The following is a 72,089-nucleotide window of genomic DNA, read 5'->3' on the forward strand; positions in this document are numbered from 1 at the left end:
TTTAATAAGGAGTTCACCCAATGCTCCTGGGCTACGTCTCTCGGTCTAGCCTTCAATGGCAGCCTCTCTATTATGTTTTCAAAGCATAATTTTTACAACATATAATAATCAATAGGACTGTACTTGAATTCCCCAAGTATCTGGAGTACACAAACTCTCCTTACTGAAACTCGACCTCTACTAGTCACAGACGTATGAGCCCAATTTGAGACTCATACATGACAAGCATATACGGAGGAGTTCGATTGAACCTCTCAAGCTTTCCCTAGAGTACACAGACCCTCTCTGACTCTCTCAAGCTCTGTCTCGATGGTGCCTTTGCTCTGTAGGTCAGCTCGACTTCCTCTCTCTGTTCTCTACTCTTAGCTTCCTTGACTTGCTTTTCTCACTGCTTACTTTTTCCCTATCAGTTTGTGGATTTAAAGCCAATGTACTTTCTTGATTGTTCATTTATGTTTCCCGGCTTTCTGGTTTCCCTGCCTCTATCTGTTTGAATTCCTCTATTCTGCATCATCATCATCATTGTGTAACACCTCACAAGGAGGTGGCCGCCTGGTTCATAGCGAACTGAGTGTTAGTTCTCTTGGACGTCTTTGAAACGACTGTTTTTACCATTTTCTCCAAGATTATGCCCGAAACACAAATCTTTGTCAACTCATCATCCATGCTGGACTTCAAACCTTATACAACTCGACCTATTTACCCCATTGAATCTGGTCATCCATTAGATCACATTTCCACAGTCAATCTAGGACCTCTAGATCCTACGGTCTCCATCCATATCAGGCAGGTAAGTAGCATGAAGTTTACTCATCCCATGTGAGAGATTTTCTCTCTCTTCCACCGGACGTGTGTCGCATCGAGTGGGACTCGGCTGAAACCGCTTACCGCTCGAAGCCCTTCCGATATCTTGCCAGTTTTTGTGTGGGACCCGCCTCTGATGGAATCGGTGCGATATCCATATGGTTTTATGACTTTTCGGGTTCGCGTCGCTCGGGGTTTTTCCATCTTTGAGGGGTTGCCCGACGATATGCGATTAACAATCAGAAACCTCCCCCGTTTCTTGAAATGACCTCCCATTTTGCCAATTCATGACAGCGCACGTTACCATGGGCCAATGGTCTATGCACTTGAATGAGGGTCCTCGTTGCTCCATGCTCCTCACAAATTACAACTGTTTCGAGGATTTTTCTGATAAGCTTGATCTTTTTAAGACTTTGAAAATTTGGCATGAATTTTACAGAGTTACAAAAACTTAGAGAGTGTTTTAGGATCCAATTCAGATCACTAGTAGTGTCGCCTTCCCTATAGTATCAAGACCTTCATGGATGAGGTATTGTGTGATGTTTATCCTCTTGAAGTTTGTGATTTATTATTAGGACAACCATACTTGTGGAAGTGACATGCTATGTATGAGTATAGACCTCACTCTGTGATTATTACTTTAGGCAATAAGGTTTACACGATACCAGAGATAGCCCTGCCTACGACCATCTCTTCGATCACTGCAAAGAAATGAAGTAAGATCGTTTCCCAACCCAGGAAATTTGTTTTCCTTATGACTCGCCCTCAAGGAAAGAAGAAGGTTGTGGCCACGATTTCTAGACAAGTCTCCTTCACACAGTAGTTGTAGATGGACAAGGTCGTGGGGAGTATAGGTACATTTTCGCTTAACCTGCATGGATACATTTGCACCGTCAGGTCAAGCACTCCATCGATCTAACCCTAGGAGCAACGCTACCTAATGGACCAATCTATTGATGCATTGTTTAGGAGAATGATGAGATCAAGAGGAAGATTCAAGATTTGTTACAGAAGGGGCACATGAGGCCAATCTCATCACCCAGTGGGAGCCCGATTGTATTGGTACAAAAGAAGGATGAGACATGGAGGCTCTACATTGAATATCAAGCATTGAACAAGATCATTGTCTAGAATAGGTACCCAATCCCATGGACTGATGACCTTCTAGTCTAGCTTAAGGGGACCAAATATTTTAGTAATATTGACATGATGTTTGGATATCACTAGGTGCCTATCAAACCCTTCGATGTGTGGAATACTACCTTGAAATCTAAGGAGGGCCTTTTCGAATGGCTGGTCATGCCTTTCAGGTTTATGAATAGCCCCGCAAGCTTCATGAGATTGATGTACAACTTTTTGTGACCCATCTCCAATCCATTCATTGTGGTGTACTTAGATGACATCTTTATCTGTATCCAAAGTTTGGAAGAGCACCTTCACCATATTCAACAGGTCCTTCAAACCCTATGACAACACAAGTTGTGTACCAATTTGGAGAATTGCACTTTTGGCATGACCCGGGATCAATATCTGGGGTAAATCAGTGATGAGTAGGGTGTGCACGTGGACAAAGCCAAGATACAAGTCATTCAAGGTTAGCTAGCCCTAACCACTCTAACAGAGCTCCGTAGCTTTCTGGATCTTGCCAATGTCTACTACAGGTTCATGTTGGGGTTCTCTCATACCACTTGGCCTTTAAGTAAAGTCACCAAGGATGGAGCAAAAGAAAAGTTTTTTTGGTTTTAACCCTAATAGAAGGCATTTTCTAAGTTGAAGCATCACCTCTATTCTGCACTACTGTTCACATTTCCAGACCTACAAGAACCATTTGAGATTGAGACAGACACCTCTGACTATGCTAATCATGCAATTATTACTCAGCAGGGGCATCCAGTGGCTTACCACAATGATATAGTTTTAAACGCAGTCTGAACGTATGCCACTTACGACAAAGAAATGTATTCCATTGTGTAGGCATGTTGTCAATGGAAGCATTACATTCTGGGGAAGGAAACGATCATCCACAAAGACCACCAACCCCTCTACTTCATGCAAACACAAGGTAAGTTGTAGAACAACTCACACCAATAGAGATAAACCTTGACTGCATGGAACAAGATGCAACTGATCGGATCATGGACACACAGATCAACACTTGCCAATAGAAGATCAAACTATATCGGGTTGTAAAAGCTATCCAATCCTTCACCAAGGCAAGTGGCTCACCAAGGACCAAGTTCAGCAGAAGTTTCCTCATCTCATGGAGGTGTTCAAAACAATGGGAAACAATGCTTCTTATGGGAGGAGTAATGATGTAGGTTTTTAATGGTAACCACCCACCTATTCCACATCGACCCCCAACACTGTCTCTTTCTGTTTTTTGGTTTCCTGAATTGTAGCACAATTTACTATTTTTGGCAATTTTCAGGTCCTGAACTTTTAGAGTCATTTTAAGGCCCTAAACAACATTTTTAGGGAAAACAAAGAACTTTGAAAAGAGGTATTATGATACCGAAATGGAGATCATATGCCAAAGTGACAACACCAAGAAGTTGATGTACCAATTTACCCAAACGGGGCTCATAGTTTTGGTGCTTCATCTCCTAGGGTTAGGTTTTCAGATGTTTATGGTTTTCCATTGTTTCTAAATAATAAATATGCCCTTGAGACTCATTATAACATAGTTCATAGGCATGTAGACACCACATCTCTTCTCAGAGATAAGCTATAATTGTCTGAGCTAGTTTATTTCCATTCCGTTTGTAAGCATATTTCAGTATTCTAATATTAATGAAATGAAGTGTTATTTCTGCTGAATTTCTGTATTTATGGTTATATGTGTAAATTGTTGCATTCTTGTTTAAGCTTGGATCAGTGGTATTAGAGCGATATGTTCTTTCTCTGTTTTTCTTTGCATGTCCCCAATGAGGTCAGGCTATAAGAAGTTAGGGCTTGATCTAGTTGAACCTTTGCAAGACTAACCTCGCACATCCCAATGGTCTCCCATGGTGGAAGTAAAGAAAGATGAGGGGGTAAGAGATCCTTTCAAAATATTGCTTGAGGAAGCCCTCGAGTGACAAAGGAACACGATAATGGATAATGTTTCCCAGATGCTTCGATGACTACCCACAACTGACACATCTTCATTCAGCAGCCACTCCCGAGGTGCCAGTCCCTTTTAGGTACAAGTTAACTTCAATATTCATGTATTTGAGGGTTAGATAGATGTAGATGTCATAGATAAATGGTTGAATTTGTTGGAAGGATATTTTTTGGTTCATGACTTTTGCAATTAGGAAAATATTACTTTTTCACTTCTGAAAGCTACCCCACATGTCAAGGAATAGTGGGAAACCTACTATGAACAAAAGGACGTGAGGGAATCCTCACTATTTTTAGCTGCACCCACCTGGAATTCTTTCTAAGACACCATAAGGAATATTATTACCCTATTGGGAGCTATGAAGATTAATACATAAAGTGGACTACGCTATGGTAGGGAAGGGACCAAGATGTGCCAGAGTTCACAAATGTTTTTCATACCCTCTGCACGAAGTTGGGTATCATGGATTCTGAGTGGCATTTGGCACTCAACTACTGTGACTATCTACACAAGTACATCTAGAATGAGATGGAGTTCCTGGACATCTCCTTGCTTGACACGGCATACCAATATGCTGTTAAGATTGAGTAGAAGTTTAAACCACAAATAAATGGCCAAATCCAAGGCGGGGTGACCCAGGAAAAATAGCCAAAGCCGTAAGCAAAGAACAACACCACGAAGACAAATAACAACACGAGAAAATGGTGTGATTTCCATAAGAGCTCCACTCATAACACAAGTGAGTGTCGGGCCAAGCAATCACTAGTGGCTAAGCTGAAGGCTTCATAATCAAACACATGTTTTCTAACTTTGTGTCAGAATCCAACAAGGGGAATGAAAAAGGGAAATAGATCATTGATGCAGAGCCTCGTGCCATCGTGGCCACCACTAAGATCCAAAAGAATGAGCTTGAAGATCTAGAGGAGGGGGAACTCCTCTTCCACTCATAGATGTGGGTGAAAGGTTCTTCGTTTTAGTTCATTGTTGACAATGAGAGCCAAAATAACATAATTTCAGTAGAGGTCATGAAGCAGTTGGTCCTACCAATGACAATACATGCACAGGTGTACACCATTGGGTGGATTCACCAAACACGAGATCTGTGCATCAAGCAACAATGTTTCCTTTCCTACAAAATCAAGCCCTTCACGGATGAGGTACTATGTGATGTTGCTCCTCTTGAAGTTTGTGATGTATTATTAGGACAACCATACTTGTGCAAGCGTCATGTTGTATATGAGTTTAGGCCCCACTATGTGATTATTACATTGGGAAATATGTTGTACAGGATACCGGAGGTAGCCCCACCTACTACCATCTCTTTGATCAATGCAAAGAAAAGTATTAAGGTCATTTCCTAGACTAGGAAATTTATTTTCCTTATGATTCGCCCTGAGGGAAAGAAGAAGGTTGCAGCAACGAATTCTAGATATGGCTCGTCTGCACAGTAACATCAAATGGACATTGTCATGGAGGTTTACAGGGACATTTTCGCCTCACCTATAGGGGTGCATATACACTCTCAGGTCAAGAACTCCATCGATTTTACCCTAGGCGTGCCGCTACTGAATGGGCTGATCTATCGATGCTCTGTTTTGGAGAATGATGTGATCAAGAGGCAAATTCAGGAGTTTTTGCAGAAAGGGCACATTAGGCTAAGATCATCACCCTGTGGGAGCCCGATTGTATTTGGACAGAAGAAGGACTGGACCTAGAGACTTTGTATTGACTATCAGATGCTGAATAAGATCATTGTCCAAAATAGGTACCCAATCCCATGGATTGATGACCTTCTTGACCAGCTCAAGGGGGCCAAATATTTTAGAAAGATTGACTTGAAGTCCAGTTATCACTAGGTCCCTATCAAACCATCTGATGTGTGGAAAACTGCCTTCAAATCCAAGGAGGCCCTTTTCAAATGGTTGGTTATGGCTTTCGAGTTGATGAATGCTCCCACAACCTTCATGAGATTGATGGAAGACACCTTAAGACCCTTCACCATTGAATTCATGATGGTGTATTTAGATGACATCTTGATCTTCAGCTGGAGTTAGGAAGAGTACCTCCTCCATATTTGAGCAGTCCTTCAAACCCCGCGATAATACAAGTTGTGTGTCAAGTTTGAGAAATGCACTTTTGTCATGACCTATGTTCAATATCTAGGGTATATCATTGATGTGCAGGGTGTGCATGTGGACCTAGCCAAGATACAAGTCATTCAGGATTGGCCACCCACAACCACTCTAACAGAGCTCCACAAATTTCTGTGTCTTGCCAATTTCTACCGTATGTTCGTCTTGGGGTTCTGTCATACCACTTGGTCTTTAATTCAAGTCAATAAGGGCATAGTAAAAGGAAATTTTCTTCAGTCCGAACACCAATAGAAGGCATATTGTGAGTTGAAGCATCGCCTCTTCTTTGCACCAAGGCACACATTACTAGACCTACTGTTGAGCTAATTTATGTACCTAAATTAACACAATTATTTCTTATCAATCCGGGTTGTTTATGCTTTGAGGCAAGTTCACTATATGTGAAGATCAGATGTAATCAAACCTTGAAAGATAAGTTATTCAAAAGCTTAAAGTAATACATTCTACAACTCTAATTCAATTAGTTTAAAAGAGGAAAAACATTGAAATGGTTCTTGACTCAAGAAGTCCACTTTTGCCTCAATTACCACTTAATGAATCAGAGATTAAAACCAAGAACTTAAGATGGATAAATTATTAATGAAAGAAGCTCTTAACTTAAGAGACACATAAGGTATTCCATCATAATTCATTCATCTCAATATCAAAATCTCAATAAGAAACTACTTGCATGCAAACAAAGGAATCTAGTTTTAATTCATCATTTTAGTAGAAGGGATGCTCAACTTGAACACTTGTTTTTCCAACTTAATAAAGTGATGAATAAGCTAAGAACTAATGAAATCAATCACTATGCATGAACCATAAAGCAATCTGAAATAAAGCTTTGAAAAACCAGTTCTACAATAACCAGATTACAAGAAAATAAAACTAGTTAACAAGGAAGTGTACTTAGCTTGGAATGGGGGCCCTCCACCCTTGCCTTGCACACTTGAGAGGTGATATCAAAAGCTTAAATTCAGTCACACATCCATGGCATTGGACAGCAAAATAATAATAACACAAGTCTTCAAATTAACTCTTCAATCCAAAGGTGTCACAGCATAAAAGTATAATAAGTCAATACATAAGCCATCAAAGTTTTGGCTTTTAAATAAGAAGTCTCATGAAATAAACTGATCTATATTCACTCAAACAAACCCATCTACTCTCATCAACCTATATAAGTCAAATTAATTACTCCCATCCCAAGAAATATGACCAATCTTATAGAATCTCAAAACTGCCATATTTCTATGGGATTTCTGAATGACTAGTCCTGATTGACTAGCACCAAATGGGCCTAATAAAGCTTGTTCTGTTTGAACTAAGCATAGTTGGTTTAGTCCTAGTTCCCAAGCTATCCATCCATGCATTCAATTCGTTCCCAAGTGTCCTGCAACCATATCAACCATAGAGCTATTACGGGAATTTCTGAATCTGCCAATTTTGCACTAAAAACCAAACTTTCATAAAAACTTTAGAAATTGAGAAATTAAAATTAAATACCTAAATGGATATCAAATATACATCAAAATGGGATGAATGAAGGGAAAATGGATGGAAAATAGATGGATTAGTAAGTTTCTTAGAGCAAAAATAAGACCAAAACTAAGGCCCAACATCTCTCCCTTGCTTATCATCAAGCATGTCCCCATGCTTGCTTACTCCTCTTTGATCTTCTTCTCTCTGTAGTAGATGTTGTACCTGTAGATGCTTCCTGTTGTGCTGCCCTGACCAAACAATCCAAACCTGTGTCATGTCTATCCTTGAACAAAGCTGCTTTTACCTTTTGTTTTTCATACTTTGCCTGCCACGTATTCTTTTCCTTTAGCCATTTAAATGCTTGCATAGAAAGTAGATCATTTTTCCATTTCAGTCTCCCCAATTCTTCATTTAACTTTTCATTTTCCTTGACCAACTTAGCATTATATTTCTTATTTGCCTTGTTTTCCTCTTTTAACTATTTTTCCAAGATTTTGCTAATTTCCAATTGGTCAGTTAAGTCCCTGATTCTTCCCAAATTGATTTCTTTTTCAAAATCTTGTGTTGTTTTCATTAATGATGTTGCTGTTGCATCATCATATGAAGAATCCCTTTCAAATACTTCTTGTGCAATGTCATTTTCTTTTTGTTTTCTTGGGGAATATGTTTCTACTTCCTTGTCTAAGTCAATGGGACTTTTATTCCTAAATCTTCTAGGAATAGACATAACAGATGTTTCATTTTCCTGCATGGCCATGTTATTCTATTGTTTAGCTCTTGTTCTGGGATACAAGGGTGAATTCATCAATCCTTTGTTTTCCTGCTCTATTTTATCCTGTACTTCATTAATCTGTTCAATGAACTGATTTTTAGACATGAACTTTCTCCATACTATGCCTTGTGACCTCACCTGATACTCAACTAGGATTTTGATCAATCCTTGGTGGTAAATCTGTCCTGCTTTAGGCCTGTGTTCATGTTTTACTGTTTCAATCATTCTCAAGAGGCTCCTATATAGGAAATATGGCAAGTTAATCCTATCCTCTCCTTTAATATGTTGTAGAAGCCTGACATGATACAAGTGGGCAATGCTATATCCTCTATCACAAGTCAAAAACTTCTGGATGACCAAAACCAACTCACCTCATGGTTCATTGAACCATTCCCTTGGTATCCCTTTTGTTCTATCAAAAGTCCCTTTCCGGTTCTTCTCAAGAAAGAAAGTCCATGCTTTCTCCTTGAAGTGCAGGCTTTTTTAATATTTCTCACCTATCATGGGTAGATCTAAAGCTTGGGAAAGATATTCCTGAGTTACATGAATAATAACATCTCCTACCCGTGTCTGGTCCTGACTGAAATTATTTATAAAGTCCCTGGTTATCTGTTCAGAGTGGCCATCAAATTTTTGTAAAAAGCCTATCATTCCCGCTTGGTAAAGTTTTTCTATAGTTTCTTTCCCCAAGCTCTCTATTTGAAATTTTGGCTCTACTCTAGCTGACATTGTTTCTGAAAACCAGTGAATGTATTCCTCTACTGTTACTAATTTCATCTTGACAATAAAAATTTATAACTATTGTTCCTTTTCAAAATGAAATTTTGAAAGCAAAGAAGCTTACCTTCCTCCTCACAACAATTTAACTCTGATTTCCTTAACCTCTGTTTACTCTTTCTCTGCAGCAGCACTGTTTTAACTCCCTGTTCAAACACCTGTATATCCCTGTCAATTCGCTAATCTCTGTTCTTGTAAACAAAATACATATGAAAACAATTTTTCATACTATTCCATGTATGCTCATTACCCTACACTGTGTATACTGTCACCAAAATCAAGCCATATTTTCACTGTGTATGTACAATCATTAAAAACAAGCAGTGTTTTGACTAGCAGAGCATGCACATGGCTCTCGGCCTCATCATAAAAAATTTTAAAATTGCCAAAATGCTCTCGGCCTCATCATAAAAATTTTGAAAATTGCCAAAATGCTCTCGGCCTCATCATAAAAATTTTGAAAATTGCCAAAATGCTCTCGGCCTCAAAACAAAAATAAAAAATAGCGCATTTAAAATGAGTTTTAAATGGCTCGGCCCTACTCCCTTTGGCAATCAAAGCTCGGTCTTAAACACATTACACAACAACTAAATCACACAGCTATTTTAAGCATGACATGGCTCGTTCGGCCCACATAAACTTCAATTCATTGTTTTGGTCAAAACAAAAACGCGCAGCAGCAAGGGTTCATAACAGAGACATATCCATTGTGTTTGTTTACCATTCGGCTGTTTCCATGCATATGATATATCAGTGATATGAATGAGGACAGCGCGCAATAAAACAAAATGTGTAATCAAAACAATGCGCAGTCAGTTAATGGTGTGCATTTCAACCAACAGTGCACATTCAACCAACAACAAATAGTGCCATGCAACACAAACACGCCACAAAAATCACATTTCAGTGCCTCCTCTGTTCATAGATTTCGTTGTGATTTACAACACGGCACGCCGTTAAAACTTCACATATGATTCCATACCCTAACGTGCTATCCATGCAATGAGTTTACATTTAAATGCTGCGTGATTCACTAGTATTTTATGCCATAATTTACGCAGTGAATCAACCGACTTATTGCTGTGGTTTCGGCGTTACCTGGTTGTCAACGAGCGCTGAGGAATATTAACCGGCGCTCCAAATCCCTGTTCAATCGTTCAACTGACTGGTGGCAAGGGAAGAATAATGTAACCATTAATAACAGACAGTTCACAACTATACTCCACTATTTGTCGAGCTTAAACAAACTATTCCATTACCTGAATGAATCCCGAAAATCGGTGATCACTTGTCGTTAAAGCCGGGATAATTTTCCTTCTTAAATCCGCCTAAACCCGCTTCACTCTCCTTTTCACTAGTTTGCAGCTCCAAACACCATCGTTCTGAGCTATTCGGCAATGAAGAATGAGGTTAAACAGTGCAAGAATTCGGTCGGTTCATGACCGTTTCATGGGTGTACTGTGCGCTTCTCGTTTATTGGTGTTACAGTGCGTGGTTGGTATGGGTGTCCTATTTGACCAGTCGCCTGACTGTGTCATGAGGATGGCCGAATCATCGTTCTAATTTGAAAGGCATGCACATAACTCTTGTACAGTGCACTGTCCAATGACAAACAATTGCCATGCCACGGTGTTGACCCCGTACCTGTGTGCTGGCCGGTATTTGTCGTTTTGGTGATGTTGTTTCATTCATTGCTTAACCTTTGGCTGCATACAATATAATTTCCACCGTCGTGTATTCATTCCCATGCTCCTCATGCGTTCTCATATGAAATGATATTCAATCATGCGTTTGTATTGCAATGAGTTTGATATGCAATTACCATTTAAACAATACCCCGCCGCAATACTCCTAACTTATATGCGCAGTCGTGCCATATGGTTTGCGCGTGGCCTTCCCTTCATACACCATACCTTGTATTATATGCGCCCTTCCTTTCATGCCCTAAGTTTATACCATATATATATGCTTTAACTTATATCATATATATATGCGCTTTGGGTTATGATATATGTATGACTATAGCGCATGCAAACCATTTGGACTATGGCATATAGTTTCATATGGTATATATTTGCTTTGATTTTCATATAGCGCATGATTTTTGTTTGTTTTGATTATATAGCACATCTTTATAATTTTAAAATGACCATCTTGGGTCATATTTAAAATTATCACCATCACTAATTCTTGAGTTGTATGTGCAGGTTGAAAAGTTGTCCCAGTTTGGTCTTTTTAAGCTTCTAAAGAAAAATACTTAGGGGTTAATGATCATGAAATAAATAGGGAATATGTATGGAAATGAAATGGAATATGATGTATAAGGGTTATAGGGTATGTATAGGGAATATGAAATGATAATGAATATCCTCAGGTACTAATTTCAACTTAACAAAGACTAAAAATTTCTAAGAAAATTTTGAATTTTCAAGCACAAAATGACTATACATATACTCCCCTGGATGATGTCTGTACAAGTGGGATGAAATCAATTGATCAAATGTTGTAGATGGATTAAAAAGTAAACTTTATTGCTGCTCCTTGTTCTTCATGCTCTGGTTCTTGAATTGTTGTTCAGGTCCCTCTGTAATGATTCCTTGTTTCAGGTCCCTCTGCAATGCTTACATGTTGTTTTGACATTGGCAGGTCTTTCAGGTCCCTCGGCAATGATTTCTTATTTCAGGTCCCTCTGTTGACAATACAAGTTCCTTCTATACTGCAGCTTTCCAGCTAAAGATCTGATGAAATTCTCCCCCTTGTTTAGGATGTGACTTGTCCTCAAGTCAGTTGTTTGTGGAGAGTTTTTGCATTGAAATTATGTGAGAACACTAGAACAAGAATAAGGAATTCATAGAGTCCAAGTTGCCCTGGTTTTCCCCTATGAATTCGTGTTTGCTAAGTGCCAGTTTCCTAGTTTTCACTAGCAAACAAATTTTTTGTTTTTTTTTTTTATATGTTTTTTTTTTTTTTTTATATATATATATTTTTTTATTCAACTACAAGACTGGAAGATGGCTGAGCCTGGTGTGCCATGATTTCTAGTTATGTATCTTCTATCAGTTGTTTCATAAATGCTTCTTTACTGATAGGCCTATTATAAACTTTGAGCCTATGTCCATTCACTATAAATGAGGTGGAGTCCTGGTCGATTGTCCTGATCTTTACTGCTCCATTGTCAAAGATTTCGTCAATTTCATATGGGCCTAGCCAGTGTGTTGTGAACTTTGCTTTGAAGTCTTTGAATTTGGAGTCAAAAAGTAATGCCCAGTCTCCCTTTTGAAATGTCTTTGTTTTGATATATCTGTCGTGCCACTTCATTCTTTGTTGTTGCACCAATGTAGTATGTTGTATGGCTTGTTGATGATGCTCATCCAATTGATTCAATTCCATGATCCGCTACTGTGCTTCAGTCAGGTCTAGTCCTAGTTCAGCTGCTAGTCTGTATGTTTGTATCTGAAACTCTATAGGCAATAAGGCCTCTTTTCCATATACTAACTGGTATGGACTAAAACCAGTTGTATTCTTCCATGTGATTCTGTAGGCCCATAGTGCATCTTTTAATTTTTTAGACCAATCTCTTCTGTTCAGCTGTACTGTTTTTGTCATGATATTTTCTAGGACTTTATTTGTTGATTCAACCTGCCCATTTGCTTGAGGATGATATGGTGTAGATTTCTTGTGTTTGATCTTGTATTTCTCTGTTAGATCTCGTACCAGCTCTGATGTAAACTGTGCTCCTTGATCTGTTACAATTTGTCTAGGTACTCCATATCTGACAAAGATTTCTTCAAAAAGAAAGGTGACCACTGTATCTTCTGTTGCTCTGTTCACTGCTTTAGCCTCTGCCCATTTGGTTACATAATCTGTACATACTAGGATGTACCTTTTTCCATTTGATGGTGCATTGATAGGTCCAACAAAGTCAAGTTCCCATTACTCAAATGGTTCTATGAGGACCTGTGGCTTCAGCGACATCTCATCTGATGTGATTGGTCTCCCTGTTCTCTGGCAACTGTCACATTCCTTGACATATGCCTTAGAGTGTCTGAAGATGGATGGCCAGTAATAGCCCAATTGCAGCACCTTATATGATGTTGGTTTGTCTGCGAAATGACCACCACATGGTTCATCATGACATGCTCTCAGAATGTCTAATATTTCATCTTCTCACACACATTTTCTAATCATCAGATCTGAACTAGTATAAAATAAATCACCATTTACCCAACTATACCTAGAACTTTCTCTAACAATTTTTCGTTTTTGCTTTTTAGAGAATTGAGTTGGAAACTTTCCAGAAGATAAATAGTTTGCAGTGTCTGCAAACCATGGTGTTTTTACTGTTATGGCAAACAAGTGTTCTTCTGGAAAGTTATCTACAACCGGATTTGGATCATTGGGTGAATGTATGCGGGACAGAAGTCAGCCACTTGATTTTCCTTGCCTAGTCGTTCTTGTATTGTGATATTAAATTCTTGCAATAACAGTAACCATCTTGTTATTCTTCCATTGGTGATGGATTTATTCATCAAGTATTTGATTGCTGAATGATCTGTATGAATGAAAACTTGATATCCTGTTATATAGTGTCAGAATTTGTTTACTGCATGTATAACGGCTAACATTTCTTTCTCTGTGACTGTGTAGTTCAATTCTGCAGGTGTTAGATTCTTGCTTATAAAGTATATTGCATAATTGAACAATTTCTCTTTCTTCCCAAGAGAAGCACCTATCGCGGTATCAGATGCATCAGTTGATATATGAAATGGAAAAGACCAGCTTGGCCCACGGAGAATGGGTGCTACTGATAATTTTTCTTTCAGAATTTGAAATGCATTTTGACAGTCATTTGTCTAGTGAAATTCAATATCTTTTGCTAATAGTTTGAATAGAGGTTGGGCTATTTTACTGAAATTTTCAATGAATCGTCTATAATAGCCTGCATAGCCTAAGAAACTTCTTACCTCTTTCTTTGTTGTAGAAGGCATTAAGTTAACTAGGACTTGGCTTTTTGCTGGATCCACCTTAATTCCTGAAGTGGAAATATGGTGTCCCAGAACTATTCCTTATGTCAACATCATATAGCATTTCTCATTGCTTAATGACAAATTTGTTTCAATGCATCGTTTTAGAACTTTCTCAAGGTTATTTAGGAAATAATTATATGTATTTCCATAAACTGTGAAGTCATCCATATAAACCTCTACACATTCATGAATTAGATCAGCAAATATTACAAGCACTGCTCATTGAAAAGTTGCAGGTGCATTGCATAAACCAAATGACAAAACATTATATGCATAGGTTCCCCATGGGCAAGTGAATGTTGTCTTGTCTTGGTCTTCTATTGCTATTCTTATCTAGTTGTATCCGCTAAACCCATCCAAAAAGGAGAAAATTTTCTTTCCAGCTAATGAGTCTAACACTTGATCAATGAATGGTAGAGGAAAATGATCTTTTAGTGTAGCTTTGTTTAGTTCCCGATAGTCCACACATACCCTCCACTTTCCATTTTTCTTTGGTACAATAACCAGTGGAGAAACTCATTGAATATCTGAAATAGGATAGATGAATCCAACATTTAACAATTTTTTGCAGTTCCTCTTTCACTATTTCTTTCATCATGGGATTCATTCGTCTTTGAGGTTGCCTTACAGGTTTGAGTTGATCATCTGTATAGATGTGGTGGATACATGTGCTAGGATGGATTCCTTGCATGTTAGTATAATCCCGGGCAAAAGCTTTTGAATATTTCTGTAATAATGCAATTACCTCTTGCTCTTGTGCTGATTGCAACTAGTTTCCAATGTTTAAATGTTTTCCAGGATATACCTCAATTGTTTTTATTGTTGGATTGGAGATTGTGTTTACAGGAAAGATGTCTATAAAAGATTTCCGCAAAGTTTGAACAGTACAAGTTTCCTTAAAGCATTGATTCAAAAGGTTACTTGCAGCTTCATATTGGACTTCTCTAAGCTGCTCTAAAATACTTGGTTCTGAAATGAAAAGATCCATTAAGTCTTCATTCTATTATTCTTCTCTAAAATCAAAGAATTGATTTATACTTAAAACTGATTTAGTTTGCTGTTTTTCTTGAGTTTCAAGCACTGATTCTAAAGAAGTTGATTTTGCAGGTGAATAAAGAGCAATGTGTTTCCTTTCATCTCCATGTGAAATAATCATGCTTCTTGATCTGCATCCTATGAAGGCATCAGCGGTAGCTAACCATGGTCTGCCGAAGATTAGAGGATGTCCTCCCAAATTTCTTTTTGGTTGCAAGATAAGGAAGTCAATAGGATACTCCCATGAATCCAAAAAGACTATGATATCTTCTAATATTCCTTCAGGAACAACTTTAGATCTGTCTGCTAGTTCTAAAATTGTAGAAGTTGATCTAATGTTGTTTAAATGCAAAGTTTTCATTGTCTCCATTGTCATTACATTTATATCTGCTCACAAGTCTATTAATGTGTTTGGTACTGAGAAATTATTTATTGATATAGTAACCATAGGGATACCAGGATCAATATATTTCTCTACTATGGTTTGTGTAGACATGAGGCTTGCTAGCTTACCAATGACTTGGATTGTAGTAGGATCCTTCTTCTTTTTCCCTAATTTCTTAATGCACAATTCCTTTATTGTTTTAGCATATATTGGTATTTCTTTAATTTCCTTCAACGAAGGAATTTTTACATAAGCATTTTTAACTGATCTAAAATATCAAATTCAGGAAGGGTTATTTCTTTTTGTTGTTCCACTAACCTTTCAGGATAAGGTGGTGTTTGTGTTGTAATGTTTTTTTCTTTCTGAATTTGTATCTCAGTTTGTGATGTTTCAGGTGATTCTCCTTGTTCAGTTGGTTCTTCTATGATTGGAGGAGAATCCTTTTTAAGCACTTTTCCAGACCTTAGATGGACATCATTAAGAGGAAGAATCGAATATGTGGGAAAACATACTACTTCCTCTACAGCGTATGCAGATTTGTCCACCTTATTATTCGGATTTGCCATTGGTTGGGCTGGTAATTGAGTTGGTATGGGTTGATTTGTGGGTAGCTGTAACTGTTGTGGTTGGATCAACAACGGTGGTGGATTCTTCTGTGGAAATGGCATGGATTGTGGATATGCAGAATGTTGTTGTTGAAATGGTATGGATTGAGAATATTGTGGATATGCAAATGGCTGTTGGTAGTGTTGCTGGTATTGTTGTTGATACCGTTGAGGTGGCTGGTTTCCATAACCATATCCTCTCCAACCTTGTGCAGGTTGTTGTGAATATTGTTGTGGAGGCCAAGCTTTCCATGGCATTGGAGGGGTCCAAGGATTTTGAGGTGGATAGAGGTAATTTTGTTGAGGGAATTGTTGTTGATTTTGTTGAGGCATCCTAGGTTGCCATGGTCTTCGTGGTGCTACATGATAAAAACCTTCTATTCCTGGAACTTCTTCCATTGAGTTCATTTGTAATTCTTTCAATCTTAGACAATTTTCTGTGGAATGATTTTCTATACAAAGACCACAAACTTGAACACTATCCAAAGGACATTCTCTCAATGGATGTTTCTTTCTACATTTGGAACAAAAGATTGCTAGAGCTTGTTCTTGTTCTTCTTTCTTCTTGTTTGACTTTAGCACATCTACTTGTGTCCCTAATGTACTCAAGAGGTCTGTTTTGAAGTTTTCCAATAAGCTTCCTATTTCAGCTCTTGTTATCCCTCCTGCAGCTGACTTTGTTGCTTTTGAACTTGCTTCTCTTTTTCCTGTTTTTGATCTCCCTCTAGAATATTTTTGACATAACTCAACAATTTCTTCGAATAGTAGGTTTGAAATGTCTCCTTTACCCATCACATTCAAAATGTCAAGGTATTCATCCCTTACACCGTTGAGAAAGATTGTTCGAATGGTTTCTTGATTTAGAGAGTGTTGTTTAGATTTTTGTAGATTATATGCAAATCTTTCCAAATATTCTTCTAAACTTTCATCTTCTTGTTGTGTCATTCTGAAAACATCTTCCTTTGAATCTCTAGATCTACAATAAGCTTGATATTTTTTAAGGAAGACTGATCTCATATCATCCCAAGAAGCTATTGTTTGTTCTCCTAAACCCATAAACCATTTTAAAGCTGCTGCTTTTAATGTTGCAGGGAAAAGACGAAGTTTATGAATGTCATCAGTGTATCCATATGTTCTACATAAAATATCAAATTCAAACATAAATGCATCAGGATCTTTCGTCGAAATTCCATAAAAATTTGGCAATACAGAAGGTGGAATATTTTTCATTTTCACTTCTTCTCCTAATATTGCACTTGTGTCTACTATTGGAAAGCCAAATGTAGCCTCTTAATCATTACCATCTTCTTGTCTTTTTCGATCATTTTCTATCTTTCTATCATTTTCTTGTTTTGCCTCTTCCTCTCTCTTTCTTCTCCATTCTCTTTGTTGTCTTTCATATTCAGCGCGTTATTCAGGAGTGTAAATAACAGATCCATGTCCCTCTTCTGCCATTGGTTGATTTATTTCAATTTTGAGTGGAGATTTAGGTTGTTGAAAGATAGGAGGATTTATGGATGGAAAGACAGGTTGTTTTCCTTTGATAATTTCTTTTTGTTTTCAAAAATTGAAGATTGTTTTTGCTTTGCTTCCCAAGCTAACAAAGTTTTCCTCTCAATTAAAGTTAATCTTTGTCCAGTCCTTTGTTTTTCTGCCAATTCCTCAATTATTGGATTACCAGTAACTGGGGCGTTTGATGATCCTATCTCTATTTGTGGGGGGTTTTTAATAAATCTACCTTGAGGATCTCTATATCTAGGCATAAAGAAACATAACTAAAAAGGGATGTAACTAATGTTTTTGTTGTTTTGAAATTTATCTTTCTATTGACTATGCCAATATTTGCCTCCTCGGCAATAGTGCCAAAATGTTGAGCTAATTTATGTACCTAAATTAACACAATTATTTCTTATCAATTCGGTTTGTTTATACTTTGAGGCAAGTTCACTATATGTGAAGATCAGATGTAATCAAACCTTGAAAGATAAGTTATTCAAAAGCTTAAAGTAATACATCCTACAACTCTAATTCAATTAGTTTAAAAGAGGAAAAACATTGAAATGGTTCTTGACTCAAGAAGTCCACTTTTGCCTCAATTACCACTTAATGAATCAGAGATTAAAACCAAGAAATTAAGATGGATAAATTATTAATGAAAGAAGCTCTTAACTTAAGAGACACATAAGGTATTCCATCATAATTCATTCATCTCAATATCAAAATCTCAATAAGAAACTACTTGCATGCAAACAAAGGAAACTAGTTTTAATTCATCATTTTAGTAGAAGGGATGCTCAACTTGAACACTTGTTTTTCCAACTTAATAAAGTGATGAATAAGCTAATAACTAATGAAATCAATCAATATGCATGAACCATAAAGCAATATGAAATAAAGCATTGAAAAACCAGTTCTACAATAACCAGATTACAAGAAAATAAAACTAGTTAACAAGGAAGTGTACTTAGCTTGGAATGGGGGCCCTCCACCCTTGCCTTGCACACTTGAGAGGTGATATCAGAAGCTTAAATTCAGTCACACATCCATAGCATTGGACAAAAAAATAATAATAACACAAGTCTTCAAATTAACTCTTCAATCCAAAGGTGTCACAACATAAAAATATAATAAGTCAATACATAAACCATTAAAGTTTTGGCTTTTAAATAAGAAGTCTCATGAAACAAACTGATCTATATTCACTCAAACAAACCCATCTGCTCTCATCCACCTATCTAAGTCGAATTCATTACTCCCATCTGTTATAGACATTTTTGTGCCTTACAGCTCTAAGCATGAAATGTCCATAATCCAAGGGATCCAAAGTCCCTAAAAGTGTTGTTCCTGCCCCTAAAGGAACAAGGTCAACCAATGACAACTTCTCCCAGAAGTTCTCCACCAGAAATTACTCAGAACTAGTCAAATCAGGATCAATTCAGATGCTCCACTAGCTGGCTGCGTTGCAAAGCACCCAAATACACTGGCTAGGTGCGTTGCAACGCACTTGAATGCGCTACCCAGGTGCGCTGAGCGGGAAATGACAAGTGGCAGAGTCATCCAACGAGGTGGAGAGACAATGGAAGCTTCCAGAATCTTCTCCAATGACACTTGCCTCACTGAGTTCGACCAAGGATGAGTAAGAGGCTCTTAGTCTCCAAGTGGAAGCAAGAACTGACAGAGAGAAGCCACAAGTCAAAACATAAGCTGACCCATCCTCTCTGCTTACATCTATATATGGATCCCTCATCCCAAAGATCCAGAGGCTGGAATTTTGTACTTTGCAGAGAATTGCTGTTGGTTTGAGATTGAGATTAGTGCATTGGGTGATTTACGCTTTGTTGGAGGTGAGGAAGGGATTCCTTTGCTGGGAGGTAGATGCTGGATCGGGACTCACTTGGTTGTATCTCCTCCTGGATCTTCTTGTTATATCAATAAAACTATTTGAGTTTCTCTTACATGTTTGTATATCAATGATGCTTTGTTATATTTGCATGTTTAGCTTAAATCTGATCCTAAGCTAGTTATGAATGTAAATCTATATCTTTGTGTAGTTTTCCTCTCCTGGGATCTTGCAGGAACTTGGTGAAGCTGGGCAAGCGAGAGAGCAGGTAGCTGGAAGCCATCAAAGAGGAGAGTGATTGGATCAACAAACTAGTGCAAGACATAGGTTAGTTTATCCTTCCTCTTCATTTACATTTCATAAAGAAGAATACGAAAATAGTTTTCCTTGTTTGTTGCTAAGGCACTGTCACACCTTAGAGTGGGATAGGGGCATTCTGAGTAGATACTTTTCCCAACAACAAAATGGCGACTCCGCTGGGGAACATGTCTAGTTAGTTTGTTTGTGTTTCCATTGTTGTTTATCTCATAAACACAGAACTAGCAATCGAACTGCATTTGCCATTATCAAATGCAAAGTAGTTGCTGCTTCAATCCTCTCATTGGATTTGTTTATGATTTGAACAGCTGATCCACAAATTCTCTAATTGCCCTTTGTGATAACTCTTAGTCCTCCTTTAAATCATCCCTCTAATTGTACCTTACTTATTGTTTTTACTCGGCCAAAAACCATATATTAAACTGCAAACCGTGACCCAGAACCCGGATAGAAGTCTCGTTTCTGCCCTAGCGCAGGCTCTGTGAAGAGGTTCTGCATTTCAACATAGGTCCCGAGAGGGCTACCTGTGCTGCAATTCAGTTTCTCTGTGCAACAGGTGCGCTGATCAGCCCTTGCCCTGTGCAGCTGAGGTTCTTTGCTTCAATTTGTTCAGTTTTATCTCTGATTTTTGCAGCCTGTTATCAGTGTGTGTACCTATCTGAAAACCCCTTTTCTCTGCCTTAATTCCACCTCCTTTGTACGAAAATACTGTAGATGTTCTTTGTGTGTTTGTTACATCATTTACAGTTTTCCATTGAAAAGTAGAATAGTCATACTGTCGTCCTTAGATTTAGATCTGTCGTAAGTGTCAATTTTCATCTTAGGAGAAAGCTTGCTTGCTGTTGACAGTTGATTATACTTTTTACTTTTGCTTTTGGTTTGAATTTGTCTCTTTCTAGTGTTGAAACGAGTGTTTATTTCAAAATCATAAAGTGTCGTAATCTCCTCTACCTTTTTGATTTCGAAAAAGAAGCTTGTTTGTGTTTTTCACTTGAAAGCAAATTCAAATTTGTACATCAACTTTCTTTTTAGGCATCAATATTAAGAAAGTGAAAACAAATACATGCATTTGTGCATTTCCATATTGATATTTTGTATGGTTTGATTTAGGAAAAGTGCATTTACAGTGTGCTCTTTGCTCTTTGAGAAAATATTGTGTCTTTCTTTTCCCCTTGTAGCTAGGATTTTCATTGTTGAAAAGAGATAAATGCTTGCTTATCATCTTTAGATTGCATTTAGGAATTACATCTACATCTCGTGGTGATCCAAAAAGGAAAAATTCTAAGAAAGATCAACTTAAAATAAATTGAATGAATCTAACAATGCATTGGAACTTAACGCACAACATAGAGGTCTAGGCTAGAGACGTGTTCCAGCGTCGTAAAACCTGGTAACTGTTGTCCTCATTGATGGTTGGGTGATTCCTCCACTGTGAGACGACAAGTGCCAGTACGGATTGTGCTCCCACGTACCGTTGAGTATATACTGGGAGACCCCTATAGGCTTAAAACCTTTTATCCATAGGAAGCCGTGTCGGCCGCCCTACTGATCGCAATGCACCGAACACAGCATTCGGGAAGATTGACTGCCGTACCGTAAAACGTATTCTGCGGTTTTGTGATTGGTTTGGCACACCCTCTACCTAGATCTCCAGAGCAGTCCCTTTCGTTCCTTTTCAGACTCCTTAACGGAAAAGGTCCATCTGAGCACTTGTCACTTCAGGCTCATTAAAAATCGAAGGAGACTAGAGTCATCTTTTGTTTTTTCTCGACTCTTAAAAACTGAAAAAACAAGTTGTGTCTAAAGCATCTAAAATTCATTTAATTCGGAAACATACTTCCCCTTTTGTATTTTACTTGATCAAGTAATCCGCAATCGTGGAAGAAAGTCAATTGAAACCCCGTCGTTCGCGGAGGCTTACGAGTCAACCGTATTTGTCTCCGGAATCGAAACCAGTACGGACAAAGCGAACTCGTTTAACCGGTTCCAAATCTCCTATTAAAGTTAGAACAAGTGTTCCAACAACATCTGAGATTCCGGTTACTCCAAACATTTCTGGAAACCCTGCCTCTACAGAAGAAGTTCAACAGTCACAGAGGGACAGTGATACTGATCCTAGTCTGAGAGTAAACACTTGTGTTACTGAACCAGTTCCATCTACAACCAGTTCAGAGAGTCTTGCTCTTCAAACATCTGTCACTGTCGATTCCACCCCTTCTTCGGCACCAGAAATATTTTACGGACCTGACGGTCTTCCCCTTCCACCTGGTTTGATTGCGATTGACGAAATTGTAGAAGATCCTCAAACAAGTACTCCAACGCATTTTGGAGTCGGGGTCACTCTATATCCTTCTTCATCAGAACTTAGTCTACCACTAGTGGAAGTTCCTGTAGAATCGCTAGGTAATCTTTTAGATAGACTCCAAATGTCTGAACAACCGTCAACGTCTAGGACTGTGTCGTCTGACACAGCGACAACAGAACTCCCTGCCGTCACTCCGACAATGTTCGTCGGCATACCATCCATCCCGACTAGCTCCCAACCGCTAGAAGGAGCCCACTCAAGGGCTATTTCAACAATTTGGTCTATTCCTGTTTGTTCAACCGGAATAATATCCGGTAACTCTTATGTTGAGTCTCAACAAATTGATCCATTTGGAGGTCAATTTGGGCAATCCGGTCCCCAAGAAAAGACAATACCCTTGAGTTCCGGATTACCACTGTATGGGGGGCAGTATGCCCTTTCATTACCCCCTCCAGGAGGATATCCATACAGGAGTTCACAACAATATTCAGGTTACACTGGAATAACCTCAAGTGGTTGGGTACCTATGCTACCTCAACAACCAAGAGTTGTATATTCAATGCAACAATGTGTACCTATGTCGAACATCCCGACTACACCAGCTATTTTGACGGTGTCATAAGTTCAAATGTTGCCTGTTGTATGCCAACCTCATATTTCTCAGGTTGTAATGCAACAGCCCCTTGACCCTGTGACTCAACCACAGTCGCCTACTAGTGGGGCGACACAGGTCCAGACGGGTACAATTACCCCACACCTTGGTCCAACGGTTAGTATAGCGCAACAGAACATGGCTTCACAACCATGGCTGGTGCAATACCAAAAACCACAATTCCAACAAGTATACCAAGGTTCTGTGCAGCAGATCTTTGCGAACAGTGGACAGTCGTACATTCAAAACGGTCAAAATCAACCATTTTACAATGGTCATGCCCACCAACCGTATCAGTCATACCAGCATCAACTACATTATGCTGGTATGCAAAGGCCAGCTGCTTAGGCGATTCCATCGTATCCTGGGTATGCTTCACCTAACCTGAATCAACAGTTACCATTCGTGGCAGCTTTAGAGTTACCTGATTTACACTGGTTAATAAACGATCCAATTGCTTACGCCCCTTGGTGGCCAGCAATTATAAACTTCCATCAGATATTCCTAAATTTAATGGAAATCAAGGTGAAGATCCATCGAATCACGTGATGACATTTCGTCTATGGTGTTCATCAAACACCCTCAACGATGATTCGATAAGGCTTCGACTCTTCCAGAGGACGTTAACGGGTCCAATGGCAAAATGGTATATTGAATTGCCTAGAGCTTCGTTCGACAACTTCAATACCTTAGCCACAACCTTTTTAACCCATTTTCAATTACCGATAAGGTATGAAACGGGAACGGAGCTGCTTACCAACTTCAAACAGACAACGGCCACTCACATATCTGATCATATACATTAGTGGCGACGATGTCGTAGGATGGTAAAAACATACGTTCCCGATCAGCTATTAGCTGAATGGTTTATCAAGTCTTTACTTCCTACCATCACGGAAGATGTGGCAAAGGGGGGAGTCGTAACAGAAGAGCAAATTATCGCTCGTGCGCAATATCTGGACTTGGTCTATACTCAATCTGGCATGCTCTACGACAAAATACCTGACGCCCCTAGACCGGAATTCTCAATTCCTCCTCCTCCTAAATCGAACCATGACTCTCACACCGGCGATGGCATGATTGGCACAACAGACACGAAATCGACAAAGGCTACACCTAAGAAGCCCCGTAAGATTTCAGATCAAAATGCGAAAGACGAACTTCTTGCTTCGGAAGTAAATGTCGTATCGACAGATAAGGGCAAAGAAACCAAACAACCAGGAAGCAAGAAGAAAGGCAAAGGGAAGAAGAAGAAACAGGATGAATCATCTCCTGAAAAACCTTCTTCAAACCCTCCTGGAAATAGGAAACCAAAAAATCCATGCTATATAGGTGATGGGGATCCTTGGACTGCAGATTGTCCACATAGGGCTGAGCTTAAGAAATTCTTTAAAAGTTAGAAAACCTCAGCCGTGTTAACTGATCCGTTCCCAAATCCAGGAACAAATCTGCTTGATAGTGGAAATGCTTCCCCGTCTCAAGTGCTAATGTTGTCGATTTCGAAACAGCAGAATGATGCTTTGATTTCGACAAGGAACAAAGATTACGGGAATCCGTAGCTGTCGAACCACAAGGATAAAGATCAACCAAGTAGTTTGACACCAACTTCGACAGAAGTTGTACCACCCATCATTCCTGAATTAACAATAAAACCGCTAAAGGGAGTAGTACACAAGTCGACATTTAATCCCGCACTAGAGCGGCGCAGCATTATAACATAGTGGAAGATTTGGCCCAATTGCCATCCGCTATGTCGACTCTTGAAGTACTACAAAATTGCCCATCCCAAAGGCAGGCTTTGTTATCAGCCATTAGTGGGGTTGATCCTAAGGATTCCAATCTTGTATCCTTCGACCACAAAGGATACGATCCTCAGTTACCAGCCCAACTAGCTTTCCTTATTCAAGTGAAAGCCCTCAACAAAGCTGTTCATCGAACAATTATTGATGAGGGGGAATCTACATGTATTATGTCGATGAGTTGCTGGAAAACTTTAGGATCTCCAACCTTGTCGCGATCCTCAACAACATTAAATGCATTCGACGGAAGGACATATACCCCATATGGTATCCAAAACAACTTGAAAGTTGAACTAGGGGGAAAAACAGTAGAAATAGATGTTGAAGTCATCGATGGGAATCTTGATTACAACATCCTACTAGGAAGACCATGGATATATGCCATGGCAGCTGTTGTGTCGACCTATTTTAGAAAGATTGCATTTCCCTTTCAAGGAGGGATTACAATCGTCGATCAACAAAACTTCCTCCCCAATGGTTCACAAGTTACAGGAAGCATTCCCATGATCCATGGAAGCCCCCATTCGCTTCAGAATATCGGAGTAGGCCTACTAAAAGATCCTATACTAATGGGAACTTTCGCTCTTCCACCTCCAATCAATCTGGCGGAAGTAGCGTCGATAGGAACCTGCAATATGATATCTTCCACAAAGATCTCAGAAAACGATATCAACATGGATCATGCAATGGTTTTGCCCCCAAGCCCAATAGAAATATTATAGCAATCAATGTTTCTAGCATGGGAGGCAAACCCGAATCAACGCTCATCAAGCGTTTGGGTAGATAGGTCTAGAGAATATGGTACCCCTTTAGATCTTTGGTCGCGAGTGCATGGAACCGACGAAGGAATCGTACAATCAATGTTGATTGAAGGGGCACCATGGAATGACTGCCACCATCGTTCCCTTCTTCCAGATTATGAAGAAGATGCTCAAGATGACCTTTATCATCCTTCAGTTTTTGAATTCCTATCAAATACTGTAAATACGGTGGATTCCGAGCGAAACTTATCCAACATTGAAGAGACTATAGCCATAAATATCTCGACTAAAACGGATGTTGTAGAGAATATTTATGTCGACAAATGCTGTTCTCCTTCAGAACTGGAAATATATAATGCTCTTTTTCGCGAATTCAGAGATGTCTTTGCTTGGTCATATGATGAAATGCCAAGCATCGACTCAAGTATCGTTGAACACGAAATTAAGATGTATCCAGATGTCAAACCGGTACGACAACGGCTCAGGCAGGTGCACCCCAAGAAAGCCGCTGCCATTAAGGCAGAAGTCGAAAAACTTCTCCATGCTGGTTTCATCTACCCGGTTCCTCTAACCGATTGGGTATCGAATATTGTCCCTGTTATGAAGAAATAGGGGACAATTAGAGTGTGTGTCGATTATAGGGATGTAAATCAAACTTGTCCAAAAGACAACTACCCTACACCCTTCATTGACCAGATAATTGATGAATGCGCCGGATGAAAAATCTTTTCATTCATGGATGGATTTTCTGGGTATAATCAAATAAATATCCGCCCACAGGACCAGTCAAAGACTGCATTCATTTGTCTGTGGGGCACATTCGCATATCGAAAATTACCCTTTGGTTTAAAGAACGCAAGGGCGACGTTTCAGAGGGCAATGAATTATGCCTTCCACGACATCAAAAACATCGTTCAACCATACCTCGATGACCTTCCGGCTCATTCGCGAAAGCGGACTAATCATCTGCAGCATTTAAGAGCGATATTTCTACGTTGCCGACACTACAAGATACGACTCAATCCACACAAATGTGTATTTTGTGTCAGTTCAGGTCGTTTACTTGGCTTTTTAGTCTCCAAGGATGGGATTCGTCTCGACCCGTGCAAGGTTCAGGCAATCATAAATTTGCCTCCACCTTCAAATTTGCTTCAGATTCAGAAACTCCAAGGGAAAGCAAACTTTCTGAGGAGGTTCATTCCAAATTACGACAAACTTGCTAAAGGTTATAGACGTCTTTTGAAAAAGGAGGTACCCTTCGTCTGGGATCAGGTTGCGCAAGCTTCCTTTGATGCTTTAAAAGATTCCTTAATGAAAGCATCATTAATGTACGCCCCCGATTATCAAAGGGATTTTAACCTGTATCTGGCTGCAGCAGATACGACCATCGTAATGGTATTAGTTCAAGAAGTCGATGGAATTGAACACCCTATATATTATTTAAGTAAAAACTTTAATGATACATAAAGCAAATATTCTTATGTTGAAAAACTAGCGCTTGCAGCTATTCAAGCGATACAAAGATTTCGACACTATGTCCTCTTTCGGAAAACTACCATTCTGTCTGATTGCAACCCCATGACTTATATATTTTCGCGACAGTTGCTGGGGGGAAAATATTCAAAATGGATAGCAATCCTTCAAGAGTTTGATCTGGAATTCGTAAAATCCAAATCAAAGAAAGCTCTGGTTTTTGCAAAATTATTATGCGATCTCCCATCATCATCTAATGATGAAACATCCGAAGAATCAATCGTGGACGAGAATCTGTTTCTGATATCTACAAGCAATGAGTGGTATGGAGATATAATAATTTATCTCCAAACCCAAAAGTTTAGGCCTAACACCTCTCACTACGAACAAAAACGTATACGATACCAAGCAAAAGACTACATGATCGTCGGTGATACACTTTACCGTCATGGCATCGATACAGTTCTGAGAAGGTGCCTCACCCATGAGGAGGCCGAAAAAGCCCTGAATGAGTGTCATTCAGGAGCTTGTGGGGGGCATCAATCTGGATATGCTACAGCACAAAAAATCTTACGAGCATGATACTTCTGGCCAACAATGTTCAAAGATTGCATAACAGAAGTCAGAAGTTGCCATGCTTGTCAAATTTTTGATAGCAAAACCAGAAGACCACCCACACCTCTACAGCCAATAATTTCTGTTGGGCCATTCACCAAATGGGGCATCGATTTCATGACATGTAACCCCACCTCGACCGGGGGGCATCGGTATATCATAGTCGCAGTTGACTATTTTACCAAATGGGCCGAGGCGATGCCTACATTAGATAATACTGGTGAAACAGCTGCCCTTTTCTTTTTCAATCATGTAGTCGCCAAATTCGGCGTACCACAGGCTATAGTCACAGATCATGGATCGCATTTTCGCAATCACATGATGCTCAAATTAGCTGCCAAACTAGGATTGTCTCACGACAGCTCTACTCCGTATTATCTGCAAGCCAACGGAAAAGTTGAAGCGATCAACAAGGTCCTAAAGCGTATGTTGCAAAGGATGATCGGAGTTCACAAAAGAAGGTGGCACCTAATCCTGTACTCAGCCTTGTGGGCTTATCGAACATCGGTAAGGAATGCAACCGGGTTCACACCCTTCCAACTGGTATATGGCCTGGAAGCAGTCTTACCAGTCCAGTGCGAAATCTCGTCTCTTAAACTCGCAATCGATCTCCTCCCCGGAACTTCAGAAGAAGAGACCCGTTTCTTGGAATTAATCCAATTGGATGAAACCCGTCGTGATGCCGCTTTGGCTAACGAGGCCCATAAGAAACGAGTCAAGGCGCAGTTCGACAAAAATGTCAAACCCCGTGTCTTCTCAGAAGGTGACTTGGTCTTGCTTTACGACCACGAATCCGATAAATTGGGAGCAGGTAAATTTAAGTCTTTATGGATGGGCCCCTATATTGTTAAATGAGTGTTAGCAAAAGGAGCCTACGAGTTAATAGATTATGACGGAATTCCACTGGCGCAACCTCGTAATGGGTTGTACCTCAAGCGTTACTATGCTTAAATAGTAACCAATATGCTTTTGTTGTATTTTGTTTTCGCTAAAGTGTTCGTTTTGGTCGAGTAATCCACCTTTTTACATTTATTGCAGATGTCAAACCTTTTGGAGACATGTGTTGGATAGGCCGACGGAGCGAGTCGTAGTTCGCGGAACCTGTCCTCCGCAGCCTGGGCCATTTTTGATCCAAGCGGCGAGTTAGTAAGTTTCAGAGGTGTATGTATTGGTCAATCAACGAATAACATCGGTGAGTATAGCACGTTGATAGAACTTCTCTCTGATGCCATCACCCATGGTATATGCTGACTAATCGTCAGGCTAGACTCACAACTCGTAATACTACAACTCAATGGTATATATTCGTCCGAAACCCAACTATTTATTGCATGTTCCTAAGGGTTAAGATTTTGGAAAGACAATTTGATTTTATTCAATACCAACATATTTCCAGAAACTTAAACACATTAACCGACTCATTAGCAAACTATGTGTTAGATAGACATTTGCAACATTTGTAAAAAGAAACACATCATCAATGTTTTACATGTGGATCATATAGCTCAACTAGAATAAAACCCCGAAAATCAAAATATATATATAGCTGTTTATGGTTTACATATAATGTTCTGTAACCAAGAAAAAATCGGTCACATGACCCAAAGCTCAAAATTCTAGGGGGCACCCTAGTCTAATGATGCTCGTGATAGCAAGTCACAGCCTGTGTGATCATGCGCAAGAGACGAGCCCATCATCTAGGCACACCAGTAGTATGTCGCTGTAACTGCAAAGGTAGCTCGTCGATCCTCACATCTGGAATACCGAGAGTAAGGCTCTCAACCTGCTCCTGCACAGCTGTGAGAGTCTCAGCCACATCAAGGTCACGAAGAATAACCCTCCCAGCAGCCTCTCTTACTGGGGCAGTGGCTGGCACTCTCTGGCGAACTACTGGACGAACAGGACCAACATCTGCATGTACACAAGAGTTTGATTAAAGTCTTGATAGAATAAAGCACAAGGACATTATAAATAAAAACAGTAAATAGTGATATGGTCAAAGATTTTACCAATAGCGCCCCACTGCTCGCCATTCGGCAGTACTAAATCCGAATCACCCCAGAAGTCCATGCCAGCATATGGATACTTGGCATAAGCCATCTCCTGACGATCAAACCACCTCAAGAAGGTATCAGAAAACGAAATCTGAGACTGGCCAGCATGCCTAGACATATGGTCAACCCACCTCTGCATATGTGGCTCAGTAGGAGAAGGTAAGTCGAGTGCAATGTACTGCGGCTGCATCAGTGGTATCTTCTCCAAGGCAAAGGCGGTCAAAACAGAACCGAACCCAAAGTTCTTCAACCTCCCGTCCTTTATCTTGGTCAACTGACTTTTCATCACAAGAAGTATTGCATCGCACCAGTTGAATATTTTCGGTTGGAGGCATTCCAAGGCATGCTGCATATAGGATCTGTTGGCTACATGAAGAGACGCACTACCGGCCATCCTACCAAAAGTAAACAAGATAGACCTAAGGGACCTGTCAGTGACATCACGGATGATGATCTTGCCATCCTTACTCGGCTGAGATCCTTCCCTGCAATACTGGCGGACATAATCTCTCACAGAGTCACTCCCTCGGGCCGAACCTGACAAAGAAATGGGGGCACCCCGCCTCGACAAGCCAGTCAAGAAGTAAATGTCTACTGCAGTCAAGGGGATAGATTTGCCCCTAATCTAGAAAACTTGATTGATAGGATCCCAAGCATCGAGCAAATACTACAGTAGGTTGATCTGCTGTCTCATGCTAGAGATGCGCAAGAACTTCAGCAAACCACAGTTCTGCAGTGCGTTCACTGTAACAGGATCATGTAGGGCAATCATGTCCTCTTCTTCATGTTCTCGCTATCGCCATGTAAGGGTCATTTTGCTCCAATATCTCTGCAAAAACAAACAAGAGAGGAGATTAGATCCTGATTTTGATGAGAAACAGGGAAAAATTCCATTAAAAACTATGCAACAACTTTCCTTTCTACACCCAACGCACCTGCACATGTGTTATAGGTGCGTTGAATGTCAAGTTACCTTCATGATGACCCACATTCAGCGCAGGTTTCGATATGCCCAGGGTGCATTGATGGCAGAACGAGCCCATCAAACCCCAGGGGCTCAGAAAATCAGAAAATGAAGCACAGAATGCAAAAAGGAAACCATGAAATGAAAGAGCTCAGGTTTAGCTCCTACCTAGTCCAGACGGCGCCGAGAATCGTCCACAGAATCTCCCGAAATCAGCTGATGAAAATCAAGGGGAAAGAGGCACCTCCAAAGCTCCAACAAACCAAGTTCAAATGAAATGGTAAAATGAGAAGTAAAAACACTTTTTAATTACTTTTTACGTAGTTCAAAGTAAAATATTAGCGTTTTAATCTCATTTTCAAACAAATGTTATTCATTTCTAACTAGTTTGATGTAGCAATTGAAAATGCAGTACTATCTTTGAAAAGAAAAGCTATTTATGGTAAAAAACCAAAACAAGACCATCTTATCGAGCAATTTTAGCACATAGTTCATGCTCGTTAAAAAATAAACATAAGACCGAGCAAGTGTTTCAATCCGCATTTAAGCTCATTAAAAAATGAACTATCCTCCGGTAAATAACCACCGTGAATGTAACATTATCAACCATTAAAGCCTTGGTCGTGTTTGCACCGTCACCTCCACTTTTCCATTGGCCGATCATTCACCTCCATTTGATTGTTTACCCATTTTGAGGAACAACTGCGAAGAGTGATTTCACTAGCCATCCTTGTGACACTGCCGTGCTTGGAAAATTCCAACCCTTACCTGGAATCAGCTGCTACCCATTTTATCACTCGTTCCTCAAAAGATGAGTCTTCTTTAATCTCTTTTCATCTAACTCGTAAAACATGAAAAGATTGTCGAGTTTTGGCCTTCCAGCTCGTTAAAGCGACCGGAAGTGCTATCCCTCCTCTAGATTTTAATCTTTTTGGACCTGAGGGATTATTGCACAAAACGATCGAGCGCTTGTTGTTGCTGGGAAAAGTATCTATTCAGAACGCCCCTATCCCACTCTAAGGTGTGACAGTGCCTTAGCAACAAACAAGGAAAACTACTTGAGTATTCTTCTTTATGAAATGTAAATAGAGAGGAAGGATGAACTAACCTGTGTCTTGCGCTAGTTTGTTGATCTAATCGCTCTCCTCTTTGTCAGCTTCCAGCTATCTGCTCCCTTACTGGTCCAGCTTCATCAAGTTCCTACAAGATCACAGAAGAGGGAAACTACACAAAGACATAGATTTACATTCATAAAAAGCTTAGGATCAGATTAAGCTAAACATGCAAATATAACAAAACATCACTGCTACACAAGCATGTAGGAGAAACTCAAATAGTTTTATTGATGCAATAAGAAGATCCAGGAGGAGATACAACCAAGTCAGTCCCGATCTAGCATCTACCTCCCAGCAAAGGAATCCCTTCCTCACCTCCAACAAAGCATAAATCACCCAATGCACTAATCTCAATCTCAAACCAACAGCAATTCTCTGCAAAGTACAAAATTCCAGCCTCTGGATCTATGGGATGAGGGATCCATATATAGATGTAAGCAGAGAGGATGAGTCAGCTTATGTTTTGACTTGTGGCTTCTCTCTGTCAGTTCTTGCTTCCACTTGGAGACTGAGAGCCTCTTACTCATCACTGGTCAAATTCAGTGAGGCAAGTGTCATTGGAGAAGATTCTGGAAGCTTCCATTGTCTCTCCACCTTGTTGAATGACTCTGCCACTTGTCATTTCCCGCTCAGCGCACCTGGGTAGTGCATTCAAGTGCGTTGCAACACACATAGCCAGTGTATTTGGGTGCTTTGCAACGCAGCCAGCTAGTGGAGCATCTGAATTGATCCTGATTTGACAAGTTCTAAGTAGTTTCTGGTGGAGAACTTCTGGGAGAAGCTGTCATTGGTTGACCTTGTTCCTTTAGGGGCAGGAACAACACTTTTAGGGACTTTGGATTCCTTGGATTATGGACATTTCATGCTTAGAGCTGCAAGGCACAAAAACGTCTATAACAGTTGCCCCCTAAAGTATGAGGCCGTTTATCGGGTGAAATGCTTTATTAGGAGGATCCAAAGTTCATTAAATGCTGGGAGGAGACCTGTAATAAGATACAATACAATACATTATTTTTCATACTGTTTTCATGATCTAGCTGAGGCGGGCATTCCCATGCTCAGCTTTATAAATTCATTTTTATGTACACAGGACAGACAATCGTCTGATGGTAGACTGATGATTTTGATGAAGTCATCATCCTTTTGGTATGATGATCATCTGTGCTGCAATGCTGTACATGTCAATGTCTTTATTTTTCCTGAATATATATCGCAGCCCGGATGGATGAAACTAGATCCGGGGTCTTCAATCTCGTCCGATCTTCACTCGAAGTACAAGCCGATCCATGTGAAAAATGTTTTGAAGTCGAACATGGAAAGACATCGCTTGATTACCAGTCAATGATGTAAACTGTTAACAAGCGCGAGAGGAATCACCGATAAGGATGATGACCCTCAAGGTACTGCAGTACAATTCACGTGGTGTGAATAAAGGACTTGGCGTCGAACACCATGCAAAGTCTTTCGGTCGAAGGTCATTGATGTATACATGTCGCCAGAAGTGAGAAACTTGCCATTGAGGCATGCAAGCTTCAAAGTACTGAATGGGGTGTTCCTAGATCAACTTCTTGGATAATGAGCTGATGTCGACAAGAAGCGATCCATCAAAGGAGGGCCTTGATGAATCCCACATCAATGACACGGAACGGAGCAAATGATTTTGATGGAGGTGAAAACGATCTGATGATATATGGTTCAGGGTGGCGGTCATGAAAGAATGAAGTATAATGTATGGTAGTGGATGGGACAAGGGTGACTTCTCTAGATGACTTCTCTTCAACATGTCGGCGAAACTGATGTGATGGATCAATAGCATTTACCCCAAATGTGGATGGTATGGCGAGACCATGGTGATGTGACCGATGAATGAAACAACCCAACCCGACTCAGGCACGGAGTGGAAGTGTCATGTTCAAGAGCGACTTGCTACCAATAAAGGTTCTTTAAGTTTCTTCCCAAATTTTCCCCAGTCATTGTTGACCAGTACCTTTTTATTTTTGTCGAGCTTGAGGAGGATAACATATGCTTGTTCTATAATTTTCCCTTCGGGCAAACCCATCGCTATGTTTTAACGAGCTTAGCGATAGTGAAACTCGTTCTCGTCTAAAGACAAGTTTGTCGCTGTTAATGTTTTTAACGAGTTTAACGACAAGGATAACTCGGTCCTTTTCATTTTTAGAGAGTCTGAAAAGGTACGTAAAGTTAACTCCGGAGTTCCTTTTTCGTCATCTAATCCCTTAAGTTCGAAAAAGTATAAAACAATACAGAAGGGATGAATTTTTGATAGTTTTAACAAGTCGAACAACACAAGCAGTCGATCTTTTTGTGCAATAATCCCTCAGGTCCAAAAAGATTAAAATCTAGAGGAGGGATAGCACTTCTGGTCTCTTTAACGAGCTGGAAGGCCAAAACTCGGCAATCTTTTCATGTTTTACGAGTCAGATGAAAAGAGCTTAAAGAAGACTCGTCTTTTGAGGAACGAGTGATAAAATGGGTAGCAGCTGATTCCAGGTAAGGGTTGGAATTTTCCAAGCATGGAAGTGTCACAAGGATGGCTAGTGAAATCACTCTTCGCAGCTGTTCCTCAAAATGGGTAAAAAATCAAATGGAGGTGAATGATCGGCGAATGGAAAAGTGGAGGTGACGGTGCAAACACGACCAAGGCTTTAATGGCTGATAATGTTACATTCACGGTGGTTATTTACCGAAGGATAGTTCATTTTTTAACGAGCTTAAACGTGGATTGAAACACTTGCTCGGTCTTATGTTTATTTTTTAACGAGCATGAACTATGTGCTAAAACTGCTCGATAATCCAGTCATATGATAAGAAAGTCTCATATAAAACGGCAACATTTAGATTTTTGCCCCACATCCTTTCTTTATGCAAGTTAGGAAACGACTAATCCTACGAGTTTAAAGGGTTAGCCTACGGGTTTAAAGGGAGGACCTAAAAATTTAAAAAATAAATAGCCGCCCCTTGCTTGCACTCCAAAAGGTTTGCATGCCCCCAGGTATAAAGTATGGTTTCAAGGTTACCCCTTCTTTAGTCCAATAAAACATTTGTTTTACCGGGAGAGGCCTACCTCTTACAGGTCACCCAAAGATTGCTCGATTCGCGGTGCAAACAAAACACTTCTTCAGCGGTGTCTACCGAGATAAAAAAAGGTGAGTGACAACGAGCGCCACACACATAACTTTGACAAGAGAATCTTATTCCAGAATAACCCCTATCTCAATCACGGACGGGGTACAGACTAGTCATATTCTCCCGCGGAAACCTACCCTATACCTAAAGTTTTCCTGCCGAAGCAGGCCAGGACGCATGCCCCCTAGGTTCCAGTCATATCCCTCCGAATTACTCACGCTCATCGGGAGGACGGACCGTGGGTTGAGACATTTCTTGCGTGAAGAGACCATTTAGGGATGGTATATGACTATTTGCGATGCGTGATCCGGGAAATGAAAGCTGGTCCACGAGCTTGACCACTCTTCCTTCGTGCGGAAAACACATTACTCTAAAGAGTGAGGAGACGATGGCTCCCATGCAGTAAATATAGTCTCGTCCAAGGAGTAGGTTATAATCCAAGGGTCCTTGAATGACCATTACGTTCATTTGAACTGTCTTCCCTTTCAATGTTATGGGTACATTGGGGAGGATCCCTAAAGGTCGACTGGTTCCTTTATCAAAGCCTGTCAGATTTCTCATTTCAGGCAAAAGCGATGGCGAACCAAGTGCTTTACAAGCAGTAGAGGAAAGGATACTCACAGAAGCCCCCTCATCTATGATGGTACCAGCCATGACCATTCTATATATTTGGACGATAATTCGGAATGGTATGCTTGCTGGTAAACGGGGTCTGCCTAGTTGATTCCAGTCGAACGAGACAACTAGGTTGCTTGGAGGTGGGACCGAGTAAACGACCGTGTACGGATCTGACGAACTTCCTTCCTGTGATAAAGGAATGGGTAGGTTGCCCCCGTGTTCGTCGGAGTCTGTGTTGACGAAGAGAATTTGGATGGTGTCATCCTTGTTCTCTCCAGTGATTGTGTCATTCGAAGATAAAACCTCTGAAGGCAAGACCGGGTCAACTGCCGCCTCGACCTTTTGACTTTCGTCGGGTATGGATTCAGCTGGTTCATCTTCAATGACAGGCACTTCAGCTGACCACTTGAGCGGGCCAGCTGGATTCTCAACTAACGAAGGACTCGGCAAGAGTTTTTTTATATCCAGGAGGAAGTCGTAACGGTGAAACCGGAAGATCATCCAAAACTCTTTTAGCTTCGTCTAACAAGGGACAACGGTGGATGGCGTGATCACCTTCGCACAGTCTACAGGGGGATCTAGCTCTCCCTTTTTGGCCTGGGACTTCACTTTCGCTAGTTGACGGTGTGCTTTCAACATGGCCATCAGAGGTTGACGACACCGGATTGTGCAAACGGGGAGACCAGTCCCTTAGTATCCGAGGGATGCAAGGGCAATCTCTGTGAAAGTGGTCTCCCTTGCAAATGACACATGGCGATTTAGGCCTGGTCAGTGCAGTGTGTGGATTTTCGTTAGAAGACACTTGTTTGCCCCCATTCGCTTTTGGATCCTTCTTCTTTTTCTCTTTCTTCTTCTTTTCCTTCTTCTCCTTAGGAACTTGACTTTTGGCTTTGCCAGCCCCATCAAGCGAAGAGGAAGGAGGAGAGGAAGAATTAGAGGAAGTAGAAGGTTGGTGGGTAACTCTGGACCGGTCTAACTGCTGATTCGATTGTTCAAGAATAATGGTGTTCTGAACGACGTTGGTTGAGAAGAGCCAGACTGGCAAGCCAATTGTCAGTCCTCGAAGCGACAATGTGGCCATATGGGGTGCACCAACATCTCCCCAAGAGAAGAAGGGACTAGGATTTCGACCAAGGGGAATTCCTTGGTTGGTAGACTCCATTTTCTCAACCTAAGATCAACGTAGGAAAAGGGTATGAATATTCCGTTTAAAATAAATTTTACGACGCTTGGACACAACTTGTTTTTTCAATTTTAAAGAGTCAAGAAAAAACAAAAGATGACTCTAGTCTCCTTCGAATTTTAATGAGCCTGAAGTGACAAGTGCTCAGATGGAACTTTTTCGTTAAGGAGTCTGAAAAGGAACGAAAGGGACTGCTCTGGAGATCTAGGTAGAGGGTGTGCCAAACCAATCACAAAACTGCACAATACGTTTTACGGTACGGCAGTCAATCTTCTCGAATGCTATGTTCGGTGCATTGCGATCAGTAGGGCGGCCGACACGGCTTCCTATGGAGAAAAGGTGTTAAGCCTATAGGGGTCTCCCAATATATACTCGACGGTACATGGGAGCACAATCCGTACTGGCACTTATCGTCTCACAGTGGAGGAATCACCCAACCATCAGTGAGGACAATAGTTACCAGGCTTTACGACGCCGGAACACGTCTCTAGCCTAGACCTCTATGTTGTGCGTTAAGTTCCAAAGCGTTGTTAGATTCATTCAATTTATTTTAAGTTGATCTTTCTTAGAAGTTTGCCTTTTTGGATCACCACGAGATGTAGATGTAATTCCTAAATGCAATCTAAAGATGATAAGCAAGCTTTAATTTCTTTTCAACAATGAAAATCCTAGCTACAAGGGGAAAAGAAAGACACAATCTTTTCTCAAAGAGCAAAGAGCACACTGTAGATGCACTTTTCCTAAATCAAACCATACAAACTATCAATATGCAAATGCACAAATGCATGTATTTGTTTTCACTTTCTTAATATTGATGCCTAAAAAGAAAGTTGATGTACAAATTTGAATTTGTTTTCAAGTGAAAAACACAAACAAGCTTCTTTTTCGAAATCAAAAAGGTAGAGAAGATTACGACACTTTATGACTTTGAAATAAACACTCGTTTCGACACTAGAAAGAGACAAATTCAAACCAAAGAAAAAGTAAAAAGTATAATCAACTGTCAACAGCAAAGGAACTTTCTCCTAAGATCAAAATCGACACTTACGACAGATCCAAATCTAAGGACGACAGTATGACTATTCTACTTTTCAATGGAAAACTGTAAATGATCTAACAAATACACAAAGAACACCTACAGTATTTTTGTACAAAGGAGGCAGAATTAAGGCAGAGAAAAGGGGTTTTTAGAAAGGTACACACATTGATAACAGGCTGCAAAAATTAGAGATCAAACTGGACAAGAAGAAACAAAGAACCTCAGCTGCACAAGGCAAGGGCTTATCAGCGCACCTGTTGTACAGAGAAACTGAATTGCAGCGCAGGTAGCCCTCTCGGGACCAGTGTTGAAATGTAGAACCTCTTCACAGAGCCTGCGCTGGGGCAGAAACGAGACTTCTATCCGGGTTCTGGGTCACGGTTTGCAGTTTAATCTATGGATTTTGGCCGAGTAAAAGCAATCAGTAAGGTACAATCAGAGGGATGATTTAAAGGAGGACTAAGAGTTATCACAAAGGGCTATTAGAGAATTTGTGGATCTGCTGTTCAAATCATAAACAAATCTAGTGAGTGGATTTTAAGTAGCAGCTACTTTGCATTTGATAATGGCAAATGCAGTTCGATTGCTACTTCTATGTTTATGAAGCAAACAACAAAAGAAACACAAATAAACTAACTAGACACGGTCCCCAGCGGAGTCGCCATTTTGTTGTTGGGAAAAGTATCTATTCAGAACGCCCCTATCCCACTCTAAGGTGTGACAGTGCCTTAGCAACAAACAAGGAAAACTACTTGAGTATTCTTCTTTATGAAATGTAAACAGAGAGGAAGGATGAACTAACCTGTGTCTTGCGCTAGTTTGTTGATCCAATCGCTCTCCTCTTAGTCAGCTTCCAGCTATCTGCTCCCTTACTGGTCCAGCTTCACCAAGTTCCTACAAGATCACAGAAGAGGGAAACTACACAAAGACATAGATTTACATTCATAAAAAGCTTAGGATCAGATTAAGCTGAACATGCAAATATAACAAAACATCACTGATACACAAGCATGTAGGAGAAACTCAAATAGTTTTATTGATGCAATAAGAAGATCCAGGAGGAGATACAACCAAGTGAGTCCCGATCCAGCATCTACCTCCCAGCAAAGGAATCCCTTCCTCACCTCCAACAAAGCATAAATCACCCAATGCACTAATCCCAATCTCAAACCAACAACAATTCTTTGCAAAGTACAAAATTCCAGCCTCTAGATCTCTGGGATGAGGGATCCATATATAGATGTAAGCAAAGAAGATGAGTCAGCTTATGTTTTGACTTGTGGCTTCTCTCTGTCATTTCTTGCTTCCAATTGGAGACTGAGAGCCTCTTACTCATCACTAGTCGAATTCAGTGAGGCAAGTGTCATTGGAGAAGATTCTGGAAGCTTCCATTGTCTCTCCACCTCGTTGAATGACTCTGCCACTTGTCATTTACCGCTCAGCGCACCTGGGTAGTGCATTCAAGTGCGTTGCAACACACCTAGCCAGTGTATTTGGGTGCTTTGCAACGCAGCCAGCTAGTGGAGCATCTGAATTGATCCTGATTTGACTAGTTCTAAGTAGTTTCTGGTGGAGAACTTCTGGGAGAAGCTGTCATTGGTTGACCTTGTTCCTTTAGGGGCAGGAACAACACTTTTAGGGACTTTGAATCCCTTGGGTTATGGACATTTCATGCTTAGAGCTGCAAGGCACAAAAATGTCTATAACACTTGTGTTGTTCGGCTCATTAAAACTATCGAAAATTCATCCCTTCTGTATTGTTTTATACTTTTTCGGACTTAAGGGATTAGATGACGAAAAAGGAACTCCAGAGTTAACTTTACGTACCTTTTCATACTCTCTAAAAATGAAAAGGACCGAGTTATCCTTGTCGTTAAACTCGTTAAAAACATTAATAGCGACAAACTTGTCTTTAGACGAGAACGAGTTTCACTATCGCTAGGCTCGTTAAAACATAGCGATGGATTTGCCCGAAGGGAAAATTATAGAACAAGCATATGTTATCCTCCTCAAGCTTGACAAAAATAAAGAGGTACTGGTTAGCAATGACTGGGGAAAAATTGGGAAGAAACTCAAAGAATTTTTATTGGTAGCAAGTCGCTCTTGAACATGACACTTCCACTCCGTGCCTGAGTCGGGTTGGGTTGTTTCATTCATCGGTCACATCACCATGGTCTCGCCATACCATCCACATTTGGGGTAAATGCTACCGATCCATCACATAAGTGTCGCCGACATGTTCAAGAGAAGTCATCCAGAAAAGTCACCTGTGTCCCATCCACTACCATACATTATACTTCATTCTTTCATGACCGCCACCCTGAACCATATATCATCAGATCGTTTTCACCTCCATCAAAATCATTTGCTCCATTCCATGTCATTGATGTGGGATTCATCAAGGCCCTCCTTTGACGGATCGCTTCTTGTCGACATCAGCTCATTATCCAAAAAGTTGATCTAGGAACACCCCATTCAGTAGTTTGAAGCTTGCATGCCTCAATGGCAAGTTTCTCACTTCCGGCGACAGGTATACATCAATGACCTTCGACCGAAATACTTTGCGTGATGTTCGACGCCAAGTCCTTTATTCACACCATGTGAATCGTACTGCTGTACTGTGGGGCGATAAAAAGGTGTCTTGTGAACTCCTAATTACCTTCACATTAATTATCAACCCAGGGACGACTTTTTATTTCAAGACTGTACTCTGTCTGAGGCGGCTATTTACTTAAGAGTAATGTTTTGCAGTATAGTGCTTAAAATGCAAAAGTAAATGGGAGCTGGAAACAAAATCTAATTTGAAACAACAAGAAACTAAAATGTTCTAAACTAAATCATTCATTCAAACAACCATCAATCGAGGATATGGTAGCAATAACTCAGTCCTCTAGAAATTGATGAAGGAAAAGGAATTAGAGTATGGATCATGGTTCTGGGAGCATAATAGCGTCTGCTGTGTCTCATGACAGCCTTGATCCTCCTCCCACACTAAAACAGTAAATGCAAGTAAATGGAATGGAAATTAGAGCATGGACCAAAGATCTGGGAGCTAAGCAGCGACTTGTTGACTCACTACAGCTTTAGACCTTCTCTCACACCAAAGCAATAAATGCAAGAAAAAGGAAATGGAAAAAAGTAGCATGAAATGAAATGGATAGCAGTAAAATGAAACAGCAAGAAAGAAACTAAATCTCGCGAGTTCAACACTCTCAATTCTTGGCATCAACTTACATACAAAGAAAGAGCAATCTTTTGTAAATGGAACAACAAATCATCATCCGTATGTACATGTTCTATACTACTATAGCAATCTGAGAATAATGAATGATATGATTACGTTTTTGAACAAAGTAATATTGTCTTCAAGCCTCGCAAATACTTATTTTATATGAATCCAATGATGATAACATTTATACAAATATCTTGCTATGGAAATAGATGTAATTTCGAATAGATTCACTGTGCGTAATACAAAGACATGAGATAAGGAACTCATTCAGATTCAGATATCAATTATGAAGCATAGTCTATCATATGAAAGATATATCAGATTGCTGAAACAATAGAAATAAGCAAACCAAACACAATTTACCGTATAACAATACAACGGCAAGTGTCCGTTGGAGCCGGGCCCGTAGCTTCCAATGGCACCGCCGTAACTTACTTCAGATGCAGGGACGAATTGAACACCAAATCCTTTATATTAATTGCATTAACAAAAGTATACAAAATTAGATCTCAACAAGACTCCATGATCAAAGTTGTTCTGAAACTTATAATTACAAAATATAATCGTCCCCCTCCAATCCTCCTCTCTCTGATCTTTGTTCTCATTTAAATAGAGAAAGATCAGAGAGCATAGATAATTACAACATGATTCTTTTACAAATTTAGGTTGATTCTAACTTCATCTCTTCAACAAAAACAAGACGAATTTGGGTTTGCAGCTGAGATTTGGAGGACGGCCGCAACTGAAAATCTGAGAAAATCGTGCTCAAATAACCCTGTGTTTCTCCCTGTACAAGCCGAATTTGGGCAATCTGTTCCTTTTGAAGATAATTGGGCCCGTTATGGACAAAACCCATGTTCCGGATTTTCCAAATTCGTCTTCATTTGCTCAGAATCGCAACCGCAAAACTGTCACTCCTTAAACCAGCGAATTTCTGAGTTGGCAGATTTAAAAATCAAATCTTCAATCTGGAAGTTACTTTGGAGGCTAAAAATGGTGAATAATGTTATAACCAACTTATTAGCACTATCATTGGTAAAATAATGCATAATAATCAATTTATTAGAAATAAAGGAGAATAAATAATATTTATTCATGAGAGCATAAATAATTAATAAAATGGATTTAAATGATAAATTATAATAAATGTCATGATGAAGAATGGTAGAAATGGGTGAAATAAACGTTCACAAGTGACAATAATAATGGCATATTATCAACTCTACATACCCCCACACTCAATATGTTGCATGTCCTCATGCAACGAAAACTGAATATATTGCATGTCCTCATGCAACCCAAAGACAAAAACCATGTGTTAACCAAGCAATAAAAATTTGAGAATAAATGAATGCTTCCTTAATTAATGAATATTCAATTTTAGTAATCTTGATGAAGGCATAACAATTTTTACATTGACATTCAATTATATGTATATATGAAGTTGCAACAAAATATGATATATGTAACAGCAAACTTCATGAACCATTTTCTCAAAAACTACAAACCAGCTTTTGTTGAAATTTGGCAAGTAAATTTATAATATATGAATGCCTTTATGATCCAAAAATCAGATTGTTTTGATGCATGGATCATGAGATATAAACAAAATGGCTGTAGGTGAGAGTGCATGATTTCCGAAATTTTATGAACCACTATTTCTTGAAATTGTGTGGGTTTGTATTAATGATAGGTATGTGTTTTCCAAAAATTACAAGAATTGGGTTCATAGTTTTAAAAATATGTGGAAATCAAAAAATGAAATTGTATGCCTTAAATAAGGAAGAAAGTAGAAAATATCCATCATGCATAGCAATTCCTCCCCCTCTCTGAAAAATTAGCATGTCCTCATACGATGCTAGAAAACAAATAGAGGTGGTTGCTACCAGCTGTTGAATTCTATGCTTGGTGTAAAACAACATGGAATAAGGGAGGTGTTGAGAGTGAATAAGAATAGCAATGGATGATAAAGAATATAAATGGCGTGGTGATAAGAAAAAAATGAAGGAACACTCCCCCATACTCGGAAATGATATGCTGCTGAAAAAGGGAGAGTGGTAAAGATGTGGAATGAAAGATGACAAATAATGCTCAAAATAGATTTTGATGAAATTCTCCTAAATTCATAATAAATTAGAAAACTATGCCATTTTACCTCAAGTTTTACCTCCAAAAAAATGTGGAATGACATATATGGACTGGCAGTTGTTGAAGCTGATGTAGATAGAGTTGGTGCTGAAAGTGATGCAAAAGGTGGAATCCAGAGAAGCACATCATATCTGAAGAATTGTTCACGAGCCTCCACTGTGAAGTGCAATAGTGTGGTCATGCTACGAATAGAATTTCCCCTGCATACTTGTTGTTCTCCTGTAAACAAAGCACTATTTTGCATACAATGTTCTTGAATCCATAGTGTTAGCTTTGAATAGCAACAGATAATATGCAGGCAAAATTGCAATTAGAAAAACTCAAATCAACGAGGTATGGCAAAGTGCAGTAATCATATCGCATGCAATCCCATAATGCATACATTCCCCCCTCCAATTGGAAAATGGGTTCCATAACCATAAAGCATATGAAAGGGGTGGTGCTGACGGCAAGGCAATGGAATGAACAATATATCAGTAAGGGAGGCAGAGTACACTTATCAATGATAGGATGGTGAAAGTTATGGTTATTTTGAGAGCAAAGTGTGTAAATATAGTTATGAATAAGAGATAGGACGTTTTGGATTGATGATAGTTTATACAAAACGAAAAAGGACAACAATGTGCTAAAAAGATGCTTTGCTGATAGTATTCTAGCTGAAAATGATGCGATTGATCATAAAACAAATTCTCATGCATAAAGGTTCAAACAGGGAAAAAGTTAAGGAAATAACTTCTCTGATAAAAAGAAAATAAGAAAAGGGTATTATAATAATAATTGACGAAAAGATATAACTTCAATACCATAAGCAGAGCCACTGCTGCCAGCAGGCGTCCATAGCCTCGGCAGGGTTGCTTTTTAACCCATATGAGCCAGGATCCTCAATTTATAAATGGAGAGTTTTAGTGCTATTCTACAGAAGAGATCAGTGTGCTGGCGTGGTAACCAGATAACCACACTGCCATTCACTAGGAGGTAGCAAAAGTGATCAGGCCGACTCGTGATGAGACCTCCTGTTCCAAGGATAATTTGGCTATCCAATGGATCATAACCCTGGTGTGGTGGCCATAATGGGAATGTCACTTTGTTACAGCCTTATGAACATGGTAGGCTGGCTCGTAATGAGACCCCCTATCCTCCATCTGCGAACAAAATTTTGTTGTTATTACACATTTTTATGATAAAAAGAGGGAGGCTCAGTACTCCTTAAGAGCAGGGATGGCGGAAGAAGTTGAACATGTCAATATATAAAAAAATACCCATAATCTCATTTATTACAGACGGAGAAGATTATAACCAGGAAGGGTAGAACCAGCATGGTATTAAGATGATCAATCAATATCATGTTCAACAGAAAACAATGCAGTAAAGTAGTATATAAATAATTGTGTCCCTTCTAAAAAGAATCTATCATCAAGGAGTTGTCCTGTTAAAGATCATAACGTGAATGATATTAACTTGCTTCAATAGAATCCATAATTCTTGTCCTCATAAAAGTAGTGTACTTCATGCGATGAAAGAGAATTAGGAAAATGTAGTTGAGCTGACTATGAATAATCCCACAAGAGAAAGGAAATGGTTGCCCTCAAAAATATTCCCAAAGTGTTGTTCTTTTGAATGAACAGCAAAAACACTCACAAAGCGGTGTTTTGTGTAAGGAACATCAAAGAAAATGCACACCAAAAAACAAAAATACATACAAAAACGTGAAAATGCAAATGTCGTTCGAAAAATCACAAATGCTGTTTCTTCTGAGAAAGGAACAGCAGAGACACTCAAATGTTGTTCCTTTTCGCAAAGGATGAGCAAAAACACACAAGTGCTGTTCCTTTTCGCAAAGGAACAGCAAAAACATGCACGTGCTGTTCCTTTTCGCAAAGGAACAACAAAAAACACGCAAGTGCTGTTCCTTTTTGAAAAGGAACAGCAAAAGCACACAAATGCTGTTCCATTTCGAAAAGGAACGGCAAAAACACACAAATGCTGTTCCATTTCGAAAAGGAACAGCAAAAACACACAAATGCTGTTCCATTTCGAAAAGGGACAGCAAAAACACACAAATGCTGTTCCATTTCGAAAAGGAACAGCAAAAACACACAAGTGCTGTTCCATTTCGAAAAGGAACAGCAAAAACACACAAATGCTGTTCCATTTCGAAAAGGAACAGCAAAAACACACAAGTGCTGTTCCATTTCGAAAAGGAACAGCAAAAACACGCAAGTGCTGTTCCATTTCGAAAAGGAACAACAAAAACACGCAAGTGCTGTTCCATTTCGAAAAGGAACAACAAAAACACGCAAGTGCTGTTCCATTTCGAAAAGGAACAGCAAAATCACACAAATGCTGTTCCATTTCGAAAAAGAACAGCAAAAACACACAAGTGCTGTTCCATTTCGAAAAGGAACAGCAAAATCACACAAATGTTGTTCTATTTCAAAAAGGAACAGCAAAAACACGCAAGTGCTGTTCCATTTCGAAAAGGAACAGCAAAATCACACAAATGCTGTTCCATTTCGAAAAGGAACAGCAAAAACACACAAGTGTTGTTCCATTTCGAAAAGGAACAGCAAAATCACACAAATGCTGTTCCATTTCGAAAAGGAATAGCAAAAACACACAAGTGCTGTTCCATTTCGAAAATGAACAGCAAAAATAGCAAAAACACGCAAAGAATGAATTAGTTGTTCACTGCATTGATGCTGAGGATGAGTTGCACTTTGAATGAAGCAACACCTGAAACACAAAATATAAAATAAATTAGAAAAAAAACAACATTTTATTTAAAAACAATATGTAAATTAAGTTACAACAGCTATGATATTAAAAAAATGATATTTTTGAAAAATGTTTTGGCAGCAATGACAAGACATGAATCTTGAAATTGAAATCAATTCTTCATTTGTTCTATTATGAATCCGTTGGGTAATGCTTTGGATAAAATTCCTTTGTTTTATAAAAATTTCTTTGAAAAATCACTCGTCCATAAATTGACCTTCTTTATTTTCCCAGGACCTGCAAAAAACGAGTGTCTACCTGCAATAAAACATTCAATCATGGAGAAAGAGAGGTGATCGGGCTCCCCTAATCCAAGAATTATGCAAAAAACAACAAGTAGTTACTCTATTATAACAAATCCATAGAGAAAATAACAAAGTAAAATTTATTTGTTACCTGCGGGAGAGCAGTGGTCGACCATACTAACCAGCAATGTTTTAATCACAACTTCTTTGTTTTTCGTCCAAATTGAGTGATTCCAAAGCCAAATGAGAGCTAAATAAAAGGTTTATCTCCAGTAGAAACAGGTTTTAAAAATTCAATCATATGATATGTCAAATTTGTTTAGAATAACCTGCATAATAGTCATTTTCGATTACCCGGCTTAGACCAACATTTGATATTTCAAGCATAACTTTTTCGTTTGATGTCGGATTCGAATGATTCAAATTGGAAATGAAATTAGATTCATTTATTTATCTCCAATAGAAACAGGTTTTTAAGACAAGAAGAATTGATGGGTCAAATACTTTAAGGAACAACTGGAAATACATAGTTTTAAGGGTGCTGATTTACGATAGACAGTCAGTATTTTGATCATAAATTCCCTATACGATATCGAAAATGAGTGATTCCAATTGCATTGTAAACTAGATTCATAGGGGAATCTACCATGGAAACAGGTTTTAAAAATTCATTCATTTAGACCTCCAAAAACTGACTGTCCCAACTCTGTTCCTGAACTGCCCTCTAGATAACCGGTCAATGTTTTGGTTCTAACTTTTTCGTTTCAAATCCAAATTGAGTGGTTCAAATTGGGTTAGAAAGTAGACATCAAGGGCTACCTAGGGTAGAAACAGGTTTTAAAAATATTCACTTTTGGTCCCTCAAAACATGACTGTCACGACTATTTTTCCCGAAAGTTCATCAAGCCCGCAAGCCAAAAAAATGATATTCAAGCATTTTTTTTTTTTTTTTTTTTAAATTGGTGATAAAAATGAAAATGAGTGTTTGTAGAAATTATTATTTCTATTATGATTCATCTACATACACAAATAGATTGAAATATTTATCACCAATGTTGATTTCAATAGCGTGTTGCAACAAAATAAACAACTAGTTTTACAAAATGTGTTTATTTCTTTATTTATTTTTATTTTCTCCACTATCCTACTCTTCTTTGAGAATTGAATATGTTTATGTATAAGAGTATTTCCAGTGGAACCATGTTAGAAATAAGGCCTCATGTATGCATATACCCAAATTCGAAAAATGCATGTTGATAAAAATTAGGGTATGAGAAGCCAACTTCCCTTGAAAAGATGGTTTCAAAAATTTTGAAGTATGGAGTGATGATGCAAACACGTGATGGAGTGAAACCAATCTTCAATATATCCATTACTTTCTTGATTTCCCATCATACCATGAAGTTCTTGAGCTTTGAAAATGGTTTGTTGGCGTAACCTACAAGAAACCTCATTTTTTTTCCATAGCTTCTACAATTTTTGAATTTAAAACATTCTGAATCTCATTATAAATTTTCTTTGATAGCGCATGTGAGATAGAATGGGTGGGAAGGGTGGGTCAATTTGGTAGTTCAACACTGTAAGCATGTTGTACTGGTTTATTGCGGTGAAGGTGTGGAATTAGTTGAGCAGGAAATTCAAAAAAAATGTTGGGCAGTTTCTTACCATAACAGAAGATGTCCTTCATGTGTTCCTTCGAAGCTCCTTCTTCCAATATTCCTGTCAATTAGTTAGTGAAATGGGTGGTGCTTACATCACCACTTGAGTGAAATTATGTGATTTATTTTTCAAAATTTCTATTTTTTTTCTAGTCATTCACAAAAATTCAAACATCTACTTGTACACAATAAAGCAAGAGCAAATCTGTTAGGAAAGCGGACAGTGGAGCAGGGCTTTTACATGCTCCGTACGCAGGTTCTTACCTTCCGTTTTTAAAATCCAACTCTTCCCTAACAGGCACTCATCAGATTCACACTACTCTTTATAAATAGCTACACTCTCCCCGGCAACGGCGCCAAAATGTGGGGCGATAAAAAGGTGTCTTGTGAACTCCTAATTACCTTCACATTAATTATCAACCCAGGGACGACTTTTTATTTCAAGAGTGTACTCTGTCTGAGGCGGCTATTTACTTAAGAGTAATGTTTTGCAGTATAGTGCTTAAAATGCAAAAGTAAATGGGAGCTGGAAACAAAATCTAATTTGAAACAGCAAGAAACTAAAATGTTCTAAACTAAATCATTCATTCAAACAACCATCAATCGAGGATATGGTAGCAATAACTCAGTCCTCTAGAAATTGATGAAGGAAAAGGAATTAGAGTATGGATCATGGTTCTGGGAGCATAATAGCATCTGCTGTGTCTCACGACAGCCTTGATCCTCCTCTCACACTAAAACAGTAAATGCAAGTAAATGGAATGGAAATTAGAGCATGGACCAAAGATCTGGGAGCTACGCAGCGACTTGCTGACTCACTACAGCTTTAGACCTTCTCTCACACCAAAGCAATAAATGCAAGAAAAAGGAAATGGCAAAAAGCAGCATGAAATGAAATGGACAGCAGTAAAATGAAACAGCAAGAAAGAAACTAAATCTCGCGAGTTCAACACTCTCAATTCTTGGCATCGACTTACATACAAAGAAAGAGCAATCTTTTGTAAATGGAACAACAAATCATCATCCGTATGTACATGTTCTATACTACTATAGCAATCTGAGAATAACGAATGATATGATTACGTTTCTGAACAAAGTAATATTGTCTTCAAGCCTCGCAAATACTTATTTTATATGAATCCAATGATGATAACATTTATACAAATATCTTGCTATGGAAATAGATGTAATTTCGAATAGATTCACTGTGCGTAATACAGAGACATGAGATAAGGAACTCATTCAGATTCAGATATCAATTATGAAGCATAGTCTATCATATGAAAGATATATCAGATTGCTGAAACAATAGAAATAAGCAAACCAAACACAATTTACCGTATAACAATACAACGGCAAGTGTCCGTTGGAGCCGGGCCCGTAGCTTCCAATGGCACCGCCGTAACTTACTTCAGATGCAGGGACGAATTGAACACCAAATCCTTTATATTAATTGCATTAACAAAAGTATACAAAATCAGATCTCAACAAGACTCCATGATCAAAGTTGTTCTGAAACTTATAATTACAAAATATAATCGTCCCCCTCCAATCCTCCTCTCTCTGATCTTTGTTCTCATTTAAATAGAGAAAGATCAGAGAGCATAGATAATTACAACATGATTCTTTTACAAATTTAGGTTGATTCTAACTTCATCTCTTCAACAAAAACAAGACGAATTTGGGTTTGCAGCTGAGATTTGGAGGACGGCCACAACTGAAAATCTGAGAAAATCGTGCTCAAAGAACCCTACGTTTCTCCCTGTACAAGCCGAATTTGGGCAATCTGTTCTTCATGAAGATAATTGGGCCCGTTCTGGACAAAACCCATGTTTCGGATTTTCCAAATTCGTCTTCATTTGCTCAGAATCTCAACCGCAAAACTGTCACTCCTTAAACCAGCGAATTTCTGAGTTGGCAGATTTAAAAATCAAATCTTCAATCTGGAAGTTACCTTGGAGGCTAAAAATGGTGAATAATGTTATAACCAACTTATTAGCACTATCATTGGTAAAATAATGCATAATAATCAATTTATTAGAAATAAAGGAGAATAAATAATATTTATTCATGAGAGCATAAATAATTAATAAAATGGATTTAAATGATAAATTATAATAAATGTCATGATGAAGAATGGTAGAAATGGGTGAAATAAACGTTCACAAGTGACAATAATAATGGCATATTATCGACTCTACAAGTACCTTGAGGGTCATCATCCCTATTGGTGATTCCTCTCACGCTTGTTAACAGTTTACATCAGTGACTGGTAATCAAGCGATGTCTTTCCATGTTCGACTTCAAAACATTTTTCACATGGATCGACTTGTACTTCGAGTGAAGATCGGACGGAATTAAAGAACCTGGATCTAGTTTCATCCATCCGGGCTGCGATATATATTCAGGAAAAATAAAGACATTGACATGTACAACATTGCAGCACAGATAATCATCCTACCAAAGGCATGATGACTTCATCAGAATCATCAGTCTACCATCAGACGATTGTCTGTCCTATGTACATAAAAATGAATTTATAAAGCGGAGCATGGGAATGCCCGCCTCAGCTAGATCATGAAAGTAGTATGAAAAATAATGTATTATATTGTATCTTATTACAGGTCTCCTCCCAGCATTGAATGAACTTCGGATCCTCCTAATAAAGCATTTCACCCGATAAACGGCCTCATACTTTAGGGGGCAACTGTTATAGACATTTTTGTGCCTTACAGCTCTAAGCATGAAATGTCCATAATCGAAGGGATCCAAAGTCCCTAAAAGTGTTGTTCCTGCCCCTAAAGGAACAAGTTCAACCAATGACAGCTTCTCCCAGAAGTTCTCCACCAGAAATTACTCAGAACTAGTCAAATCAGGATCAATTCAGATGCTCCACTAGCTGGTTGCGTTGCAAAGCACCAAAATACACTGGCTAGGTGTGTTGCAATGCACTTGAATGCACTACCCAGGTGCGCTGAGTGGGAAATGACAAGTGGCAGAGTCATCCAACGAGGTGGAGAGACAATGGAAGCTTCTAGAATCTTCTCCAATGACACTTGCCTCACTGAGTTCGACCAAGGATGAGTAAGAGGCTCTCAATCTCCAAGTGGAAGCAAGAACTGATAGAGAGAAGCCACAAGTCAAAACATAAGCTGACTCATCCTCTCTGCTTACATCTATATATGGATCTCTCATCCCAGAGATCCAGAGGCTGGAATTTTGTACTTTGCAGAGAATTGTTGTTGGTTTGAGATTGAGATTAGTGCATTGGGTGATTTATGCTTTGTTGGAGGTGAGGAAGGGATTCCTTTGCTGGGAGGTAGATGCTGGATCGGGATTCACTTGGTTGTATCTCCTACTGGATCTTCTTGTTATATCAATAAAACTATTTGAGTTTCTCTTACATGTTTGTATATCAATGATGCTTTGTTATATTTGCATGTTTAGCTTAAATCTGATCCTAAGCTAGTTATGAATGTAAATCTATATCTTTGTGTAGTTTTCCTCTTCTGGGATCTTGCAAGAACTTGGTGAAGCTGGGAAAGCGAGAGAGTAGGTAGCTAGAAGCCATCAAAGAGGAGAGTGATTGGATCAACAAACTAGCGCAAGACACAGGTTAGTTTATCCTTCCTCTTCATTTACATTTCATAAAGAAGAATACGAAAATAGTTTTCCTTGTTTGTTGCTAAGGCACTGTCACACCTTAGAGTGGCATAGGGGCATTCTGAGTAGATACTTTTCCCAACAACACCATCCCAAGAAATATGACCCATCCTATAGAATCTCAAAACTGCCCTATTTCTATGGGATTTCTGAATGACTAGTCATGATTGACTAGCACCAAATGGGCCTAATAAAGCTTGTTCTGTTTGAACTAAGCATAGCTGGCTTAGTCCTAGTTCCCAAGCTGTCCATCCTTGGATTCAATTCATGCCCAAGTGTCCTGCAACCATATCAACCATAGAGATATTACGGGAATTTCTGAATCTGCCAATTTTGCACTAAAAACCAAACTTTCATAAAAACTTTAGAAATTGAGAAATTAAAATTAAATACCTAAATGGATATCAAATATACATCAAAATGGGATGAATGAAGGTAAAATGGATGGCAAATAGATGGATTAGTGAGTTTCTTAGAGCAAAAATAAGACCAAAACTAAGGCCCAACACCTACAACAACCATTTGAGGTTGAGACAGACACCTCTGACTATGCTATCGTTGTAGTTCTTACTCAGTAGGGGCATCCAATGGCTTACCATAGTGAGACACTTTCAGACATAGTCTGAATGTATCCCACTTATGACAAAGAAATGTATTCCATTGTGCAAGAATGTATTCAATGGAAGAATTACATTATGTGGAAAGAAATGATCATCCACACACACCATCAACCCCTATAGCTCATACAGACACAAAGGAAGTTGCATAACATCTCACCCCAATAGAGCTAAACCTAGACTTCATGGAATAGGCCACAACTGATAAGATCTTGGACACACAGATCAAGAACAATCGCTAACAGAAGATAAAACTATATCGGGTTGTCTAAGTTGGCCAACTCCTTTACTGAGGCAAGTGGCTTACCAGGGACCAAGTTTAACAAAAGTTTCCCCATCTCATGGAGGCACTCAATGTAATGGGGACCATTGCTTCCTAAAGGGGGAGGAATGATCTAGGTGGATATTGGTGGCCACCCACCTATTCTACTTGGACCCCTAACACTGTCTCTTTTACTTTTTCAGTTTCCTCAATTATAGCACAATTTACTATTTTCGATAGTTTTTCGAGTCCTGAACTTTTGGAGCCATTTTGTGGCCCTAAACAATGTTTTCAGGGAAAATTGGGAGACCAAAAATGTCTCAAATTGGCTTGCTTGCTTGTTTTCGACATCCTCTTTTAGACCTTTGAAGCGAGGTATTACAATAGCCAAACGGAAAACATATGCCAAAGTTATGATCCCGGGAAGTTGATGTACCAATTTACCCAAATGGGGCCCACATTTTTGGAACCTCATCTCCTAGGGTTAGGTTTTTGGATGTTGAGGGTTTTCCATTATTTCTCAATAATAAATAGGCCTTTGAGCCCCATTATAAAATAGTTCAGAGGCATGTAGCCACCACATCTCTTCTCAGAGATAAGCTACCATCACCCAAGCTAGTTTATTTCTATTCTATTTGTAAGCATATTTCAGTATGTTGATATTAATGAAATGAAGTGTTATTTCTACTACATTTTCCTATTTATGGTTATATGTGTAATTTTTTGCATTCCTATTTAAGTTTGGATAAGTGGTATCAGAGCAGTCTTCTCTTTCTTTGTTTTCTTTACATCTCCCCAATGAGGTGAGGATATAACGAGTTAGGGCTCGATCTGGTTGAAGCTTTTCATGGCCAGCCTCTTTAACCCCGATGGCCTCCCATGGCAGAAGAAAATAAAGATGAGGGGGTAGGAGATCCTTTCAAAATATTGCTATAGGATGCCCTCGAGCAATAGAGGAACATGATGATGGATAAATTTTCCCAGATCCTTCTAAGACTACCCATAGATGACACATCTTCATCCTGCATCCACTCTGGAGGCACCACTCCTTTTAAGGTACAAGTTAACTTTGATATTTCCATATTTGTGGGTAAGATAGATGGAGACGTTGTAGATAAATGGTTGAATATGTTAGAGGGATACTTTTCAGTTCATAACTTTTCCAATTAGGAAAATATTACTTTTTTAGTTCTCAAATTTTCCATACACGTCAAGGATTGGTGGCAAACCTACTGTGAACAAAAGGATGAGAGGGAATCCTCACTGTTTTTAGCCACACCCACTTGGGATTCTTTTTGAGATGCCATCAAGGAAAAATATTACCTTGTTGGGATCTGTGAAGATAAATACATAAAGTGGACCATGCTACGGCAGGGAAGGGACCAAGATGTGCTGGAGTTCACAAATGTATCAAAGATTATGAGTGACATTTGGTACTCAAGTACCATGGCTATCTACACAAGTACATACAGGATGATATGGAGTTCCTAGACATATTCTCACTTGGAATGACATATCGATACGTTGCCAAGATAGAACATAATTTAAATGGGAAGAAACGAGACTTTGGATTTGCGAATCCAAAGCAAGGAAAAGGTGCCCCCAAACCATAGAGCAAAGGAAAAATCCAAGGTGGGGTGACCGAGGACAACCCACTAAAGATGCAAGCAAAGACAAACATCATGAAGACAAATAAGGACACAGGAAAATGGTGTGAGTTCCATAAGAGCTCCACTCACAACACAAGTGAGTGTCAGGCCAAGCAGTCACTAGTGGCCAAGTTGAAGTCTTCTAAATCAGACTCATGTTCCGACTGAGTCAAAACTTGACAAGGGGAATGGAAAAGGGAACCAAACCATTGATGCAAAGCCTAGTGCCATTATGGCCACCACCAAGATCTAGAAGAATGATCCCGAAGATCTAGAGGAGGGGAAATGCCTCTTCCACTCACAAATGTGGGTGAAAGGTTCTCCGCTACAATTCATTCGATAGCAAGAGCCAAAAGAACCTCATTTCAATAGAGGTTCTAAATCACTCGGGCCTACCAATGATAGCATATCCGCAGCCGTACACCATCAGCGGGTTTCACCAAGTACAAGATCTCCACATCAGCTAGCAGTGTCACCTTCCCTATAGCATCGAGCCCTTCGTAGACGAGGTAGTGTTTGATGTTGCTCCTATTGAAGCTTGTGATGTATTACTAGTACAACCATACTTATGGAACCGAAATGATGTATAAGAGTCTATACCTTGCTCTGTGATTATTACTTTAGGAAATAAGTTGTACACGATAATAGAGGTAGCCCCACCTACTACCACCGCTTTGATAACTGCAAAGTAATGCAGTAAAATCATTTTCCAGATGAGGAAATTTGTTTTCCTTATGATTCACCTTGAGGGCAAGAAGAAGGTTGTGACCACGACTTCTAGATAGGGATCCTTCAAACAACAACAATAGATAGACAAGGTCATGGAGGAGTACATGGAAATTTTAACCTCACCTACACGGGTACCTATACACTATCAGGTCAAGCACTCCATTGATTTGACGCTCGTCCCGCCACTACCCAATGGACCGATCTATCAACGCCCTCTTCTAGAGAATGATGAGATTAAGAGGCAGATTTAGGAGCTATTGCATAAAGGGCACATTAGGTGAAGCTCAACACCCTATGGGAGCTAGATTGTATTGGTACAAAAGGACGAGACTTGCAGGCTTTGTATTGACTATCAGGCACTAAACAATATCACTATCCGAAATAGGTACCCAATGCCACAGATTGATGACCTTTTGAACCAGCTCAAGGGGGAAAAATATTTCATCAAGATTGAATTAAAGTCCGATTATCATCAGGTTCCTATTAAGCCCTCCCATGTGTGGAATCCTACCTTCAAATGCAAGGAGGGACTTTTCGAATGGTTGGTCATGACTTTCGGGTTGAAAAATTCCCCCAAAACCATCATGATATTGATGGAAAACATCTTACAAACCTTCGCCAATGCATTCATGGTGGTGTATTTGGATGACATCTTGATCTTTCAACTAGATTTGGGAAGAGCACCTCCGCCATACTCGATAGGTCCTTCAAACCCTGAGACAACACAAGTTATGTGCAAATTTGTAGAAATGCAATTTTGGCATGATCAAGGTTCAATATCTGGGGTACATCATTGATGACCACAGTTTTCATGTGGACACAACCAAGATACAAATCATTCAGGATTGGCTAGCCGCAACCACTCTAACAGAGCTCCATATCTTTCTGGGTCTTGCCAATTACTACTACAGGTTCTTGTTGCAGTTCTCTTATATCACTTGACCTTTAATTCAAGTCATCAAGTGTGGAGCGAAAAACTTTTTTTTTTTTGGTCCAAATCCCAATAGAAGGTGTTTCCAAGTTGAAGCATCACGTCTCCTCCACACCCATTCTCACATTAGTAGACATGCAAAAACCATTTCAGATTAAGACATACACCTCTAACTAGACTATTGGTGCAGTTCTTACTCAACAAGAGCATCCAATGGCTTACCATAGTGAGATACTTTTAGACACAATCCAAAATTATCCCACTTTCAAAAATGAAATGTGTCCTGTTGTGAGGGCATGTCGTCAATGGAAGCATTACATTATGGGGAAGGAAACAGTCATCCTCATAGACCCCTGCCCCTATAGTTCATATAGACATAAGAGAAGTTGTAAAAAAACTCACACCAACAAAGCTAAACCCAGACTGCATGGAACAAGCCACAACCGATCAGATCATGGACACCTAGATCAACAACCCTCGCAAGAAGAATGTATAACTATATCACAATGTCAAAGCTAGCCAACTCCTTCACTAAGGCAAGTGGCTCACAAGGGACGAAGTTCAGTAGAAATTTCCCCATCTTATGGAGGCACTCAACACAATGGGGACCTTTTCTTCCTGGGGGGTAATTCAGGTGGATAGCGGTGGCCACCCACCTATTCCACTTGGACCCCCAACACTGTCTCTTTTAGTTTTTTGGTTTCCTTAATTGTAGCACAATTTACTATTTTTGATAGTTTTTCGGATCCTTAACTTCTGGAGCCTTTTTAAGGCCATAAACAACATTTTTAGGGAAAATGGAGAGATTGAAAATGTCCCTGTCGAGCGATAAAAAGGTGTCTTTTAAACTCCTAATTACCTTAACATTAATTGTCAACCTAGGGACGACTTTTTATTTCAAGAGTGTACTCAGTCTGAGGCAGCTATTTACCCAAGAGTAATATTTTGCAGTATTGTGCTTAGAAGTAAATGGATGCTTGAAAAGAAATCTAACTACAACAACATAAACTCAAATGCTCTGAAATCAAACTATTCACTCAGCAAACATCAATCGAGGATACAGTAGCAATAACTCATTCCTCTGGAGATTGATACAATTGAAAAGGCATTCAAAAGAAAGATCATCAAACTGGGAACTAGACAGCATATGTCAATGTTCACTACAGTCTCAAACCTTCTGCACACCAAAGCAAAGATAATGCGAATAACAAGAAATGAAACAGCAACTAGGAAATGTAACAGCGACTATGGAATTGTAACAGTAGTTGAATTTAATAAGAAACAACACCTTAGTCTACAAGAATAAATGCAACAATCATGTCCTACAGAAATCAAAATGGCAATCCCCTACTTTTAAGGATGAATCGAGTAGCACACGGAAATAGAACAGCATTGATTAATGATGAAATACTGAACAATGCTTGAAAGCCAAACAGAAATACACAGCAACGTCACACACAGCACACCTTAATGGTAATCTGATCTTGGTAATCCACTTATCAGTCTTAGTTATAAAGAATACGACCGTATTTTGTAATGGAAAGGAAACGTAAATAGATTCAACAATCGCAAGGAAATATAATCTCTAAGATGAATTCAGTAATACCAATTAATAAGTGTTACAACACAGATACACTGTAATTGAACAACAATACATTCTGTAAGGATCAACAATGTTATATCAATGATTAAAAGAACAACAATGTGTTACCAAGTCAAGATGAATCAATACGACATTCTTGTCATAGAGAACGATATTACTCAATTGAACATAAATTAGATATAACAGAACCATGATGTAAAATAACAGAACATACCATATTACCAAATAAAGCTGATAATAAAAACCACACATGAACTAAAGATATAATATATAGAAGCAACACAATCCACCAGAGGCTGGGCCCTTAGTTGCCAACGGATGTTGCTGGGCTACTTCATATAAGGTGAATGAACAGCAACTCCCAAATCATATATTAATCACTAAATTGTGAAATCATTACAACAGCAAAAGCTTGAGAATTACAATGGTAATGTAGCAATCTCCTTCTCCTCTTATTGTATCCTATCATGAATAATATATCATCATTCTTGAATCTCCAATTCTGAATCCTCAATTCTCCCTCAATTCTCCCCTCTTATCTCTGATCTTGTTTTCATTTAAATAGAGAGAGATCAGAGAGAAGTTACAACAGAGATAGTTACAACATGATTTCTATTACAAAATTGGATTGTTTCCAACCAATTGATAAAAAAATATATATATTTCCATTCATCTTTCAATAAGAGCAAGGCGAATTTGGCTTTGCAGCTGAGATTTGGGAAACGACCACACAACAAATCTAAGAAACGTATGCTCAAATAACCCTGCATTTCTCTCAATATAAGTCGAATTTGGGAAAACAGTTTCTCATTAAAGTTAATTTGGTCCATTTTGGACAAAACCCATTTTCGGATTTTCCAGATTCTTCTTCATTTGCTCAGAATCTCAATCGCAAAACTGTCACTTCTTATTCTAGCGAATTTCTGAGTTGGGACTTTTAATGATCAAATCTTCAATCTCAAAATTATCTTCGAAGCTAAAAATGGTGAATAATGTTACAACCAATCTATTAAAACTATCATTGATAAAATTATGCATAATCATAAATTTATTAGAAATAAAGGAGAATAAATAATATTCATTCATAAGAGCATAAATCATTATAAATTGGATTTATATAATAAATTATAATAAATGACATGATAGAGAAGAGTAAAAATGGATAAAATAAGTGTTTAAAAAGTGGTCGTATTCACGGCCCAACACACCCCCACACCGAATATATTGCATGTCCTCATGCAACAAAAACTGAATATATTGCATGTCCTCATGCAACCCAAAGACAAAACCCATGTGTTAACCAAGCAATAAAAAAAATTTGTTTATCCTAGCTCATGAAATGGATAGAACAAATGAATTCTTCCTTAATTAATGAATATTCAATTTTAGCAGTCTTGATGAAGGCATAACAATTTTTACATTGACATTCAACTATATGTATATATGAAGTTGCAACAAAATATGATATAAGTAACAACAAACTTCATTAACCATTTTCTCAAAACTACAAACCAAATTTTGTTGAAATTTGGCAAGTAAATTTATAATATATGAATGCCTATATGATCCAAAAATCAGATCGTTTTGATGCACGGATCATGAAATATAAATAAAATGGTTGTATGTGAGAGTGCATGATTTCCAAAATTTTATGAACCAATTTAATTTGAAATTATATGGGTAGGTGTATTTTAATGATACATCTGTGTTATCCAGAAATCACAAGAATTGAGTTCATAGTTTTAAAAGTATTATGGAAATCAATTTCTGAAGTGTGTAAAAATGAAATTGTATGCTTTAAATGAGGAAGAAAGTGGAAAACATCCATCATGCATAGCAAATCCTCCCCCTCTCTGAAAAATTAGCATGCCCTCATGCGATGCTAGAAAAAAATAGAGGTAGTTGCTACCATTTGTTGAATGCTATGCTTGGTGTAAAACAACATGGAATAAGGGAGGTGTTGAGAATAAATAAGGATAGCAATGGATGATAAAGAATATGAATGACATGGTTATAAGAAAGAAATGAATGAAAGCGACACTCCCCCAAACTGAAAGATGATATGCCACGAAAAAAATGGGAAGTGGTAAAGATGTGCACTGAAGGATGATAAATAATGCTCAAAATGGATTTTTATGAAGTTCTCCTAAATTTGTAATAAATCAGAAAATTATGCTATTTTACCTCAAGTTTTACCTCCAAAAAGAAAAATGTGGAATGACATATATTTACTGGCATTTTTTGAAGCTGGTGTAGGCAAAGTTGGTGATGAAAGTGATACAAAAGGTGGAATCTAGGCAAGCACATCATGTCTGAAGAATTGTTCACGTTCACAGGTTGCTCGAGCCTCTTCTATTAGTTGCAATAGTGTGGTCATGTTGAGAATAGAATTCTGCCCATACTTGTTGTTCTCTTGCCAACAAATCACTATGTTGCATACAATGTTCTTGAATCCATAGTGTTAGTTTTGAATAGCAATAAATTAAGATGCATGCAAAAATTTCAATCAGAAAAACTTATGTATACATGCAATGCTAATATTTTGTGAAATCAACAAGTTATGGCAGAGTGCATGTTATCTCATAATGCATACATTCCCTCCAATTGGAAAAGAGATTCCATGACCATAAAGCATATGAAAGGTGTTGTGCTTACGGCAAGGCAAGAGAATGAACAATATAGCAGTAAATGAAGCAGAGTACACATAGCAATGATAGGACAACGAGAGTAAAGGTGATAATGGGAGCAGAGTGTGTAAAGATAGTTATGAATAGGAGATAGGACACTTTGGATTGATGATAAGTTATGAAAAATAGAAAAAGGATAGCAATATGCCAAAAAGATACTTTGTTGACGGTATTCTAGCTGAAAATGACGCGATTGATCTCAAAACAATTTCTCATGCATAAAGGTTCAAAACAAGGAAAAAATTAAGGAAATAACTTCTCTGATAAAAGAAGAAAATAAGAAAAGGGTATTATAGTAAATTGACGATAAGATATAACTTCAATACCATAAGCAGAGCCTCTGCTGCTAGCAGGCGTCTATAGCCTCGGTAGGGTTGCTTTTTAACCCGTATGAGCCAGGATCCTCAATTTATAAATGGAGAGTTATAGTGCTGTTCTACAGAAGAGATCAGTGTGCTGGCATGGTAACCAGATAATCACACTGCCATTCACTGGGATGTAGCAAAAGTGAACAGGCCGGCTCGTGATGAGACCTCCTGTTCCAAGGATAATTGGGCTATCCAATGGATCATAACCCTGGTGTGGTAGCCATAATGGGAATGTCACTTTGTGATAGTCTTATAAACATGGTAGGCTGGCTCATAATGAGACCCCCTATCCTCCATCTGCGAACAAAATTTGGTTGTTATTACACATTTTTATGATAAAAAGAGGGAGGCTCAGTACTCCTTAAGAGTAGGGATGGTGGAAGAAGTTGAACATGTCAATAGAAAAAATATATCCATAATCTCATTTATTACAGTCAGAGAAGATTATAACCAGGAAGGGCGGAACCAACATGGTATTAAGATGATCAATCAGTATCATGTACAACAGAAAACAATGCAGTAAAGTAGTATATAAATAATTGTGTCCATTTTGAAAATAAGCTATCATCAAGGAGCTGTCTTGTTAAAGATCATAACGTGAATGATATTAACTCGCTTCAATAGAATCCATAATTCTCGTCCTCATAAAAATAGTGTACTTCATGCCATAAAAGGGAATCAGTAAAATGTGGTTGATATGAATTAGGAATAATCCCACAAGAAGAAGAAAAGGGTTGCTCTCAAAAATACTCCCAAAGTGTTGTTTCTTTGAATTAACAACAAAAACACTCAAAAAGTGGTGTTTCGTGTAGGGAACAGCAAAGGAAATGCACACCAAAAAGCAAAAATATACATAAAAAAGTGTGAAAATGAAAATGCCATACCTTTGGAAAAAGGAACAACAAAAACTAAAAGTGTCGTTCCTTTAGAAAAGGAACAACAAAAATGAAAAGTGTCGTTCCTTTGGAAAAGAAACATTAAAAACGCAACTGCCATTCCTTTGGAAAAGGAACAGCAAAAATGAAAAATGTTGTTCCTTTGGAAAAGGAACAGCAAAAACGCAAGTGCCATTCATTTGGAAAAGGAACAAAAAAATGAAAAGTTTCGTTCCTTTGGAAGAGGAACAGCAAAAACGCAAGTGCCATTCCTTTGGAAAAGGAACAACAAAATGAACCACGAGAAAGGAACAACAAAATGAACTGTGGAAAAGGAACGACAAAATGAATCGTGGAAAAGGAACAAAAAAATGAAAGTGAAAAAGGAACGGCTGACACAAAAGGTGTTGTTCTTTTGAAAAAGGAACAGCAAAAAGAAAATGTTGTCCCTTTGGAAAAGGAGCAACAGAAACAACAAAGGTGCACACAAATGTTGTCCCTTCAGAAAAGGAACAACAAAATGCACAAGCATGAAATGCAAGCATACAAAGAATGAATTCGTTGTTCACTGTATTGATGCTGAGGATGAGTTACAGTTTGAATGAATATAAGAGAGATCAGAAAAGAAACAACATTTTATTTAAAAACAGTATGTAAATAACTAAATTAAGTTACAACAGCTACGATGTTATGTCAAAAACATGATCTCTTCGAAAAATGTTTTGGCAAAAAAGACATGACATGAATCTTCAAATGGAAATCAATTCTTCATTTCTTCTATTATGAATCCATTGGGTAATGAGTTGGATGAAATTCCTTTGTTTCATTAAAATTTCTTTCAAGAATCACTTATCCATAAATTGACCTTCTTTTTCTCCTCGGACTTGCAAAAAATGAGTATCTACCTGCAATAAAACATTAAATCATAGAGAAAGAGAGGTGCGCGGGCTCCCCTAATCCAAGAATTATGAAAAAAACTAACAAGTAGTTACTCTGTAGAACAAATCCACTGAGAAAATAACAAAGTAAAAATTATTTATCATATGCGGGAGAGCAGTGGTCGACCATACTAACCAGCAGTGTTTTAATCACAAATTCTTTGTTTTTCGTCAAAATTAAGTGATTCCAAATCCAAATGAGAGCTAATTCAAAGGTTTATCTCTAGTAGAAGCATTATTTAAAGATTCAATGATATGATATGTCAATTTTAGTTAGAACAACCTACATAACAAAGTCATTTTCGATTACCCAGCTTAGACCAATAGTTGATATTTCAAGCATAAATTTTTCGTTTGATTTTGGATTCGAATGATTAAAATTGGAAATGAAAGTAGATTCATTTATTTATCTCCAATAAAAACAGGTTCTGAACACAATAATAATTGATAGGTCAAATAATGTAAGGAACAGCCAGAAAGACAGAGTTTTAAGAGCGCTGATTTACGATAGAAAGTCAGTATTTTGATCATAACTTCCCTATACGATATAAAAAATGAGTAATTCCAATTTCATTGTAAATTATATTCATAGGGGAATCTACCGTAGAAACAAGTTTTAAAAATTCATTCATATAGGCCTCCAAAAACTGGCTGTCCCAACTTTGTTCGTGAGCTGCCCGCTAGACACCCTGTCAATGTTTTGGTTCTAACTTTTTCGTTTCAAATCCAAATTGAGCGATTCAAATTGGGTTGGAAATTAGAAATCAAGGGATACTTAGGATAGAAACAGGTTTTAAAAATCTTCCCTTGTGGTCCCTTAGAACATGACTGTCCCAACTGTTTTTCTAGAAATTTCATCAAGCCTACAAGCCAAAAAAATGATATTCAAGCATTTTTTCATATTGATGATAAAAATAAATATAAGTATTTATAGAATTGTTATTTGCAATATAATTCATCTACATACACAAATAAATTGAAACATTTATCACCGATGTTGATTTCGATAGCGTGTTGTAACAAAAAAAACAACTAGTTTTACAAAAATAAAAAAAATGTGTTTGTTTTATTTATTTATTTATTTATTTTCTCCACTATCCTACTCTTATTTGAGAATCAAATGTGTTTATGTATAAGAGTATTTCTAGTGGAACCATTTTATAAATAAGGCTTCATGTATGTACATACCCAAATTTGAAAAATGCATGTTGATAAAAATTAGGGTATGAGAAGCCAACTTCCCTTGAAAAGATGGTATCAAAAATTGTTGAAGCATACAGTGATGTTGCAAACAAATGATGGAGTGAAACCAATCTTCAATATATCATTTACTTGCTTGATTTCCCATATCCATCATATAATGAAGTTCTTGAGCTTTTAAAACGGCTTGTTGATTCAAACTAAAAGAAACCTCATGTTTTTCCATAACTTCTACAATTTTTGAATTTGAAACATTCTGAATCTCATTGTAAGTTTTCTCCATTGGCCATGTGAGATAGAATGGGTGAGAAGGGTGGGTAAATTTTGCAGTTCAACATTGTAAGCATGTTGTACTGGTTTATTGTGGTGAGGGTGTGGAATTACTTGAGCAGGAAATTGTGTATGGAATGGAGCATTTTGATGATATAGATGATTGGGTTGTGTGAATGGTTTTGATGGGCAAGAAAGATGTTGTGGAAGAGCTGGTGAAGAATATGGAGAATGTGTTTGTGCTACAAGATGAGGGAGAGTAGTCATGCAATCATAAGGTGAACCATGCCCAACTTGTAGACAAGATTGGTGGTTATATTGAAATTGACATGGCTGCCCTAACACATTAGTATTCCATAATGGATTATGCAAGTAAGAGAATAAAGAGGAAGTGTTTTGAACCATACCTATTGACCTTGTTTCAACTTCCCCATCTCTTTGATATGCCACTTCCGAATTAGATAAGGAAGAACAACCATCTATGGTATGCTCCTTTCGGTCATGAGTGAAAAACACTTCATCAAATTCTTGGTTTTTATGAACTTGAAAAACATCCAATTTTGCATTTAAAGAGCTAATAAAATCAACTTTAAAATTTTCAAATAAAGCATTGATTTTAGCTCTTATGTCTCCTATTCTTGTAGCAGATTTGGAAAAGAAAGAAAAAACATCTCTAGAATTCTTACCAGCCTTGGAGATTCCTCTTGAATACCTTATGCACAACTCAAAAACATCATAATATGATAACTGAAAAACATCACCTTTTCCTATCAGATTTAAGAGTTCTAAAAATTCATCTTTGATTCCTTTAAGAATAAGTGTTTTTAAGATTTCTTTTCCAAATGCTTATGCTTTGATTTTTGAAGGTTATAATGAAATTGATCTACATAGTCCTCCAAGCTTTCATCCTCTCCTTGTATCATATTGAAAATATCTTCATCGGCCTTGCAATAGTCTTAGTACTTCTTCAAGAATATGTTCTTCATGTCCTCCCATGTTTGGATGCAGTTTCCACCTAGGTTCATGAACCATCGGAGAGCTACTCCTTTTAGAGTAAGAGGAAACACCTTCAATTTTTGATCGTTAGTGTAATAATCATATCCTCTGCAAAGTATTTCGAACTCAAATAAGAATGTATCTGGATCTTCATTTGTCAAGCAATGAAAATTTGGTAGAGAAGATGGGGGAATTATGTGCATTTGTGTCACTCCTCCTAGATCCTTGATAGGAAATTCAAAAGTAGAAATGTGAGCCATTTCTTACCATAATAGAAGATGTTCTTCATGTATTTCTTTAAGGCTCCTTCTTCAATGTTCCTGTCAGTCAGTTAGTGAAATGGGTGGTGCTTATATCACCACTTGAGTGAAATCATGTGATTCATTTTTCAAAATTTCTATTTTTTTCCTAGTCATTTACACAAAAATTCAAACATCTATTTCTACTCTAAGTTCTTTAACAGTTCTGTTGGAAAGTGGGCGAGGGAGCAGGGCTTCTACATGCTCCGTACGTAGGTTCTTACCTTCCATTTTTAATACCCAATTCTTTCCTAATAAACACTCATCAGATGCACACTACTCTTTAAAAATGGCTACACTCTCCCCGACAACGGTGCTAAAATGTTGAGCGATAAAAAGGTGCCTTTCTAACTCCTAATTACCTTCATTAATTGTCAACCCAGGGACGACTTTTTATTTCAAGAGTGTACTTAGTCTGAGGTGGCTATTTACTCAAGAGTAATGTTTTGCAGTATAATGCTTAGAAGTAAATGGATGCTTGAAAAGAAATCTAACTACAACAACATAAACTCAAATGCTTTGAAATCCAACTATTCACTCAGAAAACATCAATCGAGGATACAGTAGCAATAACTCATTCCTCTAGAGATTGATACAATTGAAAAGGCATTCAAAAGAAAGATCATCAAACTGGGAACTAGATAGCATATGTCAATGTTCACTATAGTCTCAGACCTTCTGCACACCAAAGCAAAGATAATGTGAATAACAAGAAATGAAACAACAACTAGGAAATGTAATAGCGATTATGGAATTGTAACAACAACTGAATTTAATAAGCAACAACACCTTAGTCTACAAGAATAAATGCAACAATCATGTCCTACAGAAATCAAATGGCAATCCCCTACTTTTAAGGATGAATCGAGTAGCACACGGAAATATAATAGCATTGATTAATGATGAAATACAGAACAACGCTTGAAAGCCAAACAAAAATACACAGCAATGTCATGCACATCACACCTTAATGGTAATATGATCTTGGTAATCCACTTATCAGTCTTAGTTATAAATAATACGACTGTATTTTGTAATGGAACAACAACGTCAATAGATTCAACAATCGCAAGGAAATATAATCTCTAAGATGAATTCAGTAATACCAATTAATAAGTTTTACAACACGGATACGCTGTAATTGAACAACAATACATTCTGTAAGGATCAACAACGTTATATCAATGATTAAAAGAACAACAATGCGTTACCAAGTCAAGATGAATCAATACGACATTCCTGTCATAGAGAATGATATTACTCAATTGAATATAAATCAGATATAATAGAACCGTGATGTAAAATAACAGAACATACCATATTACCAAATAAAGCTGATAATAAAAACCACAAATGAACTAAAGATATAATATACAGCAGCAGCACAATCCACCAAAGGCTGGGCCCTTAGACGCCAGCGGATGCTGTTGGGCTACTTCATATAAGGTGAATGAACAACAACTCCCAAATCATATATTAATCACTAAATTGTGAAATCATTACAACAACAAAAGCTTGAGAATTACAATGGTAATGCAACAATATCCTTCTCCTCCTATTCTATCCTATCATGAATAATCTATCATCATTCTTGAATCTCCAATTCTGAATCCTCAATTCTCCCCTCTTATCTTTGATCTATGTTTTCATTTAAATAGAGAGAGATCAGAGAGAAGTTACAACAGAGATAATTACAACATGATTTCTATTACAAAATTGGATTGTTTCCAACCAATTGATCAACAAGAAAATATATTCCCATTAATCCTTCAACAAGAGCAAGGCGAATTTGGCTTTGCAGCTGAGATTTGGGAAATGACCACATGGCAAATCTGAGAAAATCGTGCTCAAAGAACCCTGCATTTCTCTCAATACAAGTTGAATTTGGGCAAACCGTTCTTTGGGTAAAATTAGTTTGGTCTGTTCTGGACAAAGCCCATGTTTCAGATTTTCCAGATTCTTCTTCATTTGCTCAGAATATCAATCGCAAAACTGTCACTTCTTATTCCAACGAATTTCTGAGTTGGCACTTTTAATGATCAAATCTTCAATCTCGAAATTATCTTGGAGGCTAAAAATGGTGAATAATGTTACAACCAATTTATTAAAACTATCATTGATAAAATTATGCATAATCATCAATTTATTAGAAATAAAATAGAATAAATAATATTCATTCATAAGAGCATAAATCATTATAAATTGGATTTATATAATAAATTATAATAAATGACATGATAGAGAAGAGTAAAAATGGATAAAATAAGTGTTTAAAAAGTGGTCGTATTCACAGCCCAACAGTCCCAATCTATATTTTCAATTTTTTTTGGCCTCCTCTTTGAGATCTTCCAAACGAGGTATTATGATAGCCAAATGAATATCATATGCCAAAGTTACGACCCCGGGAAGTTGATGTACCTATTTACCCAAATGAGGCCCACATTTTTGGTGATTCATCTCCTAGGGTTAGGTTTTTGAATGTTTAGGGTTTTCCATTATTTGTCAATAATAAATAGGCCTTTGAGCCTCATTGTAACACATTTTAGAGGCATGTAGCTGCCACATCTCTTCTCAAAGACAAGCTACCATCGCCTAAGCTAGTTTATTTTCGTTCTGTATGTAAGCATATCTCAGTATTCTGATATTAATGAAATGAAGTGTTATTTCTACTACATTTCTATATATATGGTTATATGTATAATTTTTTGCATTCTTGTTTATGTCAAGTCAGTGGTATCAGAGTAGTCATCTCTTTCTATTTTTTCCTGTACATGTCCCCATCGAGGTCACGATATAAGTGTAGGTTTGAGCCCCATACAGAAATTACCTACATACAAATTCTAAAACATAGAAAATAAACAATGCGAGAGCAAAACACATAAAACACATATACATAGATATTTTCCCCTGGATCCTAAAACTAGGACTACAAGCTTGATTTTTCATTATATTCCTTTCAATGTTATAATAGATATTTATACATGCCGAAGCATCCAATACCATGGACCAAAAACCATCATGTCCAAAAAAATGGACTGAAAACCATAGGTAGGTCCACCCAGCCTAATATAGGGTCCACGTAGGTTAGTCATGGAAAGAATATAACAAAACCCAACATTCTCCCACTTGTTCTTTTCTTTCCACAGGGGGCCACAAGAGAGCTTAGTCATTTTTCTAGCCCTGAAATGCCCATTGTTTCTCTACACCAAAAGAACTTCTTAGAGCTCATAAATTTTGTCAATGCATTTGCAGTATTCTTCAAAGTGTCCACCTTTACTAGCAACACTTTTTTGTCTTCTATCATATCCATCACAAAGTGATACTGAACATCAAAGTGCTTTGTCTTTGAATGATAAGTAGGGTTCTTTGCTAAGCAAATTGCACTTTGGATGTCATACTCTATCCTTATAGCTCCCTATACTAACCCCATACTTGAACAAAATCTCTGCAGTGAAACTGCTTCCTTGCTTGCATGAGTGGTTGCCATGGATTCTTCCTCTGTTGTTGATAGTGCCACTACAAATTATTTCTTACTCATCCAACTGACTACACCTCCAAATAGGATAAACACAAACCCACTTGTAGATCTTCTCTGATCCAAATCTCCAACCTAGTCTACATCAACAAAGACACGGATATCCAAAACTCTGTCCAATCCTGGTCTTCCTTGGTAGCACAAACCATAATCACTAGTGCCACGCAAATAACTGAAAACACGCTTCACTACTGTCTAATGCTCCTTCCCTGGTTTTGACATAAACCTGCTCAATACTCCCACTGCATGTCCAATGTCTGGTCTAGTACAGACCATTGCATACATCAGGCTACCAACTACACTTGCATATGGAACACGATACACATCCTCTTCCTCTTCTTGTGTCTTGGGACACTGTTCAGAAGATAAAATTACACCTATAGGAATAGGAACCTTCACCGGTTTACTATCCTGCATATTAAACCTGTGCAGTATTGTCTCGACATATGTCCTCTGGTTTAACCAGAGGTTTCTCTTTGCCCTATATCTTTTGATTTCCATGCCCAAAATATATTTTGCAACACCAAGATCTTTCATGTCGAATTTGGAGGACAATTGGGTCTTCAAATCCTGGATAATTTCTTTGTCATTTCCAACCAATAACATATCATCCACATACAGGAATAGATAAATAGTGTGGTCACTATTAAAATACACACAGTGATCTGTTTTGTTTCTGTTGAAGCCAAGTTCCCATATAAATGTATCAAATTTTTGATACAACATCCTTGGTGACTATTTTAACCCATACAAAGACTTCTTAACTTGCATACCAGTTCTTTCTTACCCTTCACTGCAAAGCCTTTAGGTTGGTTTATTTAGACCTCCTCTTCCAGATCCCCGTGAAGAAATGTTGTTTTCACATCCATTTGTTTTACCTCAAAATCAAAAGCAGCAACAACAGATAAAAGTAATCTAATAGAAGTTACCTTGGCAACAAGAAAACAAATATCACCAAAATCAATTCCTGACACCTGGTAATAACCTTTTGCTACCAACCAAGCTTTGTATTTCTCCACCTTTCCTTCTGCATTTTCTTCTTCTTGAACACCCATTTTCTGTTAATGGGTTTCCTTCCAACGGGCAACTCCACCAGATCCCAAGCCTCATTTTTGTGCAAAGATGCCATTTCATCAACCATGGCCTCTTTCCAGAGTTTTCCATCCTCTGAATCTATTTCTTCCTTCACAGTTTTGGGATCATCATCAGTAATAGATAAAGAAAAATTTGAATATAAAGTAGATGGGCTATACCTTTCTAGCTTCCTTATTTCTTGAACTGATCTTCTTACACTCAGAGTTTGTGGCTCTTAATATTCTGATTCCTCCTCTACTGTAGAGTCTGATTCTTCCTCCTTTAACTCAAACTCTATCTTCTCATGTTCCTTTGGTTGGACTTCATGTTTAATAACATCTTTCACCTCTCTCAACACCACATCTTAGTTGTACACAACCTTCATTGTTGTTGGGTTCCAAATCTTATAACCCTTTAAATCATCCTTATACCCAATAAAGATGTACTTTTCAAATTTACTATCCAACTTGGTTCGTTTCTCCTTTGGAACATGTACATATGCATCACATCCAAATACCCTCAGATGTGAAAGAGAGGGTTTCTTACCAGTCCATACCTCTTGTGGAATCGTATCCTCCAACGCTAATGAAGGTGATCTGTTGACCAAGTAACATGTTGTCTCCACCACCTTTGCCCAGAATTCCTGTCCTAACCCAACACCACTGATCATGCTTCTTGCCCTTCTTCATTATTTTTGCAACTCCATTTTGCTGAGGTGTATATGGAGTAGTATTCTTCCATGCTATACGACACTTCTTACAAAATGCTTCTAATTCCTTACTGAAAAACTCTCCACCGTTATCTGTTCCCAACACCTTTATCTTCTTCTCTGTTTGGTTTTCCATCAGAGCCTTAAATTCTTTAAACTTGTCAAAGACTTCAGATTTCTTCTTAAAGAAATATATCCATGTATTCCTTGAGAAGTCATATATAAATTATGCATAGTACACAGACTTACCCAGTGATGGAACCTGATGAGCCCCAATTTTTGGTACAATTTGGGCTCATTTGGCCTACTTGCTCTGCTCAAACCATTCATTTTTTATTGCTTATGCATTCATTTCTTGGTTTATTCGTGTTGTTTGTAGGAAGAAGGGTAGACATTCTATCTACGTGACTAATGCATGATGATTTCAGGTTTTGGCATTAAAAAGGGAGCAAAGACTACGAAAAAGGAGACAAAGAGACAATGAGGTGGCACTGCTGGTTTTTAGGAGAGGATGTCCACGGTCTTGGGGACCTTCCTCGTGATTCCCACCATAGCTCCGAGCTCCAATCCATCTCCCCACCGAGCTTAGAAGCAGCCAGCTGTTCTACAGGAACAACAGTTATAACTGTTCTACAGGAACAGTAGTTATGACTGTCCTACAGGATCAGCAGTTAAACTTCAGTTGGACAGCCGAGCTCCTAAAATCAAGGACACCTGTTGGATGATCGTTTTTGCATAAATACTGAGGCCGTAGCCTTGGATAGAAGCTTTTTGAACCTTGGCATTACTTTTGTAATTGGGAAGTACGAGCTACAGCTCGGTTTTTGTTCCTTTTGTAAGCCATTTTGGCATGTCATCAGACTTTCGTTTATGAATAAAGGCAGTCAGATTTTGGTCTCATTCTGAGTTTCTAAGGGAGCTATAGCTCTCAGGTTAGGGCCCAACCTGAGAGCAATAGATCTCCTCAGTGTTGTAATGTGTTTGCATTTCATTCCAGCACTTTGAGTTTGTTTACTTTCATATGCAATTCGAATTTACAGTTTGATAATTTAGTCTTTTTCATGAGCTTAGATAGGATTAGTTTTTGGTGATTTGCTTTCAGTTGCTTAAGTTCGATAGGAGGATAGTTATAAATCATTGGAGCTCCAGCAAAAAGGTTGTAAAGGCTCACTGCCATCTCTCTTAGGGATTGGGGTGCAGTCCATAACCAACCACCAAAAAGAAACGCAGTTCTTCTCACTTCCATGCAAGCTGCAACATAGACATTTTCGTTGAAGATCCATCCATGCATTTTTGACATCGAACCATACTTCTACATTTCACTTCCATGCCTAAGTTTCATTTCTTGTTTTCCATTTCTGTTCATAGGTTTCATGGCACAGTTATCATAGGTTAATGAATTTCTCGTTTTGGTGCATAAGTCATTTGTTTCATTTACGCTGCTCCTTATCACTCCACTTTCTTCTTCTTCTTCTTGATCTCTCCTCAAGCCCTACTCGGCCTCTGACCAACTCATTTACCCTCCAACTCATCCATTATTCACTTAGCTCCATCTACTTACACTTTCGTTGATCCCATCCTTCCAATCATCAAACCTCTGCATGCACTCTTCCTCCATCTGATTTCTCTGCTCCTGAGCCATCACCAGCTCCATCTCCATCTCACCTATCCTTCCACACCACTCCAACACTTCACCATCCTCCAAAACCTCCACGGCCAAACATCCTGTAGAATTGCACAGACTTCCTGTAGAAACCCCTGAGTTTCCTGTAGGATCCCCTGCAGACTTCCTGTAGAAACCTGCAAACTCGGTTGCTGAGCATCCGAACGTGGTAGGCTTCTGGGGACTGATGCTGGAGACCCTCTGGGACCTCCCTTAGCCATCCTGACCTTTCCCATGCTTTCCTTCCATTCCAATCGCTCCTGCACAACCAAACCCTAATCAAAATCATCATCACAACAAATCCAACCACTTAATGAAAAAATACAAAAACATGTCTTTTCAGATGCAAGTAGCTTAGATGCATGTATTTCAGTTCACTGCAAGTAATGGCATTATTGGTAGTTGTTTCATTCACAGTTTTGCATAGTTAGGGTCTAGCTAGTCAAATTAGGGTT

The sequence above is a fragment of the Pinus tabuliformis genome, chromosome 7 (genome assembly GCF_031772625.1).
Source record: "Pinus tabuliformis cultivar Carrire ecotype Pingquan chromosome 7, CPIR1, whole genome shotgun sequence".
Classification (NCBI taxonomy): Eukaryota; Viridiplantae; Streptophyta; class Pinopsida; order Pinales; family Pinaceae; genus Pinus; species Pinus tabuliformis.